Genomic DNA, 72,089 nt, shown 5'->3' on the forward strand with positions numbered 1-72,089 from the left:
GTAAATTACAAACTTTTACTGTTTTATTTTTACAGTTGATGATTGTAAGATACAAAATTTTGCATTACCACTGTGTAATAGCACAAGCTTTAGAAACCTGGTGCTACAGAAGGGAGCATATATTAAAACAGAGTATTCAAGGGAGCCTTATAATGCAATTTTAAGCTCTACAACTGACTGTATAATAAAACTGTAAAGCCAGATATGAAGCTATGTTTGCTAATAACAGAAAAGTGAAAACCTTATTAAATTTCTGGGACAGCAGAAACCAGCAAGGAAAAAACAGATGCATAGAGGACATTTAATTAAGGATAAAGACTGTTTGAGTCATACTGGGGCATCTGGTCACCCTACATTAAACTGAACGTGACAGTGAATAATAAAGTATGTAAGAATGACATTAAAATAACTGAAAGGCAGCTTTGCAAGCTGATACGAGTAAGGAAGTCTTGAGTTAAGGTCTCTGATCCTCACTTTAAATCACCCTCCTGTGGCTGAACCACATTGCAGCCACACTCAGTGACACTATTTTTAAGGCAAGGACAAGATCGGAGACACAAATGGCCAGAAAAGACCTCCAAATTTTGCAGAGGCCAAATGGGGCTGCACTGCCTTGTAGAGCTGTTTGAGCCCAGCACACTTCCCAGTAGCTTCTCCTGCTCCTGGTTTTCCAGCATGACAAGTGTGGCGCACTCTACCCTTCAGGGCCTGAGCTACCCAGTGCCCGGTGTAAGATCCAAAGGCTCTTGGCTGATCACAGCCCAGGGCATATGATGGCAGACAGTAGTAACTGTGACTTTAAAAGTTACTCTCCTCATGGTGTTCCCCAGTACTTCACTGCAGAGATTTTGGTCCTACCACCATCCTCCAGTAACAAGCCCTAAAGGAGGGAGGTAGGGAGGGAGGATCACAGGACACACAAAGAGCAGAAAACATCAACAAACACATAAAACTACTCTGTCTTTTAGCCAAATTTTCACATACGAATCCAGTGCTGAATCTCATTATAAAGATTTTTTGACCCCAGAGGTTAATGCCTACCAAAGTCATGCCAGGTCATAGTCTTGAAGCTACTATGTTGCTTAGAACACTGTGGAAACAAGAGAGCCACAACTCACATCCCCCAAAAGACACGCTGAGGTGGGGAGTCCACAGAGAAAAATATTGCAGTCACCCATACTCTGCAGTTTCAGCCACAGTTTGTGCTTTATTGAGCACATCTACATGGCCCCAGTTTTTTTCTCAAATGGACATCTCTCCATCTGAACATCTCTCCTCACAGTATTCTCCTGAGCACACTTCATGGTGTCCAGAAGGGGTGACCTTGTATTGCTGCTTTAGGATAAAATTCAATTAAAAATTCTGTCAGCCAAGAGAGGCCCACAGAGAGCCAGGCTTCGTTAATTCCCATTCTCTCAGGCCTGTACAGTGCTAAACCAGAAATTTTTTTTTCTTCCAATTTCTTTGGTGCATATGCTAATTTTTGCTCTACATTAAAAATTTCACAACCCAGGGTTAGTCCCCCTCTTTCCAGCTCATCAAAAGAGGACCCTCCTGAAATGTGATGATCTTTTTTCCTGGAAAATCTACTGGAAAGTATTTTGCAAATTATTTTGAGACAGAGGAGAGCCCTACAGCTTTGCAGTTTGTACATGCTAAGGCTACAGCATCATCTTTTTCAGAGCAAAATTGGGGATGAGAGCTAAAGTCGTTCCAGAGATGCCAGTCATGCCGAGCCCCACCCACCCAAATGGATACTATTTTTGCCTGGAATCAGGTGCAAGATCAAAATATCATTCTGTTGCTGGGCCAGGGAGGAATTATATCTCTTATTTAACCCCACCTTCATGGAAGAACTAGAATCAAAGAAAAATAAAAAGCAGGAAAAATGAGCAAGTGTTGGTCTGTGCAACCCAAATTTGCTCACTTTCTCAGTAATACCTGTGGGAATTTGCTTTCTGTTTTCAGAGTGTGGCTTGACCATAATTTCTCTGCAACAACGTTCAGTTTCTTACATTTGGACTTGTCTCCAACATCTGGAGATGTGCAAAATTTTGTACCATGTGACCTTCTAGAAAACATTACCTCACATGAACACATGGACCTTTCACAGCAGCTCCTTCCTCTACTGCTCCCCCATCACTAATCAGTTCTGAAAGACTGGTCCTCAAACTTTTTTTTTTCTTTTTTTAAATATGCCATGCACGAGGCAGATGAATAAAAAACCAGCAGAATTTGAGTAAAGAGACAGAGGCAACAGCATGAAGTGTTCTGAAGAGATAGGAGATCAAAAAAGGTTCATTCCCACATGACTTAAAGGTCTACTCATATACACAATAGGCTCATCATATCTGGAATTACTTTGCACAGGATCTCAGTGTGTGTGTGCTTTTATCAGCTGCCTTCCAAAAGTGCATGCCTTCAGGAAGGACAGCCTGGAGCAGGCAAAAGAGCTGGGCACCAAGAGCTGGCTGCTGCTGATGGAAGCAGAAAGTCCTGCCTTGCTGGCAGTCAGTTCTCAGACAATCAAGTGTGAGGTTTTGGAAACAAACACACTTGAGATGAAATGTACACACACACACAAATATATATATATATGTATCTATGGAAATTGGTATCCCTGGGACGGTTATGATAGACATTTTCATCCCAGTGCCCTGAAACCTGTGTTATCATTACCCCAACCAGGTTATTTTCCTTTTCCTCATGGGAGCTCTCTTTAGTCAGGGGTCCTCCAGCAGGAACAGAAAAGAAGAGATAGATCTGATGGAAATGCAGCAATTATCCTGTTCGGGGAGAGTTTTTTCTCACTCCTCTCTGTTAGGAGTGGTACTTGAGGGCATGTTGAAAGAGCTCAATAAAAGCTGTCTCAAAAAATGTCCTTTCCAAGGTGCCCTCTAAATGAGAAGGTGAAATGAGAAATTCAAAAAAAAGTACAGGAAATACAGTTTTAAATATCTGCTCTCTTTCCTTGAAAGCATCTCTCTTATTTTCTGGCCATCCCATCCTCTTAAGCCCCCTTCCTTTGGGAAAAGCCATGCCTCACGAGATGCTGTATCCCAGGCAGCCAGAAATACATTACATTTTCAAGGAAGTGTCAGTGGGTTTAGGGAGGTCTGGCTCATGATACTTTAGTATCTCTTTCTGACAATATTGCCCAAAACCACAATGCTGATGTCAGTATTTCACAAGTATTCATGAGAGAAATAAAAGCAAGACACAATATATGTTTTATCTTCAAAAATGGGAAAAGCTACAGGAATGTTGGAATTTAAACAAGTATTGCAGACATCAAAATCTATGCTAAGAAATGACTTGGTTTTGGTTGGTACAAAAGGTACCAAAAAGGTGGTACAAGGAATGGCCAGCATTATCATCACTTAGCATTAACTCTTCCTCCACTTGACACCCAAACAGCATTTAAATATCAAGGGGAAAACTACATTTAACTGAACTGGAAGATGCAAATGGTCTTATACTGGAAGAAAAACCACCACCCCTATTTTCACCCTACATATCTGGACTTTTTTATTTTAGCCTGGAAAGCTGGAATGTTAGATTTGAAGTGGCTGCTTTAATCTCTGCTCTTCTGCAGCCCTGGTCTCTTCTCAACTACTCTCTGCCAGTTTGACTCCTCTGGCTTTGGTGTGGCTGTATCAGAGCACCTGGGGGGAGTTTAATGTGGCTGTCGGTCCTCCGCAGCTGAACCATGCTTCTCAGCTGTGTCAGCTCTGCAGGACTGATGGGAATAAAAAGTAGGCAAGAACTTATTTTTGTGACTGAAGTCAGCAGATATGACTCTGCACAGAGGTAGCAGATGTGTTGAGTAAGAGCATTTTTAAACGGTGACTTCTCAAAGTGAGATTTTAGTGTAAGTTATACAGCACACCAGTTTTGTGATCTCTCAGCCCTGAGACTGCCCCTGTAATATTAATTGTATACTTTCCAAAGTGCTACCTAAACACTTTTCTCAGTGCTAGCAAAAGTAGTGAGAAATGGCTGGTACCTTCCAGTAAATATAAATTTCCTCTTACTTTTCAGGTAATCTAATCCATACAGATGCATTTCAAGGTCTGTCAAAGTTATTCAGGCTCATTCCACAGCAGCCTGAACACCTTCTGCCCTGGAGTTTTACCAAGATATACTACAGAAAAAAAATCCAAGGGTAGGTGAATTGGTAATATGAGCTATTTCTGGATAAAACTGTGACATTTATTAGGCAAATAAACCAACAAATGAAAAACAGAAAGAAGATGCCAAACACAAAAATGACACTCCTGTCACTGTGAGAAACATTGAGACTCGCTTGATCCAAATAAAGCACCATATTTAATAAACTGTTCTTGCAGATGTAGTTATAAGTAAGTTTTAGCAGCAATAGGTTTCGCTGCAATTTGGGCTCAGAACCAAAAGCACTGATGAAGCTCAATGGCCAGAATTATTCAGGGGAGAGCTAAATAAAAGTTATTGTAGCAGAGCTCCATGGCATACAAATACCCAAGCATGAATAACATGATCCTGGCTCACGCTGGTCCTTTTGTCTGCCTGCATCAACAGTGTGGGTGTCAGCAGATGCTACCCCAAATACACCACTAATTTTGCAACCCAGGAAACCCAACCACACGGCAAGGGGCTTAGAAATTTGAACAAGCTGATCCCAATGCACAAGCAAGCCCCCTGTGGTGTGCAGAGAATGGTGCTTAATCTTTTCCTATAAGGATTCTATCCTTCAGCTCATAACATCTAACCTCAGGGGTCTGTGAGGCTCAATGCAATGAAACGCCTTGCATATAAAAGTTGAACATCATTGCCCCTAACATACAAGCCTCTCCTGAGTTCAATACTTCCATGCTTTCAGCAACAGCTCCCTAACCCTAACACAGATCTCCCCATCAGCTGCAGCAGCAGAGCAGCACCAGTCCTGCCCTATCCCCCAGCTGGGGAGGCTGGCCTGGGCCTCTGACCCCCTGCCCCATCCCTTCACCCCCAGGGCAGGGGCAGGCACTGGCTGCCTGGGGAGGGCAGTAGAGCAGCCCTATCTGTCATGGTTCAACACCAGACAGTAACTAAATCCCACACAGCTACTCACTCAATCCCCTACCCCCCGTCCCCTGTCCCCCAAATGGCATGGGGGTCTGAGAATCAAAAGAGTAAAAGCAAGAAAACTCAGGAGTTAAGATAAAATTTCACAGTGTAGGAATCCTGGGAGGTGCCAGGATGAAGGATGCTTCTTCTGGGGACATTCCAACTTCCCAGTGCCCTGGAACACAGGACAATGAGAGCCACCAAGGAAAGAAATGTTCCATAGATGATCAAAGCACTGCCAGAGGTTAGGGACTTGCACAGATAGGTCAGTGAGTGCACGTGTGGTCCCAAGGACCTGCCCTCACCACAGCCATCTCCCTGAGACCAAAAACAGGCAGGAAAAGTGCCCATTACTCCCCAGGCATTCACCACCTTTGTCTAACAGAACAGTCCAGAGCACTGCAGAGACTCTTATTTACTCCTATGATAAGTGTTTCGATAAATAGGCCCTGTCTTTACTCAAGTAGCTTTCAGATTACATGGCTAGCCTGGGCTAGTCCCAGAAATGGAGAAATCACCCCAGCCTATGCAGGGACCTCAAAAAAAGAAGAAAAAAACGATAGGTCTAACAAAAACTAAGATGGAATTTTAAATCCTGGTCATCCTTTATCACCTGAGACTGTAGACCAGGATTACAAGTAAATTTTATTTTCCTGTAATAAAACATTCCTCTTTACAACAGGAACATCAAGCTGACATTTAAAATACACCATTTGACTGGAATTACCCCAAGAGTGAATGCTGCAAAGTGACTGCACACGGCTGACGGTAATTATTAATAGGACTGCTCTTCCTTTGATAGGCATGCATTTCAGGTGGCTGAATAATGGAAACATTTGTGAACAACTGTTTGGTGGCAGAAAGAAAACCTGCCAAAATTTTAATGCTTAAGCACGATGCAATTAACCAGCTCCAAAGCCCAGCTCTTGCAAAAGCAGGATCATTTCCATGACACCTGCTGAGCTCTGCAGGAACACACACAGCAGTGGTGTTTAGAGGGTCAAGAGTGGATGAGCCAGAGGCAGTTAGACTCCCAAATCACCCTCCCTAAGCCACACGAGTTAGTGGGAAATTATTTTCGCTTGGATTCAATCAGGTGCTTCTATTGCTAGAGCAATATGCAGAGAGGGGTGAATGGAGTCCTGACCTAGCAGGAAGCTCTGTAACCATATAAGTACCCCACATAATGCTGGAACCCACAGTATATCTGCTGATGAAAAGAGGAGGGAGAAGTCTCCTTAGCTCTTCCAGTAAATCTAAATCAGGGTTATGTCTGTAATAGCAAAGGGATTCACAGACTAAATCAGGCAGGATCTCTAAATCCAGGAACTAAATAAAAATGTCAGCATAAAACAAACAGTAATGGCCACATTTCCATCTCAAAATCAGAAAATCAGATTTTGGCTTGCCAAGGGAGGCAAAGGAATTATCCTTTTTTACAAAGAGTTTATGAGAAGGTCCCAGAAGAGCAGGAGGAAAAATCATGCTTCATTAAAAGAAATGCTAAGAAAATAATACAATGGCAATATAACACACCAAACTTAAAACCCATTATCTTTAACCAAACAGGGACATCCACATGTAGCCCATGCTGGGCTCAAAGAGCAATACCTCAGTTGCAGGTGTTTGTCCTGTCAGTGCTTGTACATTTCATTCAATCTCAGGCACTTGATGCTGCTCCTCACCCCAGGTACATTACAGCTGAGCCTACCCTATGACCTGCCTGGGAGCTGCCCCTCCTGGCCTGACCCCACACCTACCTCAATGTCATGGGCTCACCAAAGCTCTTGGCTAGCCTGTGACTCTCTGTGTTTGGGTAGCATGGGCTGCAGGTCTGGTTGGTGATGCACTGCCCCTGCTGCTTCCTGGCAGGAAGGACACCAGCTTCCTTCACCTTCCTCCTTATCACCCATCCATGAAAAGCACCAGTCTGGAAGTTCCAGCATCTCCAGACCTGGTGATCAGGGCTCCTACACAAATGCTCACTGGGGGCACCTCTTGGAGAGCGCAATGTTTTTGGCATGTCCCCAAAGCTCTTCACTGTGACTTTTCTGCCATAACAGAGCCATGACTCCTTCTAGCCTGATCCATAGCAGCAAGACACCAGGAATGATTTCACCAAGCTATGCTATTTTCCCTCTCCACTCATGATCTCCTTCTGCCTTCCTTTCTCCCTGTTTTTAAGTTACACAATTTTCAGGTAGTCAAAGTTTTATAAAACATATGAGATCAAACTAAATAAACTGATTTTAAAATAGATTAGTCTAAATGACTAAAACACTGGAAAGAATAGTCACTTACAGCATTTCATAAAATCAAAGAAATGTTTGTATTGGATGGGACCTTAAAATCATCTAGTTCCAACCCTGCTGCCTTGGGCAGGGACACTTTCCACTAGACCAGGGTGCTCAAAGCAATTTCTACTGACTGGCCTTTGCAGTATCCTTTAAAGAAATGCATACTTTAAATGTAGGATCAAATGGTTTTGTAACCTCATTTTTAGAAAATGAATGTCACCAGTTTTTAGTAAAAAAGCCTCCAAGCATTTCTACTAAATGTTTTAAAGAGGGGGAAATGAGTAAATGCAGTTGGCTGTCTGTAGAAACAAATAATCAAAGAGTATGAACTGTAAATTGTCCAAAACCAGAATATATACTTCATCCAGGCTTGTAATTGATACCAGCTATTTCAGAGAAGCAAATAGCAAAGGTTTACCACTTTTCTCTCATATTAAGATTTTGGCACTTCAGATCTATATTGTCTTTATGATCTTAAAAAGTGCTGACATTGACTAATAGGGCTAGAGTTATTCCAGGGTTTTGCTAGTCCACTTACACAAGAAAGAAGGAAAGATTACAAGCATGGAGTAACAGGAGTCCCTCCAGTTCATCTGAGTGAAGCCCACATAGGGACCTGCCTCCTGAGGACTTTAAAGTCATGTCATCATTTGGGGAGTGACTCCAGGACTGGGCTCACTTCCACAGCTTCAGGTGGGAAACACCAGCTGTCCCCAGCATGTGTGAGCAGTTGGATTGAGGAAAACATTCATCACAAACAAACAACCTCAGCCAACTCTTCAAGTCTGACTTCGGCTCAGTGTCAATTAAGGGAGAGGAGCAGCTGGTGCCACCTTCAGCATCAACACCTGTCTGAAAGGACATGGAGGCAGCAGCCAGCATGAAACCTCTGGGAAGGAGTACAGGGCTGGCAGGGAGAATTTGAGGAGCACATTGGGAGGTTGGTACCTAAAACTGAAGTCACTGTAGGTCTCACTGGATGGCACTGCCAGAAAAGTCACGAACACAGACGAAATGAAGTCAGGGGTCTGACTTCAAAATGTCAAGTGCTGAAATCCCCAGGGCTTTGGGCCAGCCTCTCACAAGCCTACAGACAAAGGGCAAAAAAGCTGTAGCATCTCTTTATTGTTGCTAAAGAGTGATGTAGATGTAAAAATACACAGATAAGGGCACTGCCAAAGCCTGCTGTAGGATCCCTGAATGTTGCCATGCCAAATGCCAAATCTTTAATTACAGCAAAATTTCCAGCTGCTTCAATTGAAAATGAATTGTTTCTTGTCACTAAGGCAAAGCTGTCACATGCCAAAGTAAAAAAAAAAAAAAAAAAGGCCAAATAAAATCTGCTGCTTCTCATTAGATCAAAAGTTGGCAGAAGAAATAAATCACCACACAAAATGACATTTATTCAGAAGAACAGTTGACTACAGAGTCATTTGTCACTTTTAATAATACTACAGTTGTAAAATGATGATAACGGAAATCAAGTTACCCTAATGGTAATAAAATATTTGTAAACTAAATTTGTTCATTTTGACTATAAAAAAGACATTGAAATAATTCAACTGCGGAGAATAAAATTTGAATGGGTCTGTAATTACATAGATTTTCAGCATCTTCTTGATGAAAATAACTAACTGCTGATGACTCCCACATTTCTGGCACCTTATTTTGCAAAACAAAAGATTAGAAATATGTACCAGATGTACAGAAAAGGGGCCTGCAGCAACATTTCAGAAGTGATGCATACATTTCTTCCTATTTCTCCTTCTTATTAGTAGCATGCCAAGTGTCATATCTCATTAACCAAGTGAGCCTGTATGCCAGAGAAACTTCACTGAGTCAAGAGAAGGGATAGAGCACTATTAATGAAGTCACTGGATCTCAAAATCCTCCTCATCACCATCAAGGAAAACACTGGAGGATTTTTGGTGATTTTGATAAACAAGCATGCTGTCAAAACCCATATTGTTGGGACCTGACGTGGCTTTTTTATCCTAGATGACCTGCCTCCACAGGTTTGATGAATTCAAGGTAAAGATTGCAAAAAATTCAGCACTTTTCTCAAAGCCCTCAGGTTTCTTTGAATTCTCTTTTGATCTAATTTCTAATGATTTCCCTGGAACATTTCATATTAAAGAAGTTCCAGGGCTGTCAGCTCTAAAACATTCTGGTCCCAAAGGAAAGAGGGCAGTGAACTGAAGAGCACCATCATATCCTCAGTGTATCCTAGGCTACATTCCAGGATCCCTTGTGCTGCTGTTTAAGATTTTAGTTTATTTCAGATTAGAGCCATGTGAGTTTCTTAATTACATCTGGATATTAGGGAAGTAATTTTTTTTTTTAATCTCAGAGTAGTGCAAGTGAATCTCACATCACAATTTTGAACATGCCTTACACTCAGGTTGGATCTAAACTGTGCCAAAATCAATGAGACTAGTACTTCACCTCAGACCCACCACAAATAATAAACAAAAATGGATTTTAAAACTGAATGACCTGACTGATCGCACAGGAAATTTTTTGGGTTTTGAAATGGCTTTGGCTGCAGGGACTTGTTTGTCCTGTATTAGAAGCTTACAGAGAAAACCTGGACCTTAGGGAAAATGTCAAGAAACCAAGAACTGAAGCCAATATATAAAGGCATGCCAAAATTCTTGCCAGCAAGGTTTTTATAGCTGCATTTAAAAGCATTCCCCAGTGTTTGTTTAGGTTTGTAGTTTGGGGTTTTTTTTTAATTAGAAAGGCTGTGGTCAGCACTATGCAATGCTCCCACCATTGAGAGAACCCATAAGAGCAGCTTCTGAAGACTTCAGAAGCTTCAGTCCACCTTCAGAAGCTTCAGAAGACTTCAGTCCACATCTGCAAGTCCATCATATTCTTTGAAGAAAAACTATAAAAGCAAACTATCAGTAACTGTATCAGTTAAAACCATATCAGTAACCTGAATAACTAATGTTAATATTGAAGCAGCCAGCAAGGATGCTTAGCAGAAAAGAACAATTGTCCACAGGTTCCTTTCCTACACCGGAGTGAGATTTCAAAAAGTAAATATTTTATCTCATGCTGTTATTTATGGAATTACAGGGGGTTTGCTTCAATACTGTTTCTATATGCATGTTTCTGGTAATTATATACATATATATATATATATATATATATATATGTTTGTATATAAAAGTTTATCACAGACTTAAAGGATGAGTCACGTGCTTTAAACACAAGGGAGCACAAGTATCCTAGGACAGGTTTCCTGTGTGGATCTTAGCATAGCACACATGGTGCTCTTGTGCTGCAGCCAGAGACATCATTTCAGTACATATAGGCAAGCTGGAATCAGCTTTAACCCAGTGAAGCTGCATGGAAATAGACACTAGTAAAGCTACAGTCTCAGCTGGGGTTGTGCACAGTTGGGCACACTGCTGGGCTTTGCCACCAGCAGTGCTGGACCAGGAATTCTGGAGCTGGGTGCTCTGAGTCCAAGGACACTTACCAGGCAGGAAGGGGTCTGCTTGCAAATTAGGAGGGCTGAGCTTTCCACTAAAACCCAAGTGGCACTACACACACAAAAAATTTCCTCTCACTGATGAACTCTCTGGAGAAAGCTCCTTGAATTATCTGTGGTCTGTACCTGTACTCAGTGTCACTCAGTCTCTATATCCCTCTTGTAAAGGCAACCTGTGCCAACACAGTCCTCCCTTTCCCCTCTCTCTGGAGTGGACCATGCCATTCATGCAGAGACTGGCTTGTGCAAGCCCAGTGGGGTTCATTAGCCTATGCTTTATAGCCATGCTTATGAGGACCAAATCCAGCCCAGAAATTGCATGCCCACTCTCCAAAGGCACAGAAGAGATTTCAGAAAACCTTGCCTGATTGGAGCTGCTCCAGGGAAAGCTCACCCAAGTGTCTATTGGCTAAGTGCTGAACTAGAATAAGAAATTATTTGGGAGCAAAGTGTAGCCGTATCACCTCTACCTTCCTTTGGAGCCAGCTCATGCCCAGCCAGGTTTAATAAACCTGGTTTCAGTTTCTGAAACCAGGCTTATTAACCAGACTTCTGGTTCAGTCCTCTGCAATGCTTTAGAGGACCTTGGGAAATCTCTGCTTTGCCACAGTATGACATAAATGGAGCCAGCTGGGGTGCAGCTGTGGCCAGCTTAGATGTCTTTCATCCTAAGGGTAGACAGGCCCATTGAAGAAGCATTTAGATGCTGTGCTGACACACAGCCCTCGAAAACACAGCTCTCTGCAGGTGCAAACACTCTGTCAACATCTGCCAGCTGCAGGAGGCAGGACAGAGTAACCAAGCATGGCATCTGATTCAGTTAAACATTATTTAACCAATTACAACTTGCTGGTTGTATACCTTCTTAAAATATCGTGCAGCATCTAAAAGATATGCAACTGTAGCTGGCTTTAGTTGGTTCGGGGCTATTTTTTTCCGCTGCAAAAAAAAAACCCACTCCAAAATAAAATCTAAGTGAATTTTCAAGTCATGAACTAATGCACAATCCACCCAACCACTCATACCTAAAGCTAACATACAATCAGTCTCTCAGAAGCACTAATGAGATTTCACACCCTGTTCAATTTCCATGTGCAAAACTTGGTATGCATTTCTGTACTCAAATCTTCTAAGTGTCCCAAGTGTCAGGGAAAATTGGGTCCATAATATGCTAAACATCATTTTCAGTCTTTGAGAAAACAATGCATGAATCCAAGATCCTGACACTCATCAAATGTACTAGGTGCCAATGCAATTACTCAGCTCTGATCATTCACTGTAGCTTTAGGAACATGCTCAATTTTAATCCAAATCATGATTTTGAAGAAGGAAAAATAAATGCTGTCACTAGTAGGAGGAGAAGAAACAATATATTATTGCACAAATCCAATAGGTCCTGATTTTGTCATGGGACTGACTGAAGAGATGAAGCTCAGATGGATAAATGTGGGCTACAGCCCAGCACTTCTCAGCCTGCTGGCCCTCACCATGCACATGCTGCTGCCAGGGCCACCCTGGGCTGATGGAATGATACCCATTAATTTCAGAGGCATTGGCTCAGTCACTACGTTTCCCAGAGCTGATGTGGGAGGGCCGCTGAATCAGAACATGCCAGGGAAGTGTCTGGCATACACCAAGAAATAAAATATCTGCAGTCCAGAACTAAATTATAGGCTAAGAGATTAATTTTGAAAAATGCATTTTTAAATATGCATATATACATATATATAAAAGAACACATGTTCTTTTATATATATGTATATATCAGATACAGGACACTGCTACAAACACATCTGAAGCCAGCTGTCACTATCTTAGGATGAAGGACAACTAAAATGTGTGGTTTGTTTTCCTCTTCTAAGAGCCAGAGGACCTTATGTTCCATGTTCATCACTTTGCCTCTTTCTAGTCCTTAAAATAGCATGCATATAGGAGGAGACTGAATGAAGTCCTTCACACAGCCCTGTTTCCAGCTAAAACTTAAATCATTTTTGCACATGATTGGAATAATTTGCTGTTTATTTAACTTTGCAAGTGTTTTGGAAGACGTCTTGTAACACCGACTGTTTTTCTCTGCTGGGCTGCTGCTTTCAGTGCCTCAGGCAGTTTTCCTTTGTACAATCACAAAAAGTGATGTGATCTTCTGGACTTTATAGGCATTGAGTAAGATATGTCAAAAGAGAACTGCAGGACAGACTTCTCAGCCTGCAAAATCTTTCTCCATAAGCCCAGCACTATCAATGCCCAGTGGAGCTTGCTCCAAGCAGCTCACACACAGTGTCCAGAGAGCCATTGAAAGGAGTGGAAGCTTTCATTGCTGCCCTAACAGTGGGTTTAACCACCAAAGAGCAGCTCTTCCTGAGCAGTCTGCCAAATGTGAACACAGGCTCAGAGAGTTTTGCTTTTTCCCTCTCCATAGGCTGGACTCAGAGTTATCACATCCCTGCCTGTGCTGCTCAAAGAACGTGTGCTTTAAATTGCACTTCTGGTAACCATGGTGAAATGCATGGTCCCATTTCTTATGAATAAAGACTTTCCCAAATATCTTCTAATGTGACTGCCCATGAGCAAAAACTTATTCTTTGACATCCTTTCCTCCCTGCTCTCAGCTCTGATGAATACAAAAGATGCATCAAATTTTTTCCACATTGAAAAAACCTCCAATATTATTCACAGGGTCATGAGGTATAAAACTGCAGCCAGTGCAAGGAGGTCAGCCCATAAAAAGCATTCACATATTCCTGGCTAATATAGCTGTGTTTTTTTTCTCTGAATGTGGTAACTCTCAGGAATTTAGATTTTTCTGAACATCTTAGTGTTCATTATAACTCTCAAATTTAGGATTTGCTCTTGTAATTTCCATGCACAGGTCAAGTAGTCAGGTCTAACAGTTTCACCACCAATTACAGACACTCAGTGATTCACTTTTAGTTCTCCCTCATTTGCCCAATTAGCATTCTGTTAATTAAACACAGAAAGTGCCTTTGCTTACCTCAGAAAAACACATTCCTGCTTAACCCTTGATTTATAGATGTACCTCTGCAGGCTGTTTCAATGAGATTAGAGTTTGCACACGGTTTTTATTCTTGGTTTGTAGACATTATTCTGAGGAAATCTTGCAGTATAACATCAGACTCGCTGTCTGGCGTTTATACTGGAATTTTGCCTAGCGTAGTTTGACTGCTGAGATAATTAATAGTCTTTAGTAACCATGATTTCCTGCCTGTGAACTTCAAAGACGGCAGCAGTTTAATATTCTTCCTTTGACTTTAAATAGCAGACAGTTATTACAGTATTACATGATTTGGAAGTGAGGGACTGCACAGGAACTACTAACTGAAGTTGGCTAGAGGGCTTCACCAAATCTACCTTGAGTCAAGCTGTGTATGGGGAAAGGATTATATGATTTTTCTAATTCTCTCTCCATTTCCATCTGAACTCTGTCAAACTCAAATTATTGTATTATCCAGCTTATATTTCAACATATTACTGTGTGCCTGTCCCAGAACCACCCAGTGCTTAGGGACTTCCAGCTGTCTTCCACCAGGCTTACACAGCTCTGTTCTCACCTCCTGCTCAGCCTGAAGCAACATCAGGATTTGTGCCTGCGTGTAAGCACAAAAGCTGTGTATTTCAAGTCCCTTCACAGGTCCTCAAACACCCTGAGAGATATCTCCACGTATTTCCTTTCTGTTCTCCTGCCTCTTCATTTCTATGCCACATCTTTAACAAGCACAAACCAGATGTTGTGTACATGACATGAGACACAGCAATTAGAGCACCTCTCTATGGCTTCAGAGGTGTGGGTATGAGTCTTTGCTCTGCTCTTGGGCCAAAATTTGCTGCTTCTCCATAGAGGAAGCACATGGATTCCTCCTCCTCCTAGGACAGCTGTCAAACCAGACACCCGTGTTGCCCAGGTTGTGTCAGAGCGTGATGGATGAGACTGTGAAGTTCCCAGAGGGTCCTGTGGGTCCAGGTCTGTGTGTTCCAGGTTACAGTTGCACAGCAAGAGCCTGGAGCCTCCTGAGCTTCTTGGGAAATACTTTGTAGTTCACAATTTCAGTGCTTGCTGCACCACTAGTTACAAAAGCCTGGTGCATCTTGAGACCACCACGCCACTGTTGTTGAAGGGTCTTCTAGGGGCAAGTATACTGGATATATGTAAATAAATACTGATAAATCCAAAAAGAAATAAAATATTACATGGCTTTCCTCAAAACCAAATACATCATTTTACCCTTTCTGTCAAGATGCCTGATGTGTCGTCAGAATGGCATGATCCCCAGGTCACAAGAAGTAAAAGCCATTCTCATTTTGTAGAACAAATTTCCCATGTTTAAAAACCTCAGAATTAAATCCCTTATTTTCTCCTACATCCCATTGCTGCTCCTTGGCTGCAGACTATACCATCTCCATATGCTCATTGTCTCAAAGTCTTCACCTGGTTTTTGGAGAACACCCCAGACAGGAACATAAACACTAGCACACTTCATCTACAGATGGAAAGATTTAAAAACTTGCTAAGAAGGATGTACAGAATGTTCATAGGAGAAAGGTAGGGAATTTAGATACCTAGATGACTAGACTACAGCCCAATCCATAGAGTTCATCTTCCTCTAAACTGCAGCTGAGTTAACAGAAACTCTGTGAGCACAGCTGTGCCTGTGTGGAGACATTTTTCTGTAAGCTTCCCTGTACCCCTGCAGAAAGGAGGGGTTTCTTACAACAGACATTCCAGACAAAATGCTGCCTGATTTACAGAAGGTGTATGCATACACCTCTGTGATACCTGAACTAAGATTACGAGCCCTTCTTGCCCACTATTAGACTTGAACAAAATCCATTTAATTTTTCATCAAGGACTCATGAAGCCAAGATATTGCATGAGAGAGATTTCATGGCAGTGTTTCTTCCAAGCCTGGGCACAACATTACAGTAGCTGGACTAACCCATATTGCAGTCATTGCCTCAGTCAGAGCCAGGACACAGATACAGCCACGGGAATGCCACTCCATCCCTCAGCTCCCTGCAAGACAGAGCAACAGCACTGCTTTGCCTTTGCTGACCTCTGAACAGCACAACCTGGGCTTCCTCTGTTCTGCACTTCTGAGGATTTCTAGAGTAAGGAAAAGCCCCTTTTTAGAAAAAAATCCACTGAACAAAAACCAACAAAACAAACAAAAAAACCCAAATAAAAAAGAGCAGGTGGCTAAGGAGGTATATGGTTAATTACTAGGCATATAGTTACCTAGCAGTGCAAACTGTATAAAACTCTCTACATGCACATCTGATGAAACCATGAGGTGACCAGAAAAGGCCAAGCAGCCTTTTGCCAGAAACTCTCAATGTAGGTAAAGGAGTCTTGGCATAAAATCACATCTATATAAATACATTCAATGCCTACTCCCATATTATTCAGCAAAGACTATTGCACTTATATATCTGCTCCATACCTATTCTTCTAATCTATGTACATTTATACTTCAAACATGAGAATTTACGTGAAGCTTACAGTTAGCTAGTCACCAGTTCATAAAGTTTTTCATCCAACTAAAGAAGAAGAATAACACTACTACCTGGGTGACCAGGAAGAAAAACATGACAGTGTTTGATTTACAGCATATCCAACATCTGCAGTTTTTTAAACAAATAATTCCCAGCACACTTATAAATAATTAAGGCACAAATACCACAATTCATGAAGCATTTTGAAGAAGAAGGCAAAAAGAAAAAAAAGCCAGCCTACATTCATTAAAAATAGTCTGGCCACACTTAGATTTAAAAAGTAAACATGCATGTTGGAATCCAAGCTGCAGAATTTCCTTTTCTTACACTTTCCATAAGACTCAGCACACAAGTTTTGCTTACCATTTTACATGTTCCACACAAGCTTCTTCATCTGGAAGTCTGTTGCTACTTATGTTGCCAGTGCATTTGAGGTAATCCAGAAGTTGCTTTTCTGTGGGATGTTTAATAATAAAAATAAATACCACATTATTACTTCATCTATTTACAGTGAAACCCAAAGGAAATATTTTTAATTTATCATTTATTGAAGAAAAAATAAAATTAAAGTAAGCACATTATGTTCTTGGAAATAGATTTCCAGCTCCTTTTTATTTTTTCTGATGTATTCATCAAAGACTGATCAAGGGGCTTTGGGATGAGTTATAGGACTTTTTGCTTTCATACTTTTAAAAGTCAATTTTCTGTGAGTTTGCAATTGATTTAATGTAGCCTTTGGGATTGTTGAAGCAGAATTTTAAATCTCCAGAAAAATCATGGCCACTTAAATAATCTAAATAGCACTAATACTAATACGTTTCCTTAGTCTTAGCTGCTTTATCAGTGTTCATAACAATTCAAATATAATGTGCAAAATATCTATAAATATATTCTCAGTCTTTATGGCACTAGATGTTATCTGTAAGTCAGACAAAAAAGGCTGCCAGACTGACTCCAAGAGAAGACCTGGTCATGGTCAGACATTTTGGTTCAGGAAACCAAACAGTAAGACCCAGGAAAAAAAGGGTTTCCTCCTAATGTCCAAGTCAGAGTTTGGCTGAGCACTCAGATCTTTTTGTGTTCAGTGGTTCACAGCCAACACTGGGAACAGCCTCACTGTCTGCACCAAAGCCTTTGGAACTCCTGATGAGGTTTCCAAAGGAGTCACATTGTCTGGCAGAGGCACCCTGCACTCGCTGCTGCCAGTGCGTAAGGGGTTAAAAGGGACAGGACTGATCTGAGCCACCTCTCCAGCTCACTGACTGTCCCGTTGGCTTCAAGTGAACAAAAGTGGGATCTCTGAATAGGAGCTGAAGATTTCTTTTCAAAAGGTATTAGAGATGTGATACAGAGGCACTATTTGATACCATTTCAGGTGAAAGTACTTATGACAGTTTGGTAAAATTATTACAGTCTCAGTGCATGTGTCCTTTTGTCCCCTCACAGAAGAATCAAGATGCTTCAAGCTCTTTAAGAAAAGAAACAGTAAAAGGTGAATGACAAAAGCTTGAGTAAAGGGTCAGTGGCAGGTCCCTGGCACTGATTAGCTCTTTGAAATCCAGGCAGCAGGGGATGCAAGGTGTCAAAGGCTGCAAAATCACTTCTGCTGAGCTTCTAATCACCAATGGGTCTGATCAGTGGAGAACATGGGGTGAGGGACCAGGAGAGATCACTAAGGAAATATAATGAATCATGCTGCTTTATACTGAAGGGGAAAAAAGGAAAAAAAAAAAAAGCCACCTACAGAAACTGCTGGCAAAGGAGACAGGCAAAACAAAGAATTAATAAAACACCTAGGTGTGAGGGTAAAGAGACAAAAAGTGGAACAAATAGGAGCTAAACATTTTTGCCAAGTCTGTGGGAGCTCAATGACTTTAAAGAATGACTTCTCACAGAAGCTCTTTACCCTGATGTCACAGAGTCACTGGGGTAGGTAGGAGACAATAGGCTAGGAGTCACCATCTGACCCCAAGAAAGAAGAAAATGGCACAGAAAATGTCAATTACAAAATATGGAAATGTCTTTTCAAAGAAGTGAGGAAGACAAATGGGAGACACCTTCCCAAAACCCAGGCTGTATGACCTTCCAGGGTAGGCATGGTTTTTCAGGGAGAGGAGCCCTGCCCCACTGGGAGTAATTCTCCGGAGGTGAAGTGCTTCACTGACCAAGAGCACTGCAAAACCCATCAGCAAAACCCTGCCAGCCCCTTGGCACCTACCCAAGGCACACTGGGAGAATAAAAATTGTACTTGTGCTTCAGCATCCTAAATGCAATTCCCAGCCCCTTTCCTACCTTAGGTCTACATTTTCACTTGTCTAAGGGACCACATAGCTCTAATCACTGGCAATGTGGAGGCAAGCTTTCCACCCTGCCTACAATGCCACCTGCACAATGCTACCCAACAAGCATCTGTAGCTAACAGATGTGAGGGTGCACACCATTAAATAGCATCATTAGTTCCACCAGGCCGTGTGTGTTCCTGTGTTTCCAGGACAGAGGTGGCAGATGCACTGGTATAGTGCCATCACAGGGAGAGGACAGGAAGATGTTGAAGGCTCTCCAGGGACATGGGTACATCCCTACCATGGAGTTTGGGATGACCACTTACCAGGATGGACAGGGCTCATGAGAAGAGAGGTTACAGGTCCCTACCCTGCCCCAGGCCAGGCTACAGCCCCTCACACTTTGCTTTTCTTCATGAAGAATAGGCTGTCAGCATCCATTTAAAACAGACATTTAAATAACTTCTTTCCAGTGGATTGGCATAGCTGTGGTCAGATGGAATGTACCAATGCAACATATGCACATGTACATGACACATGCACTCCTGAAGGGACTGAGAATTACACTTCCAGAATTAAAATGGAAAATGCAATTCTGTTTAATGATGGTTACAGGTTTAGCTATACTTTTCTAGATAAACCTGGGTAACAGCAAAGCATCACTTGTATTGTTAAAAGCTGTATTTATCATGACCTCTGGCAAGTTCAGAAAGAAATTCCCATAAAACAGGGTGGATATTTACCTCTTACCTTACTCTTACCTTACCAAGTTTCAGGGAATATACTGATCTGTAAAGCTATCTAGTGGCTAACTGGATGTTTATCAACAAAGTATTCAGGCAGTAGTGTTGTTTTTTCCCATTTACAAGGTACACATTTGTTTCACAGTGTTTTCACTACTTGTGTGACCACTAAAACGATATATTCAGGATAATGAGGTTTCTAGTGGCTTTGAAATGTTATTTAAATGCTGATTTCAGAAGTACTGTTCATATCCTCTGTTAGGTCTGCTGAGAAAGCACAATTTCCAAGAGGTTTATATCAGCATAAATCTATGGAGCTTTGTTGAAGCATTGCATTCAGAGCAAAATTTTGTCACTCATCTAACTAGATACTTTCTAGCTAGGTCAGTGGTTTGTGAGTAACCTGCAGCACCATAAATTGATAGGCACAGAAAATCATTTCAGTTAAATGTGATCCTGAATGCCTTTAAAGTTCTTTTTCTCTTATTTTCCAACACTGTTCTTTTAGTTTGGAGGAAATTTTCTACATCCAGCTTGGTTTTAACCCATCTCAAAAGTACTTTTGCAAATGGAGTTTGCTATTCAGGAAGCCTGCTTCTCCATGATAGCAAGAAAGGATGGATGGATCTTTGCCTCTGCTTTTCTAAAAAGCCAAGGTGTGTAGCTGGGCTCCTGAATGACATCACATAAGTCACATCATCTTTCTTCACTTCAAATTCCCACACACTTGGAAATAAATAGATAAAACACTTTAAAATTCTCTAATAAAATCCTTGAAACAGGTGGGTCTTATTTTTCCAAGAAGAAACAAAGACCTGTGCATTTGCAATGTGGCCAGAGCAAGGACTAGTAAAGCAGGTCACACCCTGGCTCTGACACTGCCTTCCTCTGCTGCTCAACTCACTTCTCTTTGCCTTCATTTCCTATATCTGGTATAGGCGGTATTTATTCTGCTTCACCTGCACTGAATACTGTGCTACATCTTACTGCCATGTAAGAAAGACTCTGAATAGAGATGTGAGAACTGAAGAGACCTATGGAGCTTGTCTAGTCTGATCCCTGCCCCAGTCGGTTAGGGCCACCTACAGCCATTGCTCAGGACCAAGTTCAGGTAGGATTTGATTATCCCCAAGGAAGGAGATTCCACCACCTCTCTGGGAAATCTGTGCCAAGGCTTGGTCACCTTCACAGGAAAATTGTGTTTTCTGACGTTCAGAGGGAGCCTGATGCATTTCCAGTTGTGCCCATCACCTCCTGTCCTGCCACTGGGCACCATGGAAAAGATCCTGGTTCTGTCCTTTTTTCACCCTCCCTTCAGGTATTTGTACACATTGATAAGTTCCCCCATGAGGCTTCTCTTCTCTGAGCTGAACAGTCCCAGCTCTCTCAGCCTTTCTTCATAGGGAAGATTCTCCAGCAGTTTATTCATTTTTGCAGCTCTTGGCTGCCCTTGTTCCAGTAGCTCCATCTCTCTCTTGTGCTGGGGAGCCCAGAACTGGATGAACATCTATGAATAGCTGAGAAAAAAAAGATATAATAATTACTAAAAACAAAATCACTTCCCTTATAGTTAGAGACTTCAGGAGTCTACTGGTTAGTTTACCAAGGAGAAAGTTAAGGGAGAAGCTTGATCACAATTTTTAGGGACCAAGACATGGAATACAATATAAGTTAAGTAAGTATCAGTTCATCACACAAGAGTGAAACGAGGCCAAATGACCCAATTTGAAAGGGGACAGAAGAGAAATGAAGTGCAGTGCAATTAGTTATTTAGCAATAGCAGCAATTAGCTGCTGGAAAATTTCCCAAGTATTCTGGCTGATTCTCTGTATCTGGTGATTAAATCAAGATCACGTTTTTTGTTTCCTTTGAAGTCTTGTCCCAGTTCATATAAAAATTCCTCTGGCCTGTGTGATGCAATAAGTCAGACAAAAAATTATCACAACAGTCCTTTCTGGCTCTATCACCGACTCTTATATGAGAAGATATTTGCTCTTCTGATGATTAGGCAATTAAAATTGCAAAATAGCAGAGAATTCCTAAAATTCAGCAGGGTTGAATGCCTTGAGTTAGTCTTTGCCTCAGTCTCAGAAAAAAATTCTGAACACAAAAAAATCCACCACTGGACTTGTCTCTAAAACAAGCCAGAAACAAGAGAGAGAAGAATTTAGTAGTTTAAATGCCAGTTTGGCGTACCCAGCCTATCTCAGCTGTGTGCTAATCAGCAGTAGCACCTGTGTGCCAGACACAAGCTGATAACATCTCCATGCTGCTGATCATCATCAAGTGTGGCAGCCAGATTTGTTTATAAAATCTGAAGCATCTTTAAAGGAAAGCTGTTAAGGGGTTCTTAGTCCTGGTAAAACTGCTCAGTGTAAAAAAGCCTGCATTTACCCAGGAGAGGAGTCCTTTAAAAAACAGTTCTTGAACTTAGCTAGGAGCTGGAACACATTGACTGGCATAGGTCAGGCTGCTGCATCAATTATGTGTTTGGATTCTGGAGCCAGTCTACCAGATGTACCAAGGAAGAGCAAATTTTCTGAAATAGTCTAGGTAATAGGTTTCTAAGGGAGACTGCTCCTTGGAAGCAAAGTACTCTGATGCCATTTATGAAGGTGCACCACGAGAATATGGGAAGGCATTAGGAGAGAAAACACAACATATGTTAATCATCTGCAATTCAATCAGTTTTCTGTATAGCTGGGAAATGAATAATTTTGTGTAATGCTAAGTACAAGACTGTGACTCTTTGTAGATAGTCCTTGAACTGAAACAATAAAGAACGCAACATGCTGCTTGTCATTCTATTGCAGCCCTCATGAGAGCCAAAATAAGCTTTAGGAAAGTTCATGTCTAATTTTCAGACTTGGCTGCTCTAAAGACATCAAGGAGCCTGAAGAATTTCCCTACGGATGAGTCATCCTTACTACGTTCATGTTATTTCTCAGACCAGACATGAAATCCAACCCAGATCCAGAACCATAGTGCTGTGGGAAAGTTTGGATGGCACATAACCAGGCATGGAGCCCTGCTCATCAAAAACACACCACCTCCTAAGCAGACTCTCAAATGAGGACATGGATTCAGAGAGGACATGGATTTATATGGCAGGCATGGAATGTTCCCATAGCCGTGGGCAAGCCCATGGACAAAGCCTGTGTTTTTCCCACTAGAGGATGATAGAAAGGAGTGGGGGCTGAACATCTACTCCTTCTTGCACCCCATTTCTGTTCATGTTTGCAGCTGATACAGATATGCTCCACTGGCTGCTCAGGTACCGTGGCTGCTGGAGGACTCAAAAGCTAGTTAGAAGGATACCATATAAACCCATTAACAGAATTTTATCTTTCTTATTTGGTGCATATCACCACACACTGTGGGTGGAGGCAGTGGTGTAAACAACCACTGCCAAGGACAGCTCTTCCTCTTTCAGCCAAGGCTGGAGCTACATCCCTTTTGCAATGGGCAACATCTTAGCTCATTTGTTACAGCTGAGTAACTTTTAAAATTATGTAACAGGGTGAGAAATTTAAATTTAAGCTGTGTGTGTTTATAAGCGAAGGAAATAGCAGTATTATTTATTTTGTCCCCAAACCCCTGGCAATCAGTACACAGACAGCTGTATGTAAGTCCTTTCTCTTCACACACATACCATCAACTCTTCTATCTCCTTGTCTTGGCATCCCTTGGCCTGATTCATTATATCCGCTGGAAATTTTTGAAAAGGAAAGCTCAAAAAAGACTAGAATTACAAAAAAATCACTAATATACTTTCCTCGGTTAAGAGAGGAAAGCCAAGCAATGAGGGAAATTCACACACACATCCTAAAAAGTGTAAATAGAAGAAGCTCTTAGTTTGGCAGAGTATGTCTGCATATAAATGCAGGATTCCTGAGACCAGCCCAGTGTGTGTATGCACACATGTATATCAGCTGAAAAAATTCAGCTCTGCCTCCCTGCTGTCCCAAAGCAGATCTGGCCCTTGGTGCATGGTCACCACACACCATCCCCCAAGCGGAATGACAGTGTGGCAGGAGAAATTTCAGATTTGTCCTGGCAAATGGGAGAAATGCTCGACAAGAGTGAAGGATACAGTGGTGCCAAACACACAAAGTATGAGATGCAGGCAGGAGCACATTCGATGGGGAGGAGCTGCTGGGTGGCATTTTGGCACAGGGTGGGCTGGGGCACATGCCACTCACAAGGACAGCACGAGCCCATGATGCCTGGCGGGCACAGGAAAGGTGGACATTATAGAAAGGTGCATGAGCACAGTCACACAGCTTTCTTCCTTCTTCAACTTCTGCCAGACTGCTGTTATGTACTGCTGAAAAGCACTGGTTTGAAGGCAAATAGAGACCAACTGGGCACAACATAAGAGCACCACAAGTGGCCTCAAAAACATCCTCCAACTGCAGGTCACAAGCTGTTTCCCCTGAGAAAGAAAACACACGCTGGTAGAGGAAGGAGAAGTAACAGCAGCCTTGAGTTCATGAAGGTGAAAAAGAAAGGGAACAGGTGGTTCTCCATGTCTGCAGGAGATCAAACAAGAGGAAACAGATTTAAATTATGCAAGAAAAATAGCTAAATAAGCAACCAGAAAACTCTGAGGGGATGTCTTTAAGACAAACACCCCTGAGTTCAAGGCCAGGTTGGATGGGACTTTGAGCAACCAGGTCTAGACAAAGGTGTCCCTGCCCAGGGTAGGGGGAGGGAACCAGATGATCTTTAAGGTCCCTTTCCCAAACCATTCTATGCTTCTATGAAGAACATCCCATCCTGAGTTTATCTATAGTATATCTCAGCAATCACAACATTCAGAAAGCACAGAAAATCTAAAACACAAATGAACAGACATAGGAAATACAAATAGGTTAACGATAGTTATGTAAATCCTTAGCTGATGTCTGGAAAAGACAATTGGCCTGAAGTCTCACGTGCAGCATTATTTTTGTGAGGATCAGAGGTCAAATTCATAAGCTTCAAAGGGCCTTCAAATTAACTGAGTTAATTTTCAGGGGGATTTGGATGCAAAACTCTTTTCACATAAAATCTCAAATCCTTCCCCCTCTGATTTTCCTTTTCCCCTCTAATAGGTTTTGCCTGTGAATGCTAATAGTGCAGAGATAGCACCTAAAATAACTTGAGGTGCACACATTCATACTAGATACAGAAAACTGAGGGTACCCAGTACATTTGCAGAAAGCCTGTGACACACTAGGGAATAGTCATGTCAAAGCAAGACCTTCTCTCCATTTCTGTGGGGAGTCTTGGCTAACATCCGATTCAGACGGAGTAGCTGAAAGTCATTTTTCTCTGATGTTCTTTAAAAGCCTAAATGCAATGAAATACTAGTGTGAGTCCATTTCCCAATGAGCAAAAGTGTCAAAAAGCCACCATCAGAGCTGGATCTAATTGGCACTCCCAGTAGGGGAGCGAGGAAAGAAAGGGCCAGACACAATGCCCTGCCTCCTGTGGTACTTGTTACAAAACTTTCTGCAGCAGTTGTTCCAACTTTTGGGGCACTAAGTTTCATTTTTTTTCCCACCACATCAAATCCCCCATGCTCTATTATAGTTAACCAGACACCTTGTTGACATGTTCTGCCTCTTCATCCCTCCTGGGTTTTGCTTCCAGTGAACAGTTGTTGCTGTATGAAAAGTCACACCCTGGATCCATATTCTTGGCTGATTAAATGCAACTTAAAATGCTTGACCCTATGTCAGGCCCATGACCATTCTGGACTTGAAACTGCCATGGCTGCATTTAAATCTATTTATCTTTCTTGCTATCAACAGGATATGACTCAATTGAGCACAGAGATATAGGGTCAAACATCATCAATTCTGCACCTGAAGCCTTACCTCCCCACAACTTGCTCCCAGGTCACTCCCTATTAACAGTGAAACAATCTCAGAATCAAACCCTAAGCTCTGTAAGATTGGCTGGATAACCTGACCATAAAATCATATTATTTGAGCTAACCAGGCTTGCTCAAGAGCTTTGTGGGAATTTCTGTCATGCGTAACTTCATGGCAAAGTAGGCACAGGTAAGTTTTGCTGTGCGTAGTCCTGTAGTCAAGTTGCCAGCCTAGTAAACCCGGTTTAGGGTAAGTGCCACACCAGGCTTCCTCTGGGAAAACAGGCAAGTCCCATTGAGTGCAAGGAGGTAAGCATCTCACTTTTCTCCCCTTCCTTGCAGCCTTCACTTTGCCTGGAAATTTAATTACCTGGAAATTTAATTTCTACTTTGCCTGGAAATTTAAATTACCCCACTCCAGGCACTTCAGAGGGCAAATCTGTTTAAAAAAAAGATACAAGACTGATGAGAGAGGATGATTTGGCACCACCAGCAGCTGGAAAAGCATTACCTTATTTCCAGCGGTTATCTGCAGCTCTCCATGAATGTATGCTAAAAAAAGTAGCACTTATTTCCCTTCAAGAAATAGCTTATTTTACAGCATCCAACATTAGGTGGTTTCTGGAGCCTTTTCAGTAGTAGAGAAGAAAAAATCACAAGAGACTCATTTTCCTCACTAATTCTCCTTCTAAGGCATTCATCTGCTCTGCACAGTTGAATTTATTTCCTCATTCCCCTTTTTTCTTCACACTCTTTCTCTGTCCTCATTCTTTGTTTCCATTCCCTCACCCCGCTCTATTTTTTCTCCACCTTTTCACCTTCTGCTCTATAATTTGTGCTAGTCTGCAGTGAAACTAAGTAAAAGCAGCAAATTTTATGTTTCAACCTGAGCACAAGAAGATTGATCACTCTTATCTCCTCTGAAAATGAGTTTGAAAAGTTTGGTCTTGCTGCCCTGCATATGAAAAGAAGCATAAAAAGGAAATGTAGCAAGAACTGGCAAAGAGCGCGTAATAGAGCAACAGGTTGTTTCTGGGCTCTGGCACTGACTTTGCCATCATCCAGAGTTTGGAGAGGACAAGACACACAGCACAGACAGAATTTCTGCAGCACTGTTTGATCAAACAACACCCCCAGGCTTTCTACACTGTCAGACTTAGCTCTTTCAACAATTCTTTCAATGCAAAAAGAAACTTGTCCAAAAGTGTCTTGGGAGCTTTGTCCAGAAAGAAGCCTGTGTGGGCATTTTAGACAACACTTGTTGTTAAAGGAAATGTCAAGCCTCCCATATGAGAGGGAAAACAGCAACAAGTCTCTTTACTGACAAGAACCAGTCCAAAGCAGGAAGGTGCCTGGACAGGGAGAAGACTAGACAAATAGCTCCCGGACAGCCCATTAAAAGAAATGCATCCTCAAATCCTGCTCAGATAGCTTCAAGTAAACACATTTGTAGAAAGAACTATTAGTATAGATAATTAACAAACTAAAAAGAAGTCAAATGCAGGCTTTCTGTAAATTCAGCTCTATTACTAACCTATACAATAACATGAATGCTCTGCACCATACATTAAGTTCTGCACTAAAAGGGGAAAATAATATAGGCTGCTATCAGACTCCTTTGATTCCTTCTTGTTTTCTGTAGTATGCTATTAATTAATACATAATTATTGTCCTTTTTAGTAATGCAAAGAGATTTTAATTTTGCTTTACTGGTTCTGTGTCATTACTGCAGACAGGACTATTTTGTATGAAAGCAATGGCTGGTGATGTGTAATACAGCAGCTGGTTTCAAAAATTTGATTTCTCTGTTTACATCCCTGGCTTTAAAGTCCCATAGCAACTGAAGAAAAAATAATAAAAATTCCCAACTAAATTATCATATTGAAAACTTCCATATAATCCTATTTATGAAGAAGGGTTTTTCTTACAGCATTTTGCAAAGTTCCTTCCCAGCTGCTAATATTTTAATAAAATACCTTTATTATTATAGAGTGCACTGGGAATTAGATCTGGAACTTCTCTAACTGCAGCTTAGCTGGGAGAAAGAAATACACCATTAAAACCTTTGCTGCTCAGGACTTTTTACTATTTCTTTCCCTTTCAAAGTGTTTTGACTAATTTCAAGCCTTGCACCTGCTTCAATCACCCATTTCACTGATTATATTTTCTTTACCCCTGCTAGAGAGGATGCTGGACCTTTACTCCAGCCTCATTGACAACTCTTCCATCAAGAATGCTTTAAGTGATGAGCTCTTTCCTTGGCAGCAAAGAAGGAAACCATGATGTGTTACACACAGAAGCCTTCCTCAAAAATAAATAAATGAAAGACCTCACCTAACATTTTATCCAGTATCTTCTGAGTCTCATCAGAGGAAATTAAAACCAAAATTAGCTTCTTGAGAGGATAGATCAGACAATTTAAAGAACAGCTGCAATTTATATTTCTGAGAAATGAAAATTGAAATGCAGACTAAAATGGTGATTTATTAATCTACTTTCTCCATTCTTTCTGAGTGTCAGTACATTCAGCAGATTATCAATAGCACCATCGTTAATGTATGATTTTCAAAATGAAATAAATGGACAACTCCCTGTCTCTCTTCCTTCTCACCTCTCACGAAGCACAAAGGCGTTCAAAGGCCCTTGCAGCTCCTGTTTGCCCAGCAGGAGGCACGGAGGCTGCAAGCACACCCTGCAAATCTCACAGCCTGACAAAGTGCAATGGGCACCAACTGCTCTAGGTATTAGTGCAGCTTGTGCCAAATGTTTGAGAGCCCTCATGAGCTTGCCCAAACACACAAGGCCTGCTCATGAGCAAAAATATCGAATGTTACTCCTTGACATTTTGTTGTTTTAGTAATTTAACCCCACAAAAACTGTATCAAGATCTACAAGGCATTCAGCTCTTAATCATAGCAGATATGAATCACCATGTCAGTGAACACTATGTGCATAAATTGCTGGCAATGTGGATTTATGCCACCAGGACATCATTCACCAGTATCACCCCTCATATTAGAATTGTGGGATTTGAGAAGAACAGACTTGCTTAGCTGGTTGCAATTTGAGTTGCGACCTTAACTAAAAAAGTCAGGGTCTCAGGTTCACAATCTGTCTGTGTGGTTAAGTAAGAGTTTCACGTTCACCCTGCTCAGATTAATTGCTTCTTTAACCTGCAAATGCTGACACACATGCACAGCTGTGCACACTAATATGGGGGACAGCAGCTGAGTGTCTATCAAGTTTCATTATATTCTGCATGTTCAATTGCTCTCATCACTGGAAACCATCATTTTATTTAACAGTTTAAATACAACAGAAATTCCATAACCTCAATTAAGTATTAAAGACTTTTAGAAGCAAACAAAAATGGTTTTAAGAGGAGCACATATTACATAGATGCACGGACTTGGTCACCTGGTGCTGTTAAAAGATTTTTCTACTCACCCCCTGTGTCTGTAGCCAAAACAGGGTCAGAGGCTGTGATAAAGTTTTTTGATTCATTCAGCTTAGCCTGACACTAGCACGCTGGGTCAAGTGCACCCTAGCTGCCCATAATTGCAGATATTAATGAAGATTTGAAAGGGATTCAAAAATGACTTTAAATGTCCATGCTGGCTAGACACCCATTTTGTCCTCATATAAGCATGCTAGATCATCCAAAAAATAATTCAGCTACTAGGGTTAAAATACACAGATAGCACTCAAGCTCTTTTACGGCTTTTACCCATGCCAGGCTTTTCTCTCCTTGGCTCATTATCTTGTTCGTCCCCTCTCATTTGACAGGGAGCCCACTGAATATCGGAGCAGCACATCTGCATGCTGATGCTGCCAGACTTTCTATTACAAAACCCAGTTTGCAGAAGTATACCATTCCCCACTGAAGCTTTGAAAGCATGACATTAGGTCCCAGCCTTGGAAACGTGTCAGATTTGGATACCCTCCCCTCTTAGTAACCCTCTTGAGTGGGTGTATTTTGCCGGTTAGAGACCTGTGGAGTGTCAAAATACAGGTGCCATCATCTTCCACCAGGCACCCCTCCACTCTGCCTCTGCTGGTGTCTTTGCCCTGATACTGCCTTCAGTGATCCTATGGTCCCATCCTTCTGCCTAATACCCCTTTCAAGATGCTCCCTTTATGGATAAAACAGGTAAAACCAACACAAACAGACCATGCTGGTAGCAGGTACTGAGGGGCCTGGGCTAAACTCCAGCTTCCTAGAGACACCCTGCAGGATTACAGCATCCCTTCGACCTGGCTGCATGTCTCTGCAGGCAGTCGGCCTCATTGCTGCAGCACCAGCCCAGCTCACCCAAAGGTGAATGGAGGGGCAGCTTGGAATTTGGCTTCTTCTTCCACTCTGGTTCTGCTGGCCACCAGCTGCACACATATTTATGCAATAACCTAAACTAACACCTGCTAAAATCCTTCTTTGAGAAAAGAGAACTTAGAAATTTCACTTGTCAGCATGAAAACTTCTCTTTTCCCAGAGAAACCAGGCAAGTCACTCAGCAACTGCTCTGCAGAAGGTCCCTGAGGCATCGCAGTGCCATGTGTCAGTCCTCCATTGCCTCTTCCCAGTGCCAGCCTTTCTTTAACTGCATGAGGAGTTGAGAATGGAGCTGTTCTTATTTCTCCCTGCTGTTAGTCAAACTTCGGAGCATCCAACCGACACTAGTCTGTCAGCCTTACAGTTATTTAAAGACAGCCTGTCAGTTTATTATTAATAGCAGCAATTACATTATTGCAGCTAAAAGAGACAAGTGGGATTGCAAACGTACTGCAGCCAGGGTTAGAGAACTGCTCAGGCCTGCTTTGTGCTAGAAGAGGCTTCCAAGTGTGATTATATGAGCAAATCCTCCTCGCTGAGACCCACAATACATCTTCCCACAGCACATGGCAAAGACAGGGGCTCATTCTGCCAGCCCATCTATAAGCTGAGGGGCCACAGAGCCAAACTTCAGCTAACACACCCTTCCTCTCAGCAATATCTACTGTCTCAGGTTTAGTGAGGCACTCATCTATCCACATCACTCGTGGTCATTTCTGAGCTTGAGGCACAGCGTGCTGACATCCACATCTGGCACATCATTCAGGCAATGCCACTCCCTCATTTTCAGAGGGGAAAAAAAAACAAAAAACAAAAAACAAAACACTTCCCAAAGAGAATGTAGATGTCCAGCGGAAAGCCATGCTTTATTTTTGCCCATGTAGCTGCATCTAAACTAGGGGTCTACATCAGCATTATTAAAATAGCTCAACCAATATTATTTTACGATCAACAACTCCAAATGTAGGTCTTAGCCAGTGGGAGAGAATCATATTCCTAAGTAGGCACTGAAGAGTTTGTGCTTTAAAGCCCTTCTGCAAGAAGGGAAACCGAGGCAGAAAGTAATTGAAATACTCCCCCAAGGTCATGCAATACATTTATGCAAAACATGACCCTACCTGCTTTTTTAGTCCATGGCACAGATGCCATGCAGGTAGCAATTTAATAAGCTACAAGCCCCATCTGTTCATTATTGTCTCAACTGGAGATGACCATCCCCAAAGCTAGGCCACATTAATTGATTATATGAATGCTCCTGCTTTGACCCAGTGCAAAGGCAGTCAATTTAATTTAAATCCTTGTTGAAGAAGATTTCAGTTTGCTGGCTGACTTTATGCTGAAGCAGACAAGGAGCACTCACGGAAGTTTCATAACCCACTCCCACCATGTCTGACAGAGCACATCTGTCCACCTTCTACATCCCTGGAAATTTTTAAATCAAAATAAATAAAATGTGAAATGAGCTAAAGGGAGAGTTTCACTGTGGCACTACCCAGAGCTTTGGGCTGAACAGAATTTCAGCTAGCAGAATTTCCCAAAATTAATAGCATTTCTTCAGTTGGAAGTTTTCCCTGTTTTGAAGTTTCTCTGGTTTGCTTTCCAGAATCATGTGTTTTCCCTTTCTCTCCATATTTAAATCTGGTAAAGGAAAGAGAACACAGTTCGTATTTTTGTTCCAACTACCAGCATTAGGCAGAAGTAGAAGGGTCACAGAAGCTACAGAGATGGAAAAAAGCTTTTATAAAACTCCCTAAATGCTGCATCCACTCCTCTTGACATTTTAAGTCATCAAAACTTCACTAGTGATATGAGAGACTGCTAAATTTTCCTCTCTTACCCTTTTCTTTCATTTTTATTAGTGGTTGGATTTTGATTACATTATGCCTGACAAGGACCAGCTGCCTCCACAAGTAACTGCATTATCATCAGCGGCAGCCACAAGTAAAAGCACGATGTAGGTAAAGGGGTCATAACATTTACTGCCTTTTTTTTTTTTTTTTTTTTCTAAACTGCATGAGAAACCAATTCACATGCACCCTTCTAGTGTTAAAATAATACTCTTGCAAGTCCTCCCTGTGAGCTTGGCTCCCAGGGAAAACCCACATCCATCCAACCACCTACCTCCAAAACCACCTTTTCCCTCTTTTCTCCATGAAAACATGACCATTTTTTGCACATATGAAAGTGCATTAAAGAAACAGTACATTTTTTGTTAAAGGAAAGCAATTTTTAGATCTTTGTCCTAGAACTTTGTTTGTATTGGAGGTATTTTTCTCTTAGTCTTGGGGAAAATGAGAAAAAATACACGAAAAAGGCAAGAGCATGGACAGTTCAGGTAGCTTAGTCCATTACAGTGACATTACCAACAAGTGCAAAAGTAAATAAGGTAAGCTGATGTTCACAGGAAGCTGAACAAGGTGATTTGAAGATATCCAAATTGCTGCAAACAGCCCATTTCTCTTTCTCTTTCACCTTCTACCCCATCACTTGACCGTAACGGCACTTTTGCTGTTCATCACTCTCTCTCCCCATCAATTTTCACTGCCCTCCACAGCTTCTTTATCACTTTTGTTGTCAAAACTACAACTACCTTTATCTCAAATGTTTGCCATAAATTCTGGCAATAGACATCCAACCCATGAATTATACAAATAAATTGGCTAGTTTTAAGAGGCACTAGGTGATAATGTATTTTTTCATATCCACAGATACACCTAATACCTTCACATCTCTATTGGAAAACTGACTCAGCACTAATGCCCTTACTCTGACTGGTTGTCTGTCCCCCTACACTACTTTAAAAAGCAAGCATGTTCTGGTGCAGTAAATAAGAACCAAACCACCATATGACTCAAAACAGTCACCAGCAAAGAAAAATATTCAGCCATTCCCTTTCTGCATACCCTGCAGAATTTTTTACTACAAACTGTCATTAAAAAAAATATTTTAACTCTAAGCTTTGCTAAAAGGCACTGAATGCTCATTAACAGAACTATTGCAATTTTCAAAACTTTAAAGTGGTACAGTCTTATCTTTCAGAAAAAGTAATTCTGAACCCATTGCCTTCTTTTTCTTGCAATTTTGTGGTGGTTTTTTTTTTCTGGGGGAGGTTGGTTTTGGGTGTGTTTGGTTTTTTGGGTTTTTTTTTGGGGGGCGGGCTTTTTTTTCACTTTTACACTGATGCAAAAGCATTAACTTTAATAGGTGCTGAGGTTTACTCCACTACAAACAATAGAGAACAATCCATATCTCTGTGCAGACATGTCTATTTCTCAAGCCAAAATGTGTGACTGGGAGCAGACACCAACACAGAGTGCCCAATGTACCTTTTCACCACAGTGCCACAGCACAGACAAACTGGTGCCTCATTCCCAGCTCTGCTGCTTCTACCCAGACTGAAAAAAATACAACATAGGTCCACACCAAGTGTAAAATACTGATGATGAGTAAGTCAAGCCTTGTGAGAAACTACCAGATTCATGTGTATCTGACATACCCAGGAAATTTCAGTTCTCTAACTAGTTGAGATCCCTTATGTTTTGAGGGAAAACCTCAAATTTTGCTCAATGACTCCACAGCCACAGCCCTGCCATCCTCATCAACAGCAACACACAACTTTATTCCCACTAGCATGCACCACACAGTTACAAGCTGAAGGTGCAGACTCAGTTAACAGTAAAGAGACAGATAAATCTCTAGCTGCTGACAAATCTGGAGAAACATGACCCAAATTTTGGTATCACCAAAATTCTCAGAGGCCAAAGAAGGAATTTAAAAAAAAATTTTCAAGCACCAATTTTTTTTTTTAATGACACAGTGAAGGAAAAGAAAAATGCACGGGGATGCTCAGCTCATTTTTTTGTCACTGGAGTACTCCTAAGACATAGAAAGACAAACTCCTAAAAATGTACCAGCTGAAAGACAGGGTAGCATTAGACACATGTGTTCATGGAGGCCTCTTGTCCTTTTGCTCCTTGTTCACCCTGACCAAAATAAAAGGGTAAAGCAATCCCTGACTACTAGGGAGACTTCCCATCAGGGCAGGAGCTCCTGTGAGAGCCACAGCCCTGTCTCCCACAGTTTTCATAGTCCCTGTCCTCTAGCAAGAGCACCTGGCCCATGCAGATACACCCAGAGCTGTCACCTTGTCCTCTGCAAAGCGAGGGGCAGTCACACTGATGGGGGGGACAGCTGCTTCCCCAAAGGTGGGCAGCAAAGCTCTGCTCATCTACAGAGAGGCAGCTCTGTGGGCTATTACCTCATCCATGGGCTCTGTGCTCAAAAGTGTTAGGGGAAATCAGCCCCTGAAACAGCCACTGAGGCTGTAATTAGCTGCCGGGGGTAAACAGGACAAAGAGAGAAGCTGAGAGGATTGAGATCGCAGCTGAGTTCCTTTCCTTCCGAGACTCAGAGGCTGGTGCTCCTCTGTTGCCATTGTCACCCTGAGGCCACCTCACAGGCAGCAGGTCAAGGCATCCTGGCAGTCAGCCATGCAGCCAGCACATTCAGGTCACAGTCACAGCGTGCACACGCATTTGCACACATGTTAGCAAGTAACCTGGTGCTGCTGCAAGCCACCAGCTCATTATACTGGTGCAGCACCCACCATGCTTCCAGTCCCCTCCAAACAGACAAGCACTTGGAGAGGTTTTGTGTGAAGTGGACACTGCCATCTCAGATCATGACGACCTGCAAGTATAAACCAAGGCAGCCACTGTTATGGCTACGCTGATGTACACTCTGTAGAGTACTCCCTTCTTCCCTTCTTAACTTGGCAGCATTATTTTCCTTCATTGCAGCTACTTAGGCACATCTGTGATACAGGGTTTGGAATTTAAAAACAGGCAATCCTAAGTAAACCAAAAAAAAAACTAGTGGAAAAGTTTTTTCAGTCAGTATTCAGGCAATATTCAGGCAATATTCAGGCATTTTTCAGGCTGTGATGCACAAGTAAAAAGCATATTCATTACTGGGAAATACTGTTTGATATTTCCAATTTACATTCACATTTGACAGTTGAAGATGGAAATGCAGTTCAGCTTCACAGAGGTCTCTCCCCTCCTTCCTTCTTGCTTCCCAGATGAGCTGCCAAAGACAAGCAGCCCCATGCTATTCACCTCGAGAGCTGGGTGCTGCAGAGCCAAGCTCCCCCATCCCCCAAGGTACTTGAGCTCCCAGGGATTTTCATCCCAATCTCAAACCTGGCAGGAGAGATGGCCTGTGTGTGCAGGGCAGCAAGCTGATTGATGGCACACAACTGCCTTTTCAGGAACTGGGACAACCAAGGTCACCTTCCACCACACCCTTAGTCTTGCTTAGGCAAACCTGGCCTGGTGTTACATTTCAGGCATCCCACAGTTTTTATGATCCCAGGGTCACAGATTAGCAGCCACCACATTGTTTACAAGCCAGCCTCCACTTTCTGCTCTGTTACCAGGCACCTGCTACTACCACCACCTGATTTAAAGGCTGCTGGCACTGGCTGCATCAGTAATGCAGTTACTGGTGATGAATCATGGTGTCACAGGCACTAGATTGCAGCACTGATAAATGGATCTGGATGATAAAGGGAGGAGAACACCTGTATTTAGCACAAATGTCTTCATAATCATCAGGGCCAGGAAAGGAAATAGAATTAGGCAAGAAAATAGAATTAGCATTATTTCAATACTAACTGGAAGAAATGTGATGCTTTAAACACCGAGTACACATGTTTTTTCATGGAAAAGGATGTTCTTGCTGACACACTGGAGGCAGAGTGGGCAAAGCAAGAAAAGAGGGAGCTGAAAGGTGAAAACACAGGCAGAAAGAGCATTGTTTTCCGCATGAAGCCTTTTACTTTGAGGAGAAGCAAGAAAAACAGAAAGTATGTCACAGACGAAGGTGATTGAATTTTGTTTGTTTATTCCAGAGAGGGATGAAATTCAAGACTCAACAAACCCAGTCAGCACTGTGGCCTCGTGGAAAGGACACTTGTGTGTGGGAGCTGTACCTCAACTCCATTTTTGGCCATGTACCCTTTCCCCTTCACCTCTTACCTTCATCCTTGAGTGCAGGATGTCCATGAGACAGAGGTGAAAACCTCACATTGTCAGACATGTGCCCAATCTCAGCAGCTTCTTTCATGCCAAGCACTGCCAAGAGGCATTCCTGCTGGCATTTTTTAAAGCCACATCTAGCTGGGATCCATCATTCAAAGCTCTCTAATTCCTCCCTCGCATCTTCCTTCAGCTCTCACAGAGTTGCCGCTTCTGATTGCAGGATCTTTGCTTTTGAAGGCAGCTTGGGGTGGACTGACTTCTTTTGGCCCTCTGGAAATACAAAATAATGACATGTTTGTTACTTCTGTGAACAGGAACCATTCAAAAGAGACAGTACTCCTGACAGCTCCTGGAGAAATGATGCCCCAGTGACAGGCTTCTTTTTAAAGCCTAGGCTCCTCCTGATGCTCATCTGTGATCCTTAAAATTAATAGGCAGTGTTTATGGCCATTTCAGAGATGACAGGCTCCAGGTTTTCAAACTGCAAAAGAAACACAACTTGAAATTGGGCACTATCCTCTCTTCAGGCTGTGTGATTTGACTGAAAAAATAAACCTGCTGATGGAGGAAAGCTTTTCATGACCGTAGAAGTGCTTTTGAACAGCAGCTTCATGATCCTTTTACCTTCAGGGGTATCATAGCACTAGCTAGAAGCAATAACTTTCAAATATTCACCTACCACCAGGCTTTTGGCTAAATATCTTGACATTGCTCTGCTAATATATAGTTATATTTATGCATTTCTCTATGTAGCCAGTGGCATGCAGGATTTCGGGGTTCTATCTCCTTTTTCCTATTCTGCTACAGATTCCCTGTGCTGCTTAAGAAGGTCAGTTTATTTGCAGGTAGCTCATTTACTTTTATTTTGGAGGCTAAAACAATACTTTTCTGCCCCTAGAACACCGGTGCAGTAGCTGTGAAGTTGCTAGTTAAAAAGTGCTGTAAAGGTAATAAACTGCCACTGCTGGATTTGCATACTCTCTAAGTATCCTTGTCTACAGCTTTTCAGTCTAATTTTGCCTTTTGGAAACCAATTGTGTAATTGATTCCTTAAGTTTCCAACTTGAAACAACAAAAAGAGCTGGTTATCAGAAAGAAGCGATGCTCATTCCTCCCTCTGCTGAAACGAAAGGTGTTGCACTAAATCACTCACAAATTCTTAGCACTACCAAAGGGTAGTAGCAGGCTCCCACAGCTCCAGGTTACTTGGGAAGCTTAAATCTTTTTGTAGTCAACCAAGTGATGACTAGATCAACCACATCCCCAGCCTCTGATGTTTCCAGCCCGGGGAGCCTCACAGTGAGGGACAACTGAGGTGAACTGCACAGGGAGGCAAGGAGCAGCCGGGCAGGAAGACCGTCCTTCCCTTGCTCATCCAGTGCTCATCACAGCCTGTGAGCACTGACCCTGCTTTGCAAGGCTGGAAAGATGTGAACAAGGGGATGTGAACAAGGGGATGTGAACAAGGGGAGCCGCTCTGCTGCGTCCCGCAGGAGCACAGCCTTCTTGGGTGCTGCCAGCCCCGCTTCCCTCCCCACGACATTCAGGTCAAAAACACGGCAAACAGCCAGATTTTGAGACTGTCAAAGCAAAGGGACAAACTCGTTCGGAGGCTGCCAAGCCTTTCATCAGGGGAAGCTGGGGCTCGGCGCCCTCGGTGTTGACGCTGCCTCGGCTCCGGGGCTGGACAGGGCCCGCACGGGGACTTTCGTGTCGTTTGTATGGGGAAGGAAAGGGAAAGGAAGAGCAGCGGGATTCGGGGGCAGAGCGAGCAGGGCGAAGCTGCAGCGGGCAGGGAGAGGCAGAGCCGCTGACTACGCCGGGGCTGCACTGGCACCCAGCGGCGGCGAAGGGGCCAGCCCGGGCTGGGCTCTGAGAGCTGGGCAGTGCCCTCGGAAAAAAACACGGCAGACGCGAATTTATTTTACCTTTTAAGGAAAAAAAAAAAAAAAAAAAAAAAAAAAAAAAAAAAAAAAAAAAAAAACCAAACACCACCACCCCCTCCACGTCGCCGTTTTCGCCACCCCTTCATAAAAAACCAAGAAGCCAACGAACTAATTCCAAACCATATTCCGTCTGTCTGTCAAGTGTGCTTGTGCAAGTCACAAAATGGGAAGTTTCTGGAGGTAGGATGCATGCATTTCAGTTTGTATTAGACCAGACTTACCCACAATTTGTTATTTTCACTAGGTCTACAAAGCCTCGTTGGTGAAAACTTGGTACCTGTACATGTACCCACTGAAAGAAATGTTTTCAGGTTTACGTATCTGTTTTTCAAAAGGCTGAGAATAAATCTGTCTTTTTGTGAGATAAGAAACATTTTGCATTTCATTTCAAAGAGAGAAAGTTAAATAGTTCTGCACAACAAGGGCAATGTTTCAATCAGAGCCTCAGTAATAGATGCTCTATGCGGAACAGCCTTATGTAGCACTGACAATTTAATCAATTGATGGATGAGTTAAAATCTTTTAGGACTCAGTCAAAACCCACTTCTATATAGCAACATATGCATGTCCACTTTCCAGCAAGGCTGCATCCATCAGTAATACCAAGGGAAGGGAGAGGGAAAGGTTTCTAAAATCATGAAAGATGGTTTGAATGTATCAAGCTTTTCTTTGCTTTTCTACTCTGCCTAATTTCCCCCACCCATTCCAGTACAACCTTACAGAAGTATTTTGTGATAGAGAAAAATTACATGCAAGGAAACAGGGCTATGGGAATTAAATTATAGCCATAGCCCAGATGCACCTGGAGCTGGCTGTTTGATGAAGACAGAAGTGATCATACAATTTCCTCACCATGCTGCTATTATTTTTGCAACTTATCTTAAAATTTTCCTTTGTCTCACTTGAAACCCACCAGGACAGGAAATGAGAGGCCTATACTAACAAAGAGACAATTTACTCTGGCTAAAACCAGAAGTTATTCATTCTGTCAGTACTCTGATATATTTGGCAGGCTTATAATTTTGGGAGATAGACAATACAAGTTCTGAACCTCACTTTCTCCACACCAAATTAAACATCTGAGTATTCCCCACCACTGCTCAGTGCTGCAGTTGGCTCCATAATTGTCTGTTCCTTATGAGCTAAGGCTCTGCACATCTTGTCATTTGTAAGGTTTTGTGCTATGGATATAAGGATTAGCAAGGATTTAGGATTTATATCTCATTTGAAAGATTAATAACTTAGCACTTCATGTCGTCCACCAGTGCAAAAGTTAAGCAAAGCACCATGCACTACACTGCCTTGTGAACACTCATCACCTGCAAAAGGTCTGGAGAACAAGTGGGTTTTACCACTTGACCTCAAAATCTTTGTATCTAGATTTGGTGAATAGAAAATTGAGGTGAATCCCAGAGTTCAGGAGGCTACACTGAGCACAGATTCCACCCTTGCAATCTGAGAGAAGGACCACCAAGGAGTAAAGATGTATCTGTAAGCAGCAGGAAAGCAAGTGAGAGTGACACCTCCCACACTCCCTCCCCTCTTATGTTGGGGCAGGAGCAAGGAACACTGCCTTTTGTGCTTCTGTCAACTTCATCCACCTTGAAATTTAGCTGCAGCAGCCCCACAAAAACTCTAGCTGTGACAGTAACACAAGAAAAGAGACAATTTCTCAAGTAGGCTGAAATTTCAGCCACCAGCATTCTCCCACACATCTGAACTCCCTTCTCCCATTTATTTTTTCATTCTTCTCTCAAGCGCCATAACAAGTCAGCTCTTTGTTTTTAGTGCTTCAATTACTTCCTCAGAGCTCTTGAACTGCTGAGCCCTCCCAACAAAATCAGGATAATGAATAATGTTCATCGTTTGCTTCTCTGTAACGGTTTCCCCTGCTCAGGCTTGCAGCATGACTGGAGAGGCACAAGCACTGACAGCTGAACAAATCCCATGCCATCACAGAAGACAGGCTCAGCAGTGTACCCTGGCAGCCTTCTCAAACACTGCAGCCTGTTTTTCCATGTTTGGAGGGCTTTATCCCTAAAACTGGCCATAGAGGAACCAGCCTCACTTGAGAAGCAGGACTACAAAGAAGCTCTGAGGTACAGAGATGCCCAGGACAACAAAAAATGGATTCCCCCTAAAAGCACTGTTCCTCACACCACCCATGTGAATAGCCACTTCCAGATACATCAACCAAGGCACCAAAGGGGCAACAAGAGTCAAACTTTTTCAACCTCGCCTGCCTCAACAACATTAGCAGCCAAAATCCACAGCCAACTAGTTTCTGTTTGTCTAGGCTTGAACAAGACTTTTCATATTAAAAATCAAGAAACACACAGATATGTGTAATATTACATATAATATAGTATATTGCTGTTACTCATTCTTATAAAAGCCTGCTTCTTTAGCAGAAGTCTGTCAGTACTGACTCCCCTAGGTCAGCTCGACTCCAGCACCAGCAATCACATTTACTTGCAGCCTGGGAGGCATCACTCACCTTGCCATCAATACCCTCACAATAAGGCCTTGCAATGGTTGAAATTGTTGCTCAATTAATTGCTGGCTAGTTCCTGCCAAATTGCCGGCAATAGCTCTTCCTTTGGCATGGAAGGAAAGAATACAGCCCTTTAAAGTGCTCTGAGGTCACATTAGCCTCACACACACTCCATTACCCATGACCTTGTCTCTCTGGCAGAAGCTGGAAGCTTCTGTCCTCATCTCCCAGGGCCTGGAAGTACCAGGATTGAGACTAAAGGGGGTCTTCATAGGGAGATGTGGGGTGGCCCAAAGGAGCACAGGGTCATAGTTGCTAGAAATGCTGTCCTCAAGCTCCCAGCAGGGACTTGGCTTGAGACACCAACACAGCCCAAGAGGGAAGAGACTCTTTATTAAGAGAGTGGAGCCATGGGAGAAAAAGGTGGTTTACTTTACAAGGTGCCATGGTCACATGGAGGCTGCTCTGTCAGGAGATGTTAGGAGGTTCAGCAGGTGAAGACACAGTGTATTTTCCATGTGAAACTAATGGGAGATGATTCCTTCCTTCCTGCCTTCCTTCCTGCCTCCCTCCCTCCCCTGCCCCCTTCCTCCCCATGAGCTAGGAATATCAGCAGGAATAAAGCCCACAAACACCTACCCAATTTCTTGCAGATTCAACAGCAGAGGAAGGTGACTGCTCTTTGCTCCTGGAGAACAAGAGATGCTCATTCTCCTTGCCAAGAGAATGAAAGAGAAACACACCACCACATACCTTGGAAACCCAGAAGTCTCTCTCTATCCTATCCAAGCACAAAACTGGGATCTGGGGTTATTCTGCAGTTTACCCACAAATCCACTGTGGAAACAAAACCTCTGAAGTTAAGCAAGAAGCTCATTAAGCGTGCAAATATGAGGAACTGTTGGTGAAAATTATCACTAAACTACCGACTGTCATCTTGGGTTATGGAAGATTTTGAGTGGGAAGATGCTCTGTTGCACCTTCCTACGAAAGCTTTTCACGATTAACTTGCCTTACTAGAAAATGAGGAGCTGAACACAGCAAAACATTCTGTGAAGCCGTGAACTTTGCAAAATTTTCATTTAAAATGTTTAAAAGCAATGACATTTTTCATAAAACATTTCAATCTTGAGTCCTGAATAGCTTTCAGCTTTGAAATGCAATTTCCCTTTCAAAAATGTGAAAAAAAATGAACACTGGAAAGAAGCCTTTTGATGTTTTTACAGTCCCATGTGACAAATGAGACATTTTTCACATTGCCAATTTGCTTAAAATATTTTTAAGAGATCATTCCAAACGGATTTTTTTTCCAAGATACTGACACTTTAAACAACTTTCTTAGGCTTTTGGGTTTTTCTGATAAAGTCAGTAAGGACTACATATTTTATGATCTGTGGGTTTTTTTGGATGCAGTTTGCCACAGATTCCAGTCATCCAGATACTCATGATTTTTAATTAATTGCTCTACCATTCCTGGCTGTATAAAAATGTCAGAAATATAAATGAAATGTCAACTAAAACACAGCATTCTACTTGTTTTCTAGGGAAAAAAAAAAAAAAATTGGAGTTTGGTAGGTTTGAGAATCTGCAAAGAATATGTTTTAATTTCTTCTTTAAGTTATTCTACTTTCCATCATTTAATAAGAAAATCTGAATAATGTGGTTGCCACACCCTTCCAGAAAACTATTTTTATCTCTTTTCAGATATAAAATTATCTCTCTTGTTTCAGTTTCAAATATTGGAGCTTCCCTCTTACCATTCTACCTACAGCATTTTCCACAGGTAATATCTGTGGGGGAAAAGAAAGAGAAGGACTGAAAAATGGGGTGAGGGTTGTATAGAATAAATTTAATTCTGTATTAAAACATGAAATGCAAAGAGGTTCTAATTTCTTTATTGAGAGTAACTGAACAAAATTGTCTATTTTTGTTCCCGTAAGTGCTGCTTTATTTAGTGTGTTATTTCAGTGCTATTTGTAGTGTGGCCCACTGACACGAACACTGAGAACACCACACTGCTCTGTCTAAATATAGCACCTGGGAGCTGACAGTGACAGGTACCAGATGCCTATTATTAAACTGCAAGAAGATGGCAAACGATGAAACAGTAAATCCTTACGTAAAGCTGAGCATGCTCCTGCTGCCGTGGGCTTTGAATGGAGCCAGATTGCCTTGGGGTAGCAAGGGAATCTTGAACCCTCAGGATCTTCAAATTCCAAACAGAAAGGAGAGGCCAGGACAGCAGGGTCCAGGACCCCTGGTGCTGTGTGCGCCAGCCTCCTGAGAGCCTGTGTCAATAGCGCTAAGGCTGGCAAGAAATTGACTTTACTACCCAGAAACTGTGGCTCTCCTGGCTATTTACAACTTAGATAGCCAGCACAGCCTTCAATTATTTCCCTGCTCCTTCAGGAAGTTAAAGAGGTAAGATAGAAGGTGAGAAACACATAGACAATACATTAGTGGAATCTGCACAATCTGCTGGGAGCAAAGCATCACTATATGGCCCCATTCACAGTAGCATTATCTGTCTGTTTCTCCCAGCTCACCCACTTACTTGAAGCTATTTCAGTTTTAATGAATGTTTAAATTCAAATATCATCTCAGAACTATCCAAGACTCTGCATACAAATATATGTTTACGCCTTTTGTGCAAGGTGGCATCCTTTTCAGCCTCACTGAAGAGAAGCCTAGCCAGAACCCCAGTGAGTATCAACAGAGACAGCATTACCTTATTTTAAACATTTGTTCAATGCACACTAGCATCAGAGGTAGTTTTGGTGCCTCAGTTAAACAGAGCTCTGCTGGAGATGAAGCTTTCAGGCAGACAATCCTTCCCTCACCAGGGGTGGATGGAGGCATCCAGCAAGCTCTATATACCAACTGAAAATTCAGATGTTTCTGTGCCCGTTTGCTTTCCTCCTAGAAGAGGAAATAATAGCCCTCAGTTATCTTTTTTTAAAAGTTGATTACTTTACTCTCTTTTGCAGCCAGCCTTATTAATCTCCTCTAAAAAATTAAATGGTCTCAAAGCCAGAAGGATGGAAGTTTTTAGGCACCTTTGAATATTTCCCCATCTCTTGAAAAGCTGTGGCATGCTGCAGTCACAGAGCAGGGGTATAACTCAAGCTGCACAAAGCCAAGGAGAAAGAACATAGAAATTACATTGACAGATTCATTCTCTAATTGTTCATTAAGATAATGAGAACAAGATATCAGAAGGATTTCTGAAAGAAGCATACTTGAAGGAAAGAGACGTAGTGAGTGGGCCTGAAAGCAAGAAATTTGGAGACTGGGGAAAGAGGCAGTGTAGGAGATGGTGCTCAGAGGGCTCCAGGGGCAGGGAAGGAGACCACCCACCTGCCTGCTGAGGGCAGTGCAAGCATCCAAAGAAGAAAATTCTCACTTATTTCTTATGGAGTCTGAGGAGATCTGTTTCCTGGATACACAGGCACCACATACCGTGGCTCTGAGCACACCCAGTCCTCCCATCGGTGTGTGGGCAGGAGAAGAAAACGAGAGGGACAGCCCCGGGAGGGAACACAGGTTCCTGCATGGTGGGGACAACCTTGGTGGTAGAAGGAGGTGGGAAGGCAGCCAAAAGGGAATAAAGCTCCACGCTGGGGAAGTGCCTCTGTCCTCACCAAGCTTTTACTCGTGGTCCCCAGCCCTCACTCAATTAAAACGGCACTGCTTGTCAGAACTTCAGCAGGGATAAATGAAGGCAGCGCTGCGGGCTCCGGCGGCCGCTGTGGCTCGGGAGAAGAGGCTGCCCGCAGTGCCCAGGGAGCGCGGGAACTCGCCCCAGCCAAACTTTGGCACAAACCTTCCCGCGGTCACCTACACCTTCAGCCCACTGGTCACCACAACGCTCGTGCTGTTCCCACCTTTCCCAAATGCCCCCTCTTTCGTTCAGAAGCATTTTCCAGCAGCAGGAGGCTGTCCTGTCTGCCGCCCTTGCTTCCCCAGCATCCCGGGGAGAGCGGCGAGGGGGCTCCCCCGCCTCCGCTCCCCGGCACGGGCAAGCGGGTATTTAATGGAACACCACAGCGGATGGCAGCGCTCGGCTCTCATCTCGTCATCTCTCAGGCTTCCCTCAGGCAGAGCTCTGCTCTTGCAAAATCTGGCGTCTGTACAAGCTCCTCCTGACCCTCCAAGCGAGACCCCCGCCTGAGAGCAGCTATGACAGGCGGCTCACAGCGGGACGGAGGAGAAAGCAACTCCCTCATCCTCCTCGGAACAGCGGCTCCCCAGAGGGCAGGACAGCCCTGATTCCAGCCCCCTCTGCAGAGTAGGTGTGGCGGAGGCACCTCATTATTTGGACGTGCCTGCCGCGCGGCCGAGCCCCTGGAAGCACGATGAGAGACCTGTCACAGCAGCACAGCTGCCGGCCCCTGACGCTCCATGCTGAGACAAATGAGGACCCAGCTGCTGATGTGTTCCCACACTACCAGGTCTACCAACTTTTAGTGTATCTCTCTGGCTAGGTTTGAGCTAAAAACCCTCTCCAAGGGCTTCTGGAAATCCAGGCTCAACCTTCATGCCTGAGACATGGAGCTGCTTCTAACACTCATCTCCTCATCTAACGAGAATACATAATGCAATGAAGGGTTTGGTGCTTTGACTACAATCCAGAAATATTGCTCTTTGAAAATATTCAGACCTGCAGTAAATCATAAGACATGGCAGCATCCTCAAATTTTCCTGGAAATTCAATATTTAATGGAAGCTCTGGATTATTCAAGTGAAGTTTCCAGTACAGGAAACTAGAAGTTAAAGTGTTGTAGGTGAGAGAATGAAGGGACCTGGGGAGACTAAAAGGAGCAAATAAATAAAAAGTATGTCAACAGGATAATGTGACTTGCTGAAAACAGAAGGAGCAATTAAAAAGAGGGATGGGGAAAAGGAGCATAGAAGTAAATGGCACATAAAAGAAAATAGCACGACCAAAAAATACATATTTTTACATCATAGCAAAGGAAAGGGACAAGGAAATTAGCAAAGAGTAAAATTATAAGGTGAGGGAAGGGAAAATACAGGAAAGGGAAGGGAGGCAACTGTGAGTGAAAATCCATAAGGCAACAGGCAGTAAGGAAACATAATGCAAAAGGAGGTCAGGTTTCTGCTAAAGATGAAAGTAGGACCTTAACTGAAAGGGAGGAACCTATTTCACTGCCAAGTGGTATATAACAAATGAAGAGCTCTCCTTTGGGACTCGCTATTTCCCTTGAGAGTGCAGGTGAGATGGGTGAGTCCAGACAGGATATGCTCTCCCTGTAGGCAAAGAGCATGATGTCTTGGCTGGCAGGTGTGATACCAGGTGACTGCAGGGCACCTCCTGCTCTCTGCTCTTGCCCCTGCCACACAGGAGCCTGACAGTGTTGCTGAACTAGCAGCCAATAAAACAAAGGGCAAAATTATTTTGTCCCTGACCTGAAAGTCCTGCTTTTCAATTTTGAGCTCAGTTTTCACTGACGACCTACATTTCCCCAGTAAAACCAGATTAATACCAGTACCTACGTGACATTTCAGACGTAATCTTACCTTACGTTGCGGGTAATTACATTTGCATTATGGCAAGCCTGAAACACTTTCATGGTCCTTTTTCTACATCTCCAAGGGAAAAGAACAGAAAATTATTCAAGCATTTTCTGACAAAATCACTTGTCAACAATGCTATGGTATTTCAAGGATCTCCGTTGTAAAACTACCTATTACAGGTACACTGGTCTGTTAGTTTTCAGCTCTGCTTGGCCACTTTCACCAGCTGCAAGCAGAACCCAAGAATGGTGCAAAATGTTTCTTTTCCAAAACCCACCAGCTGGGGAGGAGATAATCTCCTGCTTTTCTTCTGGTTTAGATAGTCTTATAGACCAAGTGAAGACATGACACCATCAACTATGCCTGACATCCTCACCACACCAGGGAGGAGTAATTTTGGTTCCTCTTCTTTCAGCAAAGGTCTTCTTTCACCCTCACATAAAGGTCAATTGAAAAGCCTCAGCTCTAAGGGAAAATTTCTAAGGGAATTTTCTCTCCCAAAGTAGTCAAAGCAAATAATCCTTTTGAAAAAAGAAATCCTTTCAGAAATAAGAATGTTCCACACCACAAAATAAAGGATTGAAGGAAGGGAAGGGCCACCTGCAAATGAGAGGTGCTAGCAAGCAGGAGAAGCCAAAGAACAGTTTGGATACAAAGAAATAATTGAAAGGCAAGAGAAGCACATGTGGTAGAAAATGTACGAGAGCAGAGGCTGTCAGATGCAAAGAATACCCACATCTATAGCCATGATTAATTGTGAGAATAACAGGTTATTTGCCCATCTAGAATGCAGAAAAAGTGAAGTGTTGTAGAAATGCCATTAATCTCCCTTGATGGGAACATTATTTGCACTGAATTCTACCTGACATTTCAAGTTGCTTTCAATATATTTTATTGTATATTTTTTCATATTTTCAGTACTCTATTGCCAAAGATTCTGAATCATCAAAATTAATCAGCTGCCTGGAACAGAGCCAGATACAACAAATAAGGAGCCAGGCACTTTTGATATTCTCCCAGTCCTAGATGGATGTATAACTCACATTTATGGGTTTGGGAAGATCTGGGGCTGCTCATAGAAGAAGAAAAAAATAAAGAAATAAAAAATTACAACACCCATGGGCATTGTTGCAAGAAACTGATAGGCATTCTTGATGAACAAAGGGCTACTGCTTCTGCTTTGAAGCATTTGTTTGGCTCATTGTTTGGAAAGCAGCAGAGAAAAAGGAAAGCTCCAAACACACCTCTCTCATGGTGAGTAAATCACCAGAAACTGCATCAGATGCAGAGGTGTTACACCAGTGTAACTGAGGGAGGTCTCTAAGGACGACTGAAAATATACAGACTCCATACAAGAAACCTAACTTGAAGGCCTGGCTGCAAAATCAAAGCTACTCCTTCAATGGAGGAAAAATAAGAAATACTTTTCCTTAATTATCCCTGAAGGGCAGCCTGATGTGATGGAGTAAAGCTTCCATGTAATAAAAGTAAATGAGAATCCCTACCCCTGCTGCCTGCCATAGAGTGCCAATACGTCACAACTGGAAAGCAGCTTAAGGGAGTTCCCTGTTACCTGGCGCTACCTGTGCTAATTCTACACCAACGCCAATAAGCATAACAATGGGAAGCTAATACTGATGGGAATAGAGAAGACATGAAACAGAGACACACCAGTTCCCACAAACCATCAGGCATCCAGAAAAGAAACTTTGGTGGAAGGAAAAGTAACTTTTTCAAAAAGCCAGCTTGCTTTCCTCCTCCTTTCCTTTCCCCTTTCTCCCAACAAGGGAATGTTTTTTGAGAAGTTTGTAGTGGCAGTAGCTAAGGTAGTCTAGAATTTGATCTGAGCCCTCCTCCCCATGCAGACTCCAGTGGGGCTCCTTGTCTGCATACCTCTGCATGGAACCAAAATTAAAAATTCTGTTAAGAGAGGAAATCTCCTGCCAGCTAATATCCCTGAGCTCAGAGAAATGCTGCAACAACAGACACTGTGACAGGAATTTCATGCTGAGCCCCAGCACCAGGAGGACACTATCATTTTCCTGTTCTATTTTGAAGTGATACAAAGATGTCAGCATCGAGAGGACTTAAAAAACCCATTACTGCAAAGCTCTTTGACAAATAAATAAAACATGAAAGCAATTCCCTTTGCAGGGAGAGCAGTGGAGAAGAAGGATAAGGAGAGGGCTAGGAGCAGGAACACCATATTTGCTATGGATTTTGAATGTTTAAAAACCTGCCTCTGAAAGCAGCTTAGTAATTAGCAGTTGCTTATGTTGACAAAGGTATTTTTGCACAGCTCCATTGCACTGGCTAATTGACAGACGTTCTTTGCCAGTGAGGAAATCAGGAATGGGCTTTCTTGCTGACATACCTCAGCACCCTGGCTAACCACTTAAGAGCTATCTCCATTCCCACACACAAATTATATATATATTTATTTATTTATTTATTTTATATATATATATATATGTGCACTTACATAGTAAGTATATTTACAAACACTACAAATAGTTGGTATCTTAGAAAAGCGCTCATAGAGACTTCTGTTTTCTCAGAGTACTTAGCATAAATGTACCAGCTAGGAAGAAGAAATTAGGAAAACTGTTTGCTCTAAAAAAAACTGTGGCACAATAAAGTTACTATGAGATACACTTGCTTCACAAATAATCCTAGACTGATATCTACAATACCTGCTGCAGGGTTAGACAAATTAAAATATTATGAGATCTTGCTATCTATGCTGTATTTACCATTATGGGCTCATTTAAATAGGGCAGTTCTAAAAGCAGTTGCTCCTGAAATCAAAATTGAAAAGCAGGAATCCTGTATTTGTTAGCTGTGAGCAGAAGTGTGCTGGTGCATACCACACTCCTTGTCTTGAAAACTTTTCTCCCTGACTTCTGAGAAAGAACAGACAATGGGCTGCTGCTTTTTGTTTCCAAAGGCAAGCCAGCAGGAGTCAATACAATTATTTTTGGCTTCTACACACAAGCCATGCTGCCAGATAAGCACATAATAATCTGTGTTCCTTAGAAAAAAAATCTTTAAAAAAACCATTTTGAAGAATTTGTATTGGAATGCATGATCTTTATCAGTAACTAATACAAGCTGAATGTCTAAAATACAGGATGAAGTCTTTGGTTTACCTTTTCCCCAACAGTGAATAACAGTTTCAGCATTAGGATTGAGGACACAAGCCAAAACACTGTGTTTGGATAGCATCATTCATTAAGGCTACTAATCATCTCTGCTTCAGCTTCATCAGGGCTGGAATGAGACCTTTCTGTTGACTTCAATGGACCTGGGATCAGCCCTTCTACTCATGCAATTCAGAAAAGCACTTAAGCAACTGCACTTAATTTCAAGCCTGAGGCTAAACACCACTAGGCTGATCTGATCAGGAAGTCAGCCAGAGAAAAAGTAATATCATTCATTGAATTAGTGAGTCAAAAGAGCATAATTTCCTTTGTGATGGCTGCTTCAAAAATCATTCTCTTGTTCCAGGTCTGCTCCTTCCTCCCCTTTGCTGTCCCATTGAACAAGGCAGCTACTTCCATCCTTCCTTAGCTCCCATCTGGCTGTGGCTCTTCACGAGTGGCAGAAGTTATTTTTTTTTTCCATGAGTAAACAACAATGCTCTGTCATCATAATATTGCTAAACCTGCATTTTAGCAAGTTAATAAATAGAGCCTCTATAGAAGCTTGTGAAGGCAAACTTCTACACCAGGTCGGCCCTAGAAAAAAAAAACACCTGTGCATTTATACTTCTGCCAGTATTGACTTGTCCAGCACTTTTCCTGAATAAAATGTATTTTCTCTTTCTCCTGCCGCCTGCACTGGGGCCCATAATGAAGCAGGGAGGCTTTTTCCTTGCACCAGAGAGCACTGACCTCTCAGAAGAGATGTGTACAATGTTTCCCACATTTTCAACATGTTCTTGCTCTTGGATCTTCAACAGGGCTCCTGGTGTCACCCGCCTGTACAGTTTGCATGGCTTCAAGGTGCTGAGAAGCTGCCTCAAAAGGCAGCCAAGGTGAAACTCCAGGAAGGACAGGCACTTTGGCACTTTGCATGATGATAACCAAGCTTCTTGTTATTGTGCATATGGGAAGAGCTGTAAGGTGAGAGAAGAGAGAGGAACACCTAAAAAGGCAAGGGTAGACTTTTCTTCTATTCTTCACCTTCAATATATATGTTTGTATAGCCAGCCATCATTTTAACAACCTTTTGGACGGCCAGGCCCATGACCAGAGAGGCTGCATTATATCAGACATTCACACACAGAGGGCAATTTCCACAGAGAATTCAGTTGTCTGAGAGGAAGGTGACCTTCCCTGAAGTACATTTTTCTATCAATAAATTGTGGAAAAAAAAACCTTCCATGAAACACTGTTTTTAAACATAACTGCAAGTTTTCCTTAGGAAAAAAATCCTCTCATTGAAAAAGACTGTGGTAGCCTTTGAAGCTTAGGCTTCAGTAACCCATGGCAGTAAGTGTTAACTGTTGGCTCCAGAATTTTCAGACTTCATGCAAGTTTCTGGTTGTTTGAGAATGTCCACCAGCAGTGGCCTTCCTTTTGCACTGCCTACTGTGAACTAAAAACACTGTCAGCTTGATTTTGTGTTTTGTATAGATTCTTCAGCAATCTGATCTGACTCTGAAGCTGGCCCTGCTTGAAGCCAGAGGTTGGACAGAGCCAACCTAAGTTATTCTGCATTTGTACAATGCAGCAGGAGAGGAATCTCTGCGGTCACAGACAGCTCTACTGAGCCAGGATTGCTCCCTCAGCAGACAATGCAAGGAAAGAGAACCAGCCTAACTTCAGACAGCTTGGAAATTAAAGCCACACAATGGGACAGTAGAAAATCTACCGCTTCCAAAATCCCAATTTTCCACACTGAACCCATCACAGTGCTAGAATATCTTATTCTCCACGTTTTGCTGTGTGGGAAGTAGTGCGTATCATGACCCTCTTTCCTGAAAGTCAGTGGGAAATGAGAACATATATGTCTCCCTTTCAAGCTCAGTTGGGATAACTCTCACTCCAGTACAAGCACATGCTTAAATGCTCCACTGAGTTACACTTCAGGCACTGTTCTATCCTATCGGCAGCTGTGAGCCATCCTCCCACAAGCATTCATTCTTTGCTACATCACATGGAAAGGTGAAAATGCATGTAAAAAAAAGTTACCTTTTTCTATTAAACTCTGTAGTGCTTTTCTGTAAGGCTAGCAAATTCAGTTTATTGAACAGTATGACTGCTTGAGCATATTTAGTATGCTATAATGCATAAGAGATACTGTATTATCCAATATATTTCAATCTTTGAAAAGTTTTTTAAAGACCAAAATGCTTGCAATTTAATTTTAGGAATGTATTAGCACATATACTATAGTAAAAATGTATTCATTTTCAGCCAGCATTATAATAATTTCTGTTGTCATAAAGGAATCTATTCTATTTGCACTAAAAATGTACATGAACAAGATGGACTGCATTCACCACAATTATCATTACTCTTAAGCATTTAGAAAGCCTGAGCTCATTACCATTTGATGATAGTTAACAAGAGAAGAAATTGTTATTAACATCCCAAACATTAAATGCAAAAAATCCAGTATGACACTATTTGCAGAGAAACACCAGATTCAGAGCTCCAAGAATAGGATTTTAATTTATTTAAAATATATTTCTTTAATGAATTAACAATGCATGCCTGAGTAGGCTTTTCAGTACCCAGCGCAGGATTACAATAGGAAGGTCAAGTTACACCAAGAGCTTGTGTATGACAAGGTTTTTCACTTAGTGTTGGAACTGACCTTTAAGGGCTTTGATGTAATATTTGAATGGCTACCAATGTACAGTTGTCAATTGATTGCAAAGAAAATGCTGATAGTTTTGGAGAGAAAACTATTAGGCAGTCAAAGGTTGAAGCTGATAAAGATACAGTAGGGCTCTGTAGAGGGAGGGTGAATTTGGTTGTGTGCTATGACTAATAGTACTTGGACTAGCTGCCATAAACTCAGAATTCACAACAAAAAAAATCTGACAGCTTGTTCAAAGAGTATAATAATATGGAAGAGCAGATATGTGGGTCTGTTGTGTCAATGACACTACAGATTTGCCTTCTGTTGCACATAGGTGACATACAGTTTAAAGCATGAATGTATTTTCAAAATAGAGCACTTCAACCATTTCTAGTTATATTGTGGTAAAGTTTGATTGCAGGACTAAAGAAATGCATATTAAAACTACCAGCAGTGAAATGAACAGTAGTATTTATGCAGCATGTCAGCACACAGAACAGCATTCTCCAGCACAGAAGAAAGTCCCTGAAAGGTAAGATTTGACACACCAAATTGATGTTACTGAAACTTGAAAAGCTATGCTACAGGCTTAAACCATCTGGGCTCCTAGCAGTGCTGAGCAAACCAGTGGGTATCTAGCCACAAGACAAAAGAAGAAAGGGTAATTGAGCAGTTTGGTTCCAGCCTCAGAAGCAAGTCTCTTTGTTATTCCATGCACCCTCAGCTGGCAGAGATGCTGCCAGCTGTGGAAGACTCAGCTTTGCAACCATGGCACAAGTGTCATTTCAGAAACATTTTGTCTGAGGGCTCAGAGAGGCACACAAAGCAGCTTTGTGCCTCTAGGCATGAAGTAATCTCTTGAGTATAAGTGTAGTGTCTATGTGAAGTGATCAGCTGAGAATTCTACTGAAAAAATAAGGCAGACAAGTTATTTTATATTTGGAGGTCTCCTTTAAGAGGAATTCCACTGTTATAAATGTCAGTGTATTTGTATCGGGGCTGGGAGCAGCACATTCCTTGCCCCACAAGCTTTTCCTTTTCCCAAGCCTCATCATTTCTGCAGTGCACCTTCCCTTTATTGTGGAATACATATGGCAATGCCTGTTTGAAAGGGGTGTCTTTGACCTAGGGATGTCTAGCTCTACCCGCTCACTATAACCATGAAAAAGCATACTCCTTCCTAGGGTGAGTTCAAGAAGAAACTCAGCACAAGTTAACAGACACCCCTGGAAGAGTTAAAATACTTCACTGGCATAAAATAGACCCTCTTCTGAAAATTGTCCTTTATCAGGCTCCACCATGTATTTTAAATCACACCTACCCAAATATGGGATGGAGCATTACCTTGGGCCATGTGAAGTATTTTAACTTCAGCTGTCCATGGGCAGTCTTTATTCCCTCTCTCCTGCTAAAACCTCCTGCTGGGGAATGAAGGTCATTCCAGCTGCACATGGATGAAAATTACATGCAACATCAGCTTAAGGAAAGTTTTCATAAAAAGTCCCCTGAGGGTTCAGGTAATCCCCATCGCATTTATTTGTAGTTTCTTGCACACCAGCATTAGAGAGAAGCATTCCAGAGCAGTGGAAATGTTGCCTTTTCACTTGGTTTCACTTTCTGTGTATTTTGATTTTATTTTTTGTATGCATGGATATTATAGACAACATAAATAATGTCAGGGCAGAGGTGATTCATTTTCATGACACTTTTTTTTCACAGTGGCCTGTGAGACATCAGTAATACTGTGTCAGTTGCTTTGGCTCACATTTGCATCCAATCGTCAATGAGTAAAATGAAATCTCACATCTGCCAGCACTCAATTTATGAGGGTCTCAGGATTTTCATCACACATCCACAACAGACAAAGTATCTTGCAGGTGACTTTTACTTTAAAGTTACAACATTATACCTATTTATAAGGACAAAAAACAGAACTAGGATTACTTCCAATAAGTTATTGAAACTGCATGCTATATGCCATTATACAATTATATTGAATACACTTAACAAAAAGTTTATATTTGTGCAAATAATGCCAGGTAAACACATTCATTTGCTGTGTATCTGTCTAAATTGATTGCAGTTAGCATAGCAGTCTTTCCGCTGAAAGCTTCTCAGGAGGGACTGACAAGTTATACTGGCAGATATATGTTAGAGGCCTTTTCATACTTGTGCTCCAAAGCACAGCAGATCAGCTGTCAGGAAAAAGTTTCCTGCTTTTTGTGATTTATGAGTTCTCATTCAACAGATCTCAGGTAGCCATTTCAGCTGATAGGTGACCTTAAGGTAAAGAAAGCTTTCAAAATATTGATGGATCTAGCCTTTCAGGCTGCAGCAATTCTATCCTCTCCTTCTCAACCCACTATATGTATTCCAAAGTCAGTCAAAGAGCTCACTTATAGAAAGCTGTGAATATGGCACCTGATCCAGACCTTAGGGAAGTGAAAAATATTTGTAATTGGAATGTAGCTGGGCCCAGAACCACAGAGGTGACATATGGACTATGTCTGTATAAGCAAGTTTACTGAGGAGCAGATCTCTAGAAAGTTGGTACTAACACTTCATACCTCTTTGAGGTGAAGGGTTTAGTGCAAACCATTCACAGTCTGTTCCCATGGCCTGAACACCATAGCTACTGCAGTGCTGCAGGAGTGACACTTCTGGGTTTTATTCATGTGAGAGGTGCCTGCTTTGTGCAACCCAAAACCACTCTAGTAGGCAGGTCAGTGTGGTAAGAGAGGGTGGAGAGCTTCACTTCAGAAGCCAGCTTCTCATCAAGTCTTAAATTCTTGATGAGACATATCCACACTTATCAGTTTGTCTCTTGGTGTTTTGTTAAACATGGAAGAAGTAGCTGCAGTCCCACTGTCTTGAATGTGAACGGGTTTAGTCGTGACACCATGAAGCCCCTATGGCACTATCATTACTTGGCTTATTAAATAGTAATCTTTTCCAGATTAAAGATTCTGAATGATATTGGGATAGAGTGAGTCAGAAGCCTACCTAATACGGACTTTTACCTATTCAGTACCCAAGATCAGGAGCTCCTTAATCATCCTTTAAATTGCCCTAACCAGAAATGCATATCAGTGATTTATCTCAGTTAGACCTTTATGAGGCCTATCTCAGTTAGACAACAGCAGCTACAAAGTTCAAGCCCCTTCCCATAGCCCCCTCCATAGTAGAAAACTAAAAAAAATCAAACAGTTAATGAAGCATGGCTTTGTTGCCAGAAAGAGAAGGAGCAAACCTTCTTATGTGTGCGAAGACCTGAATTCTTCAGAAGACTTTTTGGCCACTGTGGCATGAAAACTGTGAGATTCTGAGCCATGTGGGAGACCACCTTCCACAGATATTGCCTTCGGTACAGACTTTATGCACAAAAAAACCTGGTATTATTCTTTCCTGGAAAGATAATGGTACTCTCCTGAGTAATATGCTTTCTGTTATCAGTGCTCAAGGTAAAACAGCACATGGCAGTCTGCCATGCCACCAATTACATACATATTTATAAAATAAATTAAGGTTTTTGTCAACCTCATTTTAAAAAGAAAACAAGGGTGATTGTCTTCTCCTCAAAGTTTATCATATAACATGAATGATTCTCCCATCAGCAGCATACCCTCAATGGCTTTAAAAGGTTTTATAAGCATGTTTTGCAGGGAGTTTTGTTAGAGCCTCACTGCCAACATCCAACACTTGTAAAACACTGTGTCTGTACAATTGATCTCTGAACCCTAAGCTTACTCACAGAGAATCTGCCAACATCCCTAACGACCATTTATCTCTATTGAATTAATTCATACCAATTTTGTCCACGCTATCCCACTCAGCTATGGATCATTAGCTGAGAGGAAAAACACCCCAAATATCTGTAGCTTCCTACAACCATGCCATAAGTAATTGCAGAAATGTTCATTATTTGCTTCTGTGAAACGGCACAGTGCAAGCCACCTTCACTGGGATACTCTTAAACATACCTCTGAGTAGGGGAGAGAGAGGGACCCCAGAAATTCACCTCTTTGTCTTCGCACTGCTAGGGTGGTCCCAGGGGAAAGCTGCTCTCTTCTCCCAGCTGGGAAAGCTATTCTCTCCCATCTCTTTGCTACTTCTTCTCAAGGGAAAATGCAGTGACTGACTGCAGGTGAGCACTTCCACTTCCCCAGTCTTCACTGCAGGGTTTTGGTCTATTTCATACCTGCTTGATTCGAAGATGCTTGCTCAGGTGTGGATGTGCTCAGGTGTGGCCTTTCTGAAGCCTTCTGGTTTGTTTGGCAGATGTTTCACACTCCAGGCACAGTACAGTGGCTGCACTGCACAGTGAGGTGCTTTTCCTGTACTAAGGTGTTATTGGAATAACTGCAGAGCTCTCCCTTCAGCCACTCACAAGGATATGCTTGCAACTCCTGCAGTTTCTTCATGTGCCTTATGACCATGGGCAGCCTAAAAGGTCTTCCTGTCCCATCAAAACAAAGAGATGTGGGCATTAAAAAAGGGCAGAGTTCACATGTTACAAGATGCAGTTCCATTACTGCAGCACTGTCACTTCTGCGTCCATGAAGGTTTTGAATCCATTTAACTTCACTTTGCTCATTCAGAGAGCCTGTGCTCTGTGCAAAGCCCTCCTGAAGGGTCTCTGATTTGTTCTGTCAGGACAATAGTCCATGAAAGCTGGTCTTGCTTTTTATTTTACAGAAAAAGTAGAATGCAGTTTTGTTCTACTGGAAAGACACTGACACAGACTGAAATTCTGTACCTTTAAAAGTCTGTGTGCTTTCAGGTACAAGACTGTTCCCTGCAAATAATTTTGGTTTTACAATTGCCTTCTACTTTGTTTTCTTTTTGTTTTGCAATACATTATATTCCCCACTACTGAGCTAAAGGTCTGGACAAACATTAAGGAAAAACTGCCTTTACATAAATTGCTGTCAAACAAACAAAGGACAAATAATGCTTCCCACTACTCCAAGGTGTGACAAGACACGAAAACAGGCAAATAAAATTGCAGCTTTGAGCATGATGCTGTACACTAACCCTATCTCTTCCATCCCTGAAGGCTATGAAGGAATATCAGGGGCTGCTTATGGGGTGCTGGGTTCCATTTCACCTTTATCTGCAAGGTGCATCTGTGCTGTCAGTTCAGGGTGTTGTCTGCATTTCCTGCACTGTAAGATCCAGGACAAACGCATTCACAGAGACCATGCCCTCATAAGCTAACTGTGGAAAACCCTGCTAGGTCTGAGGTTTGGTGCTGTTGCATTAAACTCTGGCTGCCTGTCTGGCCTCAAGGAAAGCATGCACAAGATGAAAGCAAAAGGTTTGTTGGGGATTTTTTTGTCGCTTCTATGTTTTAACCATTCTCACAACCTTGCCCTTTTCCTCTCTGAATAGAAATGAGAGCTCATCAAATAATAATTGTCATAAATGTGAGCTGGTGGCATTATGACTGAACTACTGAAAATGTTAGGAAATAGTTGGACTTTGTCACAGTGAGCATTGCATAGTGTCAAAGGTGACAACTGATTTGGAGGGGTCTCGCTTAAGGTGCTAATTGGCATTTATTGAGCAATATTTGTGACTTCAATCTATAGAGTGATCTCTGACTCCTGTTTCAGGCAACTTCACTGTGTCAGTTTAAATATGTAAATACGCCCTCAATATTAACAGATATCACATGCCCTTGCATTACACAGTTATCCTTTTCACCACTTTTGACGAAGTCTTTGGAAGCAATTATATTCTTATCAAAGATTTTTACAAGTTCACAAAAGTTAGGGCATTCCCTGGCACAAATACAGGCTGAGCAGAAAATGGATTTAGAGCAGCCCAGAGGAGGATTTTGGATGTTGCTGGACAAGAAGCTTACCATGAGCTGGCCATGTGCCTTTGCAGCCCAGAAAGCCAAACATATCCTGGGCTGCATCTAAAGCAGGCTGCAGTGTGGCCAGCAGGGAGAGAGACAGTGTTCTGCCCCTCTGCTCTGTTCTGGTGAGACCTCACCTGGAGCACTGCATCCAGTTCTGGAGCCTCCAAGATAAGAAGGGCACGGACCTGTTGGGTTGAGTCCAAAGGAGGCTACAAAGATGATCAGAGGGCTGGAGCACATCTCCTATGAAGACAGGCTGAGAGAGCTGGGTTTGTTCCGCCTAAAGAAGAGAAGGCTCCAGGGAGACCTTAGATAACCTGCCAATACCTCATGGGAACCTAGAGGAGAGCTAGAGAGGGACTTTTTATGAGGGCATAGAGTGATAGAAAAAGAGGGAATGGCATCAAACTGACAGAGAGTAGGCTTAGATTAGATATGAGGAAGAAATTATTTTCTGTGACAGTGGTGAAACACTGGAACAGGTTGCCCAGAGAAGCTGTGTGTGCCCCATCCCTGGAAGTGTTCAAGGGCAGGTAGGCTATGTGCAACCTGGTCTGGTGGGAGGTGTCCCTGACCATGGCAGGGGGATTAGAACAAGATGATCTTTAAGGTCCCTTACAACCCAAACCATTCTATGATGCTCTGATTCAATATTTATACAGGAAGAATAGTAAAATAAATTGTAAAGAAAAGCTCATATGCTTCCTAAAGGCTTAAATCCTTTCAATCTAGCATTTTGGAAAGGATAGAGATTTTAAAAAGGCTTGATACACTGTAGAAAAAGAAGAAAACTATCAAAGCTGTAGAGACTCAATATACTTTGGTAATAAATCTTGGCTGTCAACATGCTTGTCTTTGTTAATTCATGTGCATCAAAGTATTCTAACACAATTCAAATTATATACTTAATCTAGACTGTAGTTGTTTCTAGACCAAGCAAGGACACAGACACATACCTGATTTTATGGTTCTGTGCAGTATGCAGTTTTGTCACTAATTCATTGACTTTTTATTCTTCTGGGACCCAAGGTGGCCCACAATGAAGGCTTAATTCTGTCTGCATTCTCCAGCCTCAGAACAAATACTCTTTTTCTAATCACTTCAGCTGGGCACTGTCTCTTCTTCAATTAAAGGTATTCCTCTGAAAAAATAAGTTATGTGTTACCAGAATTAATTTTCTCTCCATGGTATTACACTCTCAAAGGCAATGATGTGGCGAAAAAGAGTTCTGACACGTGGAGCACATGTGCAAGAAGCATGTGATAAACATCTTGTAGAATCACACAGGCCTTAAAAATATCCAAATGGATAAGAGGAAAGCAGAAATGCACAGCAAAGCAGGATAACAGTGCCAGCTAGTTTCTGGTGTAGGTATGTTGAGTTTCATGAATGTACATAAAAACTAGAAGGAGAACATGTGTTTGCTGTTAAGAGCCTGCCAACCACACTGTGCTTACAAAACAGAAGTGTGGTGGCCTTTGTTCATTTATTTTATTGTGTTGTGATGAGTTTGGTCAATCCCCATGCTGGCAAGGTGTATTGTTAGAAATATGAAGTACAGATACTACAAATGAATGGGGAAATATAGTTGTCAAGGCCTCCTAGAGAGGACATCCTTTAAAGATATTAAAATATTTTTCTAGGAGGGAGGCATCATAAAGGGAATAGAGAAGAAAGCAAAGTGATGAGAGAAGCAGGTGTTATAAACGCAAATCACTTGGTTTTTAAAATTTTAAAAGTTTAATAATAATAAAATGGTTATAAAAATAGTAATACAATTAGAGTAATGAAAATTTAGAGTTAGGACAATTACAAGACAATAAAAAGCAAAGAATTACGGACGTCCGGATGCTCTCGGGCACTTAAGCCCAATAAGCATGCCTTGTGAACAAAGGAATAATCTTTAAAAGCAGTAGCCTGTTGCATATTCATACATCTCATACATGATGCATAAATTCCTTGCAAATTAAGAACTTTTCTGGTTTTTGTCAACTTCTTCCCCTTAATCCTGGTGGTTCCATAAAGACGGAGAGAAGGTGGAAGAATGTTTGTCTTTTCCGATAAGGAGGCAGTAATTCTTTATGGGCCCCCATCATTGTCATCTCTGTGTGAAGAGTTTCTTCATTATCTCATCTCTTGCTTGAGTTAGTAAAAAAAACCCCCACATACATAGGTTCTATTTTAACTACAAAACTACATTTACCTTACTATTAAAATGTTAATACAGCACTTCTAATCAATATAACATAATACATATAGTATTCAATTTAATATTTGCGAAAAGCCAATCATAAAATATGCATTTTTCACACAGGCCTGTGTGGAAATATCCTAGTTGAGGAAAAAAGCACACAGAGGGAGCCCAGGAAAAACACAAGATTCAATCAAAACTACACTCCAGTACTTCTTAAGGAAAGAAGAAGTAGGTTATGAAATATACTTACTGATGCCAGAGAAAAGGTTTGCTTTTATTTCTCAAAAAGAAGAGTGACTCTAAAGAGGACGTTGCTTGACAGGGAGACACAATACTCATAATTATTACTGTAAAGGAAACAAATTGGGTCAACATTTCCTTCTTTAGACTTGCTTATTGCAGGGATAAAAGAATCAATGTGATGGAGTGCAAAGCAGTTACTGGCAGGGTTGGCTAGAAGAAAAGGTGCCACTGCACCCAGCAAAGTACACCAGGCCAATGGTGCCAGTGGCATCAGTGGGAAACCTAAGGTCCAAATGAGAGAGTAAGGACTGCCTATTTCTTGTCCTTTATACTCCAGTCCCTTTATTTCACAGACTGCCTAATTATGGCTGTGTCAAACACATATTTTATGATCCCTTCTACAATTATTCAATCCTGTACTGAAGTTTGGGGTTTTCAGACCTCAATGTGTGCTCTGTATTGCTTCAAGCATGAAAAGAACTTTCCCTGTAAGGGGATATTGATCATCTGGAAAACATCAGTCTGTAGCAATCAGCATTAGTTCCTTTTTTACCCTTGAATCTGATTCTTTATTCCAATTTCTTAGACTTCAGATGGCAGTTCCTTAAAATGGCTGACCCCAAATTTTGTGTGTGAATTTTTGAACTTTCTCAAATGCTTCTACCCACTTTTAATACACTAATAGTAAATTCACCATGAAAAGTCTTTCAGAGTTCTTTGAAAAATGAAGCTATATGACCCTGAGCAACAATTTTCTGTAAAAGACAAGGAGAGACTAAAAAAAGAAAAGAAGTAACAAAATCAATGAATTGTATTATTTGAGGAACAAAAATTGAAAACTCTCAGTCCTGAGTTGTAAAAATGGCTGGAAGAGATGGAGAAGGAAAGATGGTGGTGTAAAGCAGCTTTGCCTCTAGTTTTCTTGCCTGAAAAAGGGATGATCTAAAACAATTGTTAAAATGTGTTACCTGCTTTTCTTGGAAGTTTCTACATGTATAGGAAAGCAGAAAGCTAGGCTCATCATTCATATGTTCTGTACTAGTAACCCCTAAAAATTTTCAACTGGATAGTCATGACATCCACTAAACCTGTTTTTTAATACCTGTGACCTTGGGCAGTAGCCATAAAAACTTACTTCCAAGAGCACATGTCACGGTTTGACATTGGCGCAATGCCAGCGCCCCCATGAAAATACACCTTCCCAAGTAATTACTGTGAGATGTGATCAGGAACACAGCAGAGCAGGCCCAAGCTTAATAACAAAAGAAAAAAACTTTATTAAACTACTACTACTACTAGAAAAAACACAAACACTAAATCCAGGATGAAGACTCTCCAAAACACTCCTCCTCCTCCCACCCAATTTCCAAACAAAACCACAGTGAGACACCACCCAGGATTCCTGATCAAGTTGCCACCCTTCAGATAATCAATACTCAGTCCCTCAAAGGAGAGAGAAGTCTCTCCTGCACCACAGACTCCCCCAGGAAAAACGATTGCCACCCTTGTGTTTCTATATTACACATGGCAACCGCCCGGAGAAAATCTGCCATGGTGACACTCTCCTTTCCATGTCACAGTGCTCTCACCACCGTGCATGGACAGACTGCTCATAGGGCTCCTTTAAGAATGCTTTGCCATGGACCAAAAGAGACAACAGTTCAGTTCCTCATCTCGGGACTACAGTCCCCCCCATTTTCCCCTGGGGCTGAGGGTCTAAGAACAGAGATCATCTTCTTCCTGAAGACAGAGGGCATCACCATTCCCTCCTCAACTTTTCTCTGTTCTCTCCATTCCTGTGCTGGCAGTTGCTGAAGCAGGTCTCTTTGGTTGACCAGTGCATCCCCCTAAAATGCAGTTTTTTATTGCAGGAGAATTTGGTTCCGTCTATGGCTAACAAGAAAAGTCCAGCCAAAAGCCACTCCATCATCTCCTTCCACCCAAAAAAATTTCCTCTTCCAACATCTCAGATCCCAGACTGTCTCTCTTCTACTTCAAATCGAGGAGGAGTATTATTTTACAAAGACTTCATTTACTAAGAAAGGGTTAAAAGTTCAGACTCCCCGGAAGGCTGAAATCTCTGCCGAGAATTCCAACTCCCCCACTGGGCATCTGCCCCCCTGCTTCTCCTTCTCCTCCGCTGGCAAATTTACAGGTTCTGTCAGACTCTCTGTCTCCTTCCCACTGGGGGCGGGGGTGGGGGGGGATAAAGGGATCTCCGCTTCTCTCCACCCTTCCGTCCACAGGAGCTGGCTCAGTTCTAATCTTTCAGCCCCCTCGGCTCACCTCGACCAGGCCACATGGCTTCGCCTCTCCCAGCCAGCCCCATGGCTGGGCAGGGGAGGTCTGCACTGGATTCTGACTGGAACCAAAGAGGCAGCTCCCCTGGGAGTTCTTGCTTTTAATCCCCTGTGTTCTCAGAGGCGTGTCCATACCTTCAGTGATCACTCCACGTGCCAATATCCAAACCTATCCACTGATTGGTCTGACCCAACTTCCTGAAAAAATTCACTTCCATGTCAAACCACGACAACATGGAAATGCCAAATAGCTCTTATCATTCTGCAGTTGCATTCATTAACAGTTTAACTTTGTGAAAGCATTATTACGATTTATAAGATTCAACAAAACTGACACCTACTGAACACAAAATGCTGAAGTCCTGGTACAGCACATGTGCTTACATACAGGAGAACTTTGCTTGGCTGTGGTTCAAACTTAGTTTAAGTATTTATGCTCTTGTTCCTCTTTGGTTTATCATTTAAAGTTCTGACACATCCTCAAAAAAGGTTGGTCTTTGGGTGGTTTTTTTCCTTGCTGGCTAAGATACTAGTCTGTTTGAACTTTTTATTTTGAAGAATCAGAAACAATCATAAAAGAAGACACTGACAACTCTACAGCCTTCAGCAGCAGGTTAGATCACTCAGTGTCTCATGCCTACAGCTTCAACTGTCTTTGATAGTAATATGTGGTGATGACCTGTGTCTGTGGCTAGTGTGGACTTTCATACCTTTGGAACATTTCTCTGTGAAAGGTCCATTCAGGCTCTGCCTTTGATTGTGCTCCAATAACAATAAACAGTGGCCTCTTCCATCCCTATCTGCTGGGTTGCCTAGAAACACATTGCTGGAGTAGAATTTGAGAGATCAAGTCTGTTGCCTACTTTTGCAGGCAGACATATCATAGTCACACTTTTAAATGTACCAAGACCCATCTAACAAATCAGCAGATCTCTTGCCTTTACTGTTTCTTGGGGAAGGCTTGCTCCATGATCCCGCATTCCCACACACCATGCTGGCACGTCATGTCTTTGATCACAGAGGTGACCTTTCCTCACTTGTGCTCCAGCCTGAGTTACTCTTTCAAACATGAGCCACCAATATTTCAGGTGACCTCGGTGACATAATACTAGGATACAGTGACATCAGGATTTATTTTCCTACTACAACTGTCCCCCTTTTCTGTTCTGGCAGACTGTGGGACTTTATTAGACTTTCCTGCCATGCTATGGATCACAGGCATCCTCTACCCATTTTAATTTTTGTCCCCTCTAGCTGATGAGCGCCAGTTTAGAGACAAAAATCTTATTTAACCCCAAGTACTAAATGTCTTACAAAGTGCACCACTAAATCTCATCCACTGTCTTTGTTACCCCAGACTGTCATGGCCATTCAGTTTTTTCATATCCAAATTTTGTTGGCTTTAATGACATACCCCAAACTTTTTTAATCTAGGGCCTAGTGAAAATACTAAAATGTATCTGCTTCAAGACATATTATTCATAAAAAGGGAAGTATTGAAGCTAGAGAAAGCTTAATCCTTACCAGCAATGCTTTCCTCTCTATTAGCCTTCACATACCCTATGGTTCTTGGAGTAATCACACCTCTCCAAATACAGGTGTTTTTTTTCTCCAACATATGGACAACAGGAAACATTTTTTGATGTCCAAGACATTAGGTATACTATATTGTTGTAGATGTCGACGAATCCAATGGGAAGAATGATGATGTCTGACTTATTTCAGAAGGCTAAATGATTTCTTTATTATAATTATGCTATGATACATTAATATACTATATAAAAGAGGATACTAAAAACTACATGCTACTCTCTTTAATTATCGTATCTAACAACTTGTGACCCTGTTCTCCAGAGTCCAGACACAGGTGGATCCTATTGGCCATCAGGCCCAAACAATCCACCGTGATCCAACCAGGCATTCGTTCTAGGTAAACTATTCACCAAACACATTCCACAAGAGAAAAACAAGGAGCAGAAATAGAAATTGTTTTCTCTTTCACTTCTCTCTGTGCACCTTTATAAAAATCCTGAGAGAGAGAGAAACATGCTTGCCACCGTATACTGCAGGTTTTTTTCAAGTTCTCTACTAGACAACAGAAATGCCAGAATAATCAATTGGTGCAATCCAAGCTGACTTTCAACCATGCCCTATTTCCCATTGAATTTTGTTCCATACTTGGTCTTAAAAATTTCCAGACTCAGTCAGAAAAGTCTTGCCTATATTTGAGGTCACAGGACAGGGTGAGTGGTTGTTCAGATTCCTTTTAATACTTTAAAATACTTTATTCTAAGAAGAGATACTACACTCTGAAGAGCTATAACCTTGCTCTTGAGCTTTTCTTTCAGTGTCACAGCAAAAATTTTGAGACTGGAACTGTTGTCTTTTGCCCATATACCCTAACATTTCCCTTCTTTAAAAATAAAGCAGTTTATTTATTTGGGGAGGAAAGGAGAAGGGCGCTTCTGATTTTTTTTTTTTTTAAGTCTGTGTCATCCCAGTATTTTATGAGGGAAATATGGGCATTTCTTTCACAGTTTTTATATTTTTTAAGTGGTTGAAGAATATTTCCTGATTTTTATCTTGAGCAAGCCCCTTCTGAGCTCATCAATTCTTAAGACAGTCCTATATTTTTGTGATTGAGCTACAAGTTTTTCCATTGTTTATAAACTTTTCCAATATATCTACTCTGAAGCATTTATTTGTCCAGTGAAATCTGGTACTCTTTCCAAAAATTGTTTACCTTGTGCTCAAGAAACAATTTCCATCTTAAATGTTTTTGTCTCTCTGCTTTGAAATTCCCAGCATCTTACACACCCATTTAATAATGACTTTATATTTCAAGAGAAAACCCCAGACAGCTTTAGCCATCAATTTGGTCAAATTTTCAGTGATTTTAAACCACAACAACTTGGGCTAAAGCTATTTTCCTCATGCAGCTTGATCTGTAGGCTATTCCACATCTGAGCCTTATTCCTAATGCTTTTTTTTCCCATCAGGGAGACAGGCACCCATAATCACTGACTCATAGAATAATTTAGGTTGGAAAAGGCCTCTAAGATCATCAAGTCCAGCTGTTAACCTCTAACTGCCAAGTCCACCATGAAACTATGTGACTAAGTGCTGTGTGTACACATCTTTTAAATACCTCTTGGAATGGGGTCTCAACCACTCTCCTGGGCAGCCTGTTTCAACGTTTCTTCTTTAGTAAGCTGTCTCCAAGGACAGCTCTCCTTTTTTTTGTCTCTTTGCTCTAATCATTAATGTGACATCAAAATTACCTTTCTTAATTTCCTTCTAAGACAGAAAATTGTTTGTCTTCAAAAAGACTGATTAGAGAAAGGCAGAAAAGGTAGGAGAATAATGACTTAGCTGTAGAATTAAATGGACTTGATATGTAACTGTTTCTTTGTTCAAATATCTGCCCAAACAGAAGATACCCTTTCATTCCGAAGTCTAGAATATTTTATTCACATGGCACTATTTTATATTGGTTTAAACTCTGTAGCTGCTCCGTAAAGAAACTTATGCCCCTAATACCAAAACAGGCTACTATGCCCTTTCTAGATCCTCACAAAGAAAGGAATGATTTTGCAGTGTCTCAAAACATGTTTGGCTGGAATTATAAAGCAAAACGTTATAAAATCTTTCTACACTTCATTCACCCACTGCACACCAATAAATCTGACAGTTTAAGGAGGTCCATAGGTGCTCATGCACCTTCTAAATTTGTTATTTCAGAACATTTAACCTGTCCTGTATAGTCTCTGTACTTGCATGATGTTGCTATAATACATACACTAACTATATTCATATTGAGAAAAACCTGCTTATTCAGAATACTATAAATATATATCTTGCAATGAAAAATATGAGGAGAAAAACATCCTCCAGTGTTAACCAGCATTTTAAAATTCAAAGATGCTGCTGAGGGCACAGAAGGAGTGCGCTAGTCCAATTTTCAGTCAACCTTTGCAGCAGGAAGGGTCTGTCTACCAACTTAGCCCATGGATAAGGACAAGAAGATGCAAAAGCACTGTATAAAGATTACGAAAGGACTAGCAACCTTGCTCCTCATTTAACAGAGTGCAAAAGACTCTTTCTGCTCTTGTGGTTCTTTGTATATTCTTGAGGTTATTACTACTGACCTTAACAAGAAGAGTTTTTATGAAGCTTTCATTGAGTTTTTCAACTCAAAAAAAGAACTGCTTTTCTAGCCTGCAAGATAAACTCAATTAAAGAAAAAAAAATCAAATCTACAATAAACAGCTATAAAATTATCAACTTGGTATCTCATCTTGGAATTTTGAACAATTGCATAACTGCACGTAACCTTGCATTTTGTTTCCATTTGGAGTTTTTATGTCATTTTTCACTGACATTTTGAATTTCTGCCATTTTCACATCTTGGGACACGTGCTTTTAAGTATGAAGACTGCACTTTTACATTTAGGAGACTAAGTAAAGGAAACAGAGCAGTGAATGATATGCAAGGAAAATTCCTTGTATCTTCCTATTTCATAAAAGAAAAATATTTATCACCATTATAAATAGGCCTATGAGTAGCAAATGAATAGAGGACAAAATGGTTGCTGCTGACTCCTGACATCTGTTAATACCCAAAACAAAGCTATAAAAGTCCCACAGCCAAATAATCACAAGGCTGGTTTTGAGATTTGATTTAAAGTGTTAAATGGGGAATGAAAACCAATTTTGAAGGAAGATTAATTACTTCCTTAGCTCTCCACTGACTTGAGAGACAAAATATAATATAATATAATATAATATAATATAATATAATAAATATAATATAATATATTGTCTAATACATTATAAAATTGAAAAGTGCAAGCAAAAACAAATTATAGTTGTCTGGCTCCACTCACCAAAATGATGCAGAGCTACAAAAAATCAAAATATACCAAGGCCAAGCAATCTCTGTTGTTGTTTTGGTACCTTCCATAAAATGCTTTGCAAACATAAATATTTTACATACTTCAGGTAAATAATACAGACATCTAAAAATATTACTAAATTGGTGGGTGATAAACAGAAACAAATATTTCATTATAGTAGACAGCCTCAGACAGATATGGTCAGTTAAAAAAGAGAAATACCAATTTGTCTCAGAAATACACTAGAATCACAGAATGGGTTGGGTTGGCAGGGCCCTTAAAGATCATCTAATTCCAACCCCTCTGCCATGGGCAGGGACGCTGCCCACTAGACCAGGTTCTCAGAGCCACATCCAACCAGGTCTAGATCATTTCCAGGGAAGGGGCATCCACAGCTTCTTCTGGCAACATGTTCCAGAGTCTTACCATTCTCACAGTAAAGAATTTCTTTCTAGCATCTAACATAAACCTCTCCTTTTTCAGTCTGAAGCCGTTCCTCCTTGCCTTACTGCTCCATGTCCATGTAAAAAGTCCTTCTCCAGCTCTCCTGCAGCCCCTGTAAGTACTGGGGAGACTGCTCTAAGATCTCCCCAGAGCCTTCTCTTTTCCGGGCTGAAAAATCCTCTCAGCCTGTCTTCATAGGAGAGGTGCTCATCTTTGTAGCCCTCTGCTACAAAGATCTCTCTGCTCATCTTTTTAGCCCTCCTCTGGACTTACTCCATCAGGTTCATATCCTCCTTCTGGTTTTGTCCCCAGAGCTGGATGCAGTGTTTCAGGTGGGAGTACAGAGATGTTAAACACTGCCAGTCCCAACACTGACCCCTTAGGAGTACCACTCATCACTGCTCTCCACGTGGACATCAAGCCACAACTCTTTGGATGTGACCATCCAGGCAATTCCTCACTCACCGAGTGGTCAATCCATAAAATCAATATCCCTCCAGTTTACAGACAAGGATGTCTTGTGGGACAGCATGAAATATTTAAGTCCAGGCAGATGCTGTTGAGTGCTCTTTCATTTCCTACCGTGGAAGTCTACATCATATTACCTAGCAGAGAGAGGAGGGATGGACAGAGTAATCTAAAGGGTGCCTTTCAGTCTTGTCACCTACAATTTAATGGCACAATTCTTCCTTTATTGGATAAAGATTGCATATAAACACCAGAAAATGTAGAAGTCTGGAAAGAATATGAACACTCAGGTATGGGAGCATAAACAACCTCTTAACTAGCACATGAAGGAACTCTTCTCACCAGCAAGTCAATTTGTAAGCACCCAAATCTTGCCTCTCATGGGGAAACATCTGGTACCAAAAAGAGGATAATTTCTTTTTCAACTAGTTAAAGCTCACATACCTGAGGAAAAAAAGCAAACACTGAACACAGATGGCACCTCACATTTTACTCTTGGAAAAGCATGAAGTTGCGAGAATTATAGTGTTACACCCACATACCTGTGCTGCTTTCTTTGGCCAAAAATGACCAGGATAATCCAGCAGCAGAAATCCAAATCGAAGATGATAATCTTTTGTTCTGACATTGGTGGTTGACCTTTACCACTCACATAGGACTGCCTTCTTCAGGTTGGCCATGAAGCTCTATGAAACAATAAATACGAGGAAAATATTCCTCTTTAAGTCTTTTAAAGTTTACCTACCTTTCTAGTTTTTTGAACCTCTGACCTTGATAGCTTCTCCCTCTGCTCAGGTACCATCTGTATCCACTTGCTATGACACTGCAGAAATAATAGTATTTGGCAGTTTTTACCTGGTTAAAATGTATTTGTGTAGGAGAAATAGATTTGGGGGTTTAAATTCAAAAGAAAAATAAATTTCATTTGCAGGTGAATTCTTGATTTTGTTTCTTCTATCATTAAAAAATAATTTTCAAAAATTTTAGAACTTTTTCAAGTGCTTCTTCCATTTCTCTTCTAGATGACCTGAATATGACCCAAACTTGCAAAACAATGTTTATCATTCCCAGACTACAGTTTTAATGTAGGCTTCAATTCAATTCACTAACATTTTTTTAAATATTCATTTTTATCTATAACTACACAATTCCCACAAAGTATTTTTGCTAGTCTTATCCTAGTGTGATAGAAAAATATGGTTCATCAGTATTCAGTGATTCTTCCCATTGAGCTGTGAATCCTTATTTCCTTTCCATGTGTGGTTCTTCTCAAAAAAAAACCCATATAAAATCATCCTTAAAACACATAATTCTATCTTAAAAGTTGTGATTTTACATAAAACCTGGCAAATCTTTCTAAAGTATGTATCTATTTTATTATTTTTATTTCACTTTAAAAATTAATTTAGGGCACAGGTAGAAACCAGAAAGCAGACTAGATTCCATGAAAATCATGCAAAACTCCCACTAACTTCAATTGACCCCAGATTTCATCCATGTGTGAAAGCCCTTTGGAAGCAGTTCTCTGTTGGACAGAGGTGAACTGCTGAAATTGGGGTGTTTCAGTGAGACTGCTATAGTCTGTCTACATAAAATACATTCATCCTGTTTCATCTGATGTTTATCAAATTCCCCTACTCTAGAATTTCTTTCTCCCCTGAAAAATTTTCCATTCCTTACCCACATGAGAAAAAAGTTTCCTTCTCATCAGGAATGCTATACTCAACTCTTGATATTTCTTCTTTCATTTCTTCAGCCATAATTCATCTAATCAGATTTGTGACAGAAAAGGGTCACCTTAGTTCTGATTACACTAAGAAAGGTTAGAGAGGTGCTCTCAAAACTCACTTAAGGGTAATTAGAAAAAGAAACAGAGAAAAACAAAGAAACAGATGATCACCAAAGGGACAAGGCATAAAAGAGACAAGATGCATACCAAATATTATGCCCATCCAAAAAAGCCATTTCTGTTCACATTGGAATGCAGAAGTGAGAGTAAGATAGTTGCCATACAAGTATGTACAAATATATTTTACAAGTCCCAAACATCTACGGCACAAGATCTTCCCCATAATTTTGTAGAATATATGCAGCACTTGCTCATACAAAACAGCAGTGTTTTAGAAGTCAATGTAAAATCAATGACCCTTTATAATGGGTGAATTTGTAAATGAGATTATCAGAACTGCCTATTAAAATGTGGTCTGTAATAAAAAGATACTGCATAATCTCCTGACAGTAAGACAGAAATACAGTATGAAGGCAGTCATTTGGCAGTTTGCTGACACTGCTGTCTTTTTCCCAAATTGTTCTCTGCATCATGCAAACATTTTGAGAAATAAGTCCAATATTATTTTCAGTTCCTCTAGTTTTTCGTGGATTTCTTTTATGACAACAGATATTACCATACAAAACATAAAACTACCAATCACACTAACTTAAACACATCACATAAAATTTAGCTGGCAGAAAGAGTAATAAAAATGGAGAGGAGATGAAGCAGGGGAAAATAGACTACCAGGAGGAAGAGGGGATTCCTGAGAGAAAGATTATCAGCACTATCCCACAAGCTATTCCTGTATCCTCACAGACAACGTCAATGATCAAGGCTACATACAGAATCAAATTAAAATTATTTACATGGATCTAATACATCCTTCTGTGAAGGCAATCAGGTGACTAAGCCGTAAGAGCTATATCATGTGGTTTTAGATTGAATAAGTGAGTTGCCAGCAGTTGGTAGCTGCACTAGCGGCTGGCTTTTTGTGTAGGTTCTGTCTGGTCATGGTATTTCTAATCCTGCTGAATGGGGCCACAGCATTCCAGTAAAAAGGGTTCTGGAAGATTCAGCACAATGGCAATATTGGGTCCCAAATTGTCCTGTCACTGTGTGCTTGAGTCTCTCTCTCTCTCATGTATCAATTTCCTGTTTAACTTTAGTGCAGGTTTCTCCTCAAGATGTACAAAAGCCACACACTCATCAATTTCCATAAGGCTTCTAGGTCTTTCTGTGCCAGTTTCCCCGCAGCAGAGGTGGTTGAGCAGCAGATATTTGCAGCTTAACCAAGCTGAAAATTCTGCCTGTGAGAGAGGACATTTCCAGCTGCCTCCAACCATGGCAAATGTCCTGGAGGAAGCAAGTTACCAGAATGCAAAATGCCCCATAAATGCAGGGAAGATAGTAATTTTCTGTCTATTACCACACTGAGGACCTTAAAAATAATCTTTTAGCAATCAAGCCACCTGCCCCCACGATAGCCGGCATATAATGCAACATTATGTTGGGTAGTATAAGGCTCCTAAATTTCCTTAATGACTTTTTTTTTGTTTGTTTCTTTCCTAATCCCCAAGAACTTGAAACATATTAAATTTCAAAAAAGTAAGAAAAATAGAACAGAAACTGGTAATGTATTCTGGGTGGAAAGAAGGCTGGGTAATATATTAATTCTAATTGTATTAACCTTCCCTCATAATGCGGGGGAGGGGGGGGGAAGCCTACCATCTGTTTAAGTCATTAGTCAGTTCCATAATTAAAGGATTAAGATTAGCTCTAACAATTTCATTACTTTTCATAGGAAACTGAACATCTGACTATTTAAAACTAGTCTAATGCCATTGAAAAGTGCTATTGATTAGTTTTGTCTTTCTCATACTTTGGGAGGTTGCCATCAACCAAAATTCAGTCCAATTGATTTATGCCAGGAACATTTCCTAAAGTTGAATACCATGTCCAATACACAAGGAAAATATTTTTGTCAATCTGATATAAATAACAGTATTTCATCAGCACACAGTAATAGTTTAACCTGACACATTCCTGATCTCATACACTGCAGTTTGTGATCAGCCCTATTTTGTATTTCCAACCATTCAAGAACAGTGATAAATAAAAGGAGTGAAAGGGGATGCCCTGCTCTTTTGCATAGCTTTTAAGAATTAAGCAATTAACCTCCTTTTTAGTCAAAGTGATTGTGGACTAAAATAAAGCAACACTAAAATCAAGGTGAGAAATACTAGCACAAGCCAAATCTACTTAAAGGGCCAAATCAACCTAATCTTGTCAGATGCCTTTTCCTCATCAGGGCAGCACTGCAGCAGGGATTTATCTGAGCATCTACAGACACTCATTAATTCCATTGGTAAACTTGTACTATCATACCCGATTGTTATTTATTAAATTAATCTAATTAGGATGGTAGATAGCATCTATTATTTTATTTGATCTTGTACTCAACACTTCA

General features: G+C 41.5%; 3 long non-coding RNA genes across 5 annotated transcripts; 2 read left to right on the forward strand and 1 right to left on the reverse strand.

The window, feature by feature from the left end:
* The first annotated feature begins 8,196 nt into the window (after positions 1–8,196).
* LOC137468809 (uncharacterized) lies at positions 8,197–10,121 on the forward strand. 2 transcript variants are annotated; one of them, XR_010996190.1, is made up of 3 exons: positions 8,197–8,322; positions 9,161–9,413; positions 9,523–10,121. It is a non-coding gene; the product is annotated as an uncharacterized lncRNA (long non-coding RNA). The 2 variants fall into 2 exon arrangements; XR_010996189.1 differs by having other exon boundaries at positions 8,199–8,322; positions 9,158–9,413.
* Positions 10,122–21,172: 11,051 nt separating this feature from the next.
* On the reverse strand, positions 21,173–45,702 carry LOC137468826 (uncharacterized). 2 transcript variants are annotated; one of them, XR_010996197.1, is made up of 4 exons: positions 45,631–45,702; positions 35,647–35,919; positions 21,813–22,015; positions 21,173–21,325 (listed from the first exon to the last, which is right to left on the reverse strand). It is a non-coding gene; the product is annotated as an uncharacterized lncRNA (long non-coding RNA). The 2 variants fall into 2 exon arrangements; XR_010996196.1 differs by lacking the exon at positions 45,631–45,702 and having other exon boundaries at positions 35,647–36,710.
* Positions 45,703–49,644: 3,942 nt separating this feature from the next.
* Positions 49,645–50,966, forward strand: LOC137468810 (uncharacterized). The gene is made up of 2 exons (XR_010996191.1): positions 49,645–49,751; positions 50,274–50,966. It is a non-coding gene; the product is annotated as an uncharacterized lncRNA (long non-coding RNA).
* Positions 50,967–72,089: the final 21,123 nt, after the last annotated feature.

This window comes from Anomalospiza imberbis, chromosome 2 (assembly GCF_031753505.1).
Source record: "Anomalospiza imberbis isolate Cuckoo-Finch-1a 21T00152 chromosome 2, ASM3175350v1, whole genome shotgun sequence".
NCBI classification, from domain to species: domain Eukaryota; kingdom Metazoa; phylum Chordata; class Aves; order Passeriformes; family Viduidae; genus Anomalospiza; species Anomalospiza imberbis.